General features: G+C 42.0%; 1 protein-coding gene and 1 long non-coding RNA gene across 3 annotated transcripts; one reads left to right on the top strand and one right to left on the bottom strand.

The window, feature by feature from the left end:
* Positions 1–7,772: 7,772 nt before the first annotated feature.
* LOC107287639 (short stature homeobox protein) lies at positions 7,773–27,673 on the bottom strand. Of its 2 annotated transcripts, none has more exons than XM_029284178.1 (5): positions 27,364–27,673; positions 23,379–23,587; positions 15,924–15,981; positions 15,755–15,846; positions 7,773–8,069 (listed from the first exon to the last, which is right to left on the bottom strand). In XM_029284178.1, the coding sequence occupies exons 1-5, from the start codon at positions 27,671–27,673 to the stop codon at positions 7,824–7,826; spliced, it is 915 nt and encodes a 304-aa protein (XP_029140011.1). In that variant the 3' UTR covers positions 7,773–7,823. The 2 variants fall into 2 exon arrangements, with proteins under 2 accessions (XP_029140011.1, XP_015671648.1); XM_015816162.1 differs by having other exon boundaries at positions 15,758–15,846.
* Positions 27,674–28,316: 643 nt separating this feature from the next.
* Positions 28,317–34,748, top strand: LOC107287640. Its single transcript, XR_001548877.1, has 3 exons — positions 28,317–28,450; positions 30,887–31,030; positions 34,447–34,748. It is a non-coding gene; the product is annotated as an uncharacterized LOC107287640 (long non-coding RNA).
* Positions 34,749–60,293: the final 25,545 nt, after the last annotated feature.

The raw sequence follows: 60,293 nt of genomic DNA, 5'->3' as shown, positions 1-60,293 counted from the left end.
AAGAGTCGTGATCCCACAAGCCCTACGGAAAAAGGTGATTAATACCTTACACGTGGGGCACCCGGGGATCGTGCGTATGAAAGCGCTGGCTCGGAGCTATTTGTGGTGGCCACAGCTGGACAAGGACATACAGGAGTGGGTAGCCACCTGTGAGCCTTGCCAGGAATCCCGCTCAGCCCCACCGAAAGCAACCCCATTGAAGTGGGAGATCCCACGAGCACCGTGGTCCCATCTCCACGTTGACTTTGCCGGCCCCGTGGAGGGCCGATCTTATTTAATAACGGTGGATGCCTACTCGAAGTGATTGGAGGTGATCCCCATGATGTCCACCACAATGAGTGCTACCATCAAGGCCCTGGATGGACTGTTTGCGACCCACGGATTACCAGACGTCCTGGTGTCCGATAACGGGCCGCAACTAACCGCGAAGGACATGGAAGAGTTCCTGGTGAACTTGGGCATCCGTCACACGCTGATCGTGCCCTACAGCCCTCAGAGCAACGGACGGGCGGAACGGATGGTGAGGCTCACCAAGGAAGTGCTCACCAGAATGGGGGCCAGCGCACGGTGAGAAACGCTCGAACAGTTCCTCCTGGTGCAGCACAACACACCCTGCGCTGCCACTGGCTGGAGCCCAGCAGAGATGTTGATGGGTCGCCGACTGAGGTCACCCCTGGATCGCCTCCATCCCAGCTACCAAACGGACACGCCACCGGAATCCAGAAAGGTAACTCGGGGTTTTACGGAGGGGGATTTAGTGTATGCCCTTAATCATGCGGGGGAGCTGAAGTGGGTGAAAGCGACCATCATCTCTATCGCCGGGCCCCGATCCTACAAAGTTCGCGTGGAGGACAACCGGGTTTGGCGGCGCCACCTTGATCAACTGAGGGGCCGAATCGGGGTCGCTGGGTTACGTCAAGAAAGCGTGGCCGACAACACGGGCGGGGCCAGAGACAACGGTGGGGACGAGTATTGGCCATTGGTTCCACCCGTCAGTCAACCGCCTCGAGAAGCGAGACCCATTGCAGCGGCCCAAGGACAACCACGCAGAGGGAAGAGTACCGAGGCAAGAGCTGAACCGAGTCACCCAGTTCCCCGCCGATCGACGCGAGGGCATCGGCCTCCCACATATCTGAAGGACTATGTAACCACTATTCATCAAGGACGATAGCAAGAACTTTGAGGGGAGGGGTGTTGTGTTCTTTTGTATTCCCCCCCTTAATCCCCTATGCGCATCCTGATCACCCATTAAGGGTGATTGCCCTTCTCCATCTGCATACAGTTTCATGCTCGTTGCTGGTTGGCTAACTCGCAACGGTGTCTTACCAGCCAATGGAATTGTGTGATTACGAGCCAGGGGAATCCCATAAAAGAGGGCTCCCCTGGCCCAGAAGTCAGTCCGGATTTACTGTATGCCTTGCCAATAAACCGAGAGCTGACTGTCACTCGACTCGTATCTTACTGCTTGCGCGATTTAACAATGCATAAGCATGATTACCAAGAAATCAGTTTAATTGAACCTTCATGTGTGGACCTGAACTTTCTCATCTGACAACCATAGCTATTAGGGTGACTTTGGATAAACAACAGTTGATATGTAATACAGATCTTGAACCTCCCTACCAACATGTTCCCACATTTATTTCAGAGGAATAACCCACAGTCAAATTGAAAAGAGATAGAATATATAACCAATTAGAACTTCTCATTTTGTAGGATTTTTTAAAAAGGTCACTATTACAAAGAAAAATATATTACATACCATTGGATATATTTGAGGTATAAGTTCACAAGAAAAGTCTAACATAGCACAGTACTGCAGGCAGAATAGTTTTAAAAAGGAGGAAAACAGTGAGACCACAATCTAACCACAATTAAATGCAGCTTAATTGATTTCAATCTGTACTTATATCAGGGACAGATAAAAGCAGGCCTTCATCACCACATCTGGCCCCAAACCTCTATATTGCCTTTGAGTTCTCTTCAGCCACAACTGTCCAATATAAGCTGCACATCTTCCCCCCATTTTGCATCAGAAATGCACAAAACTTGTAATGTACCTTCTAAAATACATGCAATGTCTTTAAAAAAGAAATCTCTTCCCCACAAGATAAAGGGGAATCAGAAAATCCAGGCTCCAACCACATGCGTGACACAGCCTTCTCACTTTGCATCACCACATCACTTACTGCAACTCTTTTTTCCTCACCACCAGCACCCAAATATTAAATATAACTTTTCTTCAAATGAGTATTCCACAGTCAGTCTCTCAGAGATTATAACTGTACCACATGGGGTAAACACAGTGTTATCACCAGTTCTTATATCATTCTAATGCAAGATAAACATAGGACCTGCATCACCCTCCAGATATGGTTAAACTGCAACTTTCATCCATCCATCTTCCCTTGGCCATGTCTGCTTGGGCTGCTAGAAGCCAATTCTATTAAGAAAAAGTATATAGATGGTGGATTGTCCATCCCTACTACATGGACAACAGTAATCAGAAATTGACTATATGACTTGCTCTTATCCTGTCACTACTTCATTTGGATAGAACCAGCCAGTTCACAAAGCAAATTGAAGTCTGAACAGCCTATACAGATAATGTGTATTTGTATGTTCCTCAAAACTGAAAGTTCTAAAGGAAGGGGAATAGTCCTCAAAACATGCATCTTACAGCAGAAGATCCAGACATAAACTAATTCAGCCCTAACCTTCTACCTTTGATGCAGCTCTTACCTCATAGGACACGACCTGCTGCAAAATGGAACTGGTGAAACCATCATAGCAAGAAATTCCAGAACCTTTTTGATGTATTCCTAATTAACTCAAGCTTGAGAGATGGTAATAGTTATCTAAGTTACTGAACCATTTTAAACAGAAAGAGGAACATGTAGCATAGTCGTCTTATATGCAGAAATCATCTCTCAATGTGTTTGACAGATCACTTGCTTGAAAGTTTTTTACTAATTGAAAAATGTGGCTGCATTGAAAAGCGATTGGGGTGTGGCAGGATTCAATTAACTCCTCCATTTATACCAGAATTCTTGTTCTAATTGGAACAATGATTTCAGCTCATTTCCTTGGCTAGTAATATGAATATTTAACTTTCTTGCACCTTTTGTTCCTCTATTTTCCTTATCTGACACAAACAAAACAACAAAGGACAAAAACAAAAAAAATATTATTCCTAAAGCAAAAAGTAGTTGTTAAGCCTCCATTTTCGGAAGGACATCTCCCAGTCACAATTTTTCCTATATTCTTACAAACCACTTGCATTTTAGAAGCTGACCACCAAGAAAGGAAACTGTAATTTCCAGCACAACATTCTGTCTTGTGTCTTTCTTCATACCAAGACAAAATAAGTTGTACTAGAAAAACAGTTTTTTAAAAAACTGAAAGTGAACCTAAAGCAGTTTATGCATTGAATTTCAAATCAGGAATATTTAGAATAGGTCTCTAAAACTAGAATTAAAGGGTATCTATTTTAATAAGTATACATTAAGTAAATCTAGCTGCAATCCACCATTTACTGAATGGGGCCATTCCCTTACTGTAATCAAATAAGTTCATAAAGCATTAAATGAGTTTTTAAAACATTGCAAGAATGGGGAAATTTTGGGGGGGAGATTTGCTGACATTTTCTAACCCCTTAAAGGTCTCCCTCAAGAACTTATGAGAGATAAGAATAGACCTGTGTCCATAACTGTACATCAAACTGCCATTTCTCAGAGGTTCCATACTGTATTTTAAAAAAAGAATTAACAAGTATGGCACGCCAACTGTTCCTTTTTTGGGATTTGATGAAAGCCCACTTGAGATAGCCACATGTTCTGAGGGCTTCCTTGATGTTTTAGTTCTTTTTCTTTCCCATCTTTGCTAGTAGGCAGACCTTCAGCTCAGTGGTGTAGGGTTCTGATAACTCCCATTTAGTGCTACAGTGGATGGTGAGAATCAAAATGTAAATATTGATCTCTGTGTGTGGGTTTTTTGTAAACTTCATATCCATATATTGCAGGAATATCAGAAAAGCTCAGGAGGACGTTTAGCCAATGCAACATATGTACATACTCCAAACCCACAAATACACTAAGGCAGAAGCTTGTCCACCCCAAGGATAAAACACCCAGACACAAACTGAGCAATGTGGTATATGCAGTACAGTGCAGTGAGTCATGTGCAGATCTGTACATTGGGGAAACAAAACAACCACTTCATAAACACATGGCACAACATAGGAGAACAAACCCATCAGGACAAGATTCGGAAGTCCATCTACATTTAAAAGACAAAGGCCACTCTTTTGAAGACAGAAAAGTCCACATTTTGGACAGAGAGGACCACTGGTTTGAAAGAGGAGTCAAAGAGACCATCTATGTCAAAATTGAACAGCCCTCTCTCAACACAGGGGGAGGGATATGACATCATCTATCTCCAGTCTACAAAACAGTCCTTTCAGCAGTACCAAGAAGGCTCCACACCCATTTGAACTACTCAGTTGACCCTGACACAGATAAACCTCCAGGTGGCCTCAATGATTCTCTAAAAGAATGCAAATGACCAGCTGCAAGGAGTATTAATCCTTCCATTCCCTACCATCCAGTCAGAGCTGACGAAGCTTCTTGGATGAGAAGTGAAACATCTTCAAAGAAAAACAAGAAAGTCCAGTTGCTTCATGAAAAAACTCCTTTGGGATCAATCAAATGTAGTAAATATTTCAAAATCTAATAGGTCGAACAAAACGTAAGTGTGTTATAAGACTAGTTATGCTACAAAGAAGTTACAGTGTCCAAGAATTTGCCTATTAAGAAAACATATGTATACAAAGAGATTTTGAAGACACAAAAGAGCAAGTAAGCACAAGTCCATTTCACTTGTGCTAAGCACACGTTTTATACTTTGGCAAATATTCCCAAAATATCTGATCTGAAGCTATATAGAAGCCATAGAAGTCCATTACATAATCTGAAAATCCCATAAATTTACCAATGGTTCTTGAATTGATTTAGAGGAGATTCAGTTCTAAAACCAGAATCAAATTATGAGAGATAATTATTATTGAAAACAGGTTCATAACAAGATAGTATTAATCAAACTTTCCATAAATATAATTTCCATTATTCCTATCCTAGGGTGAATTCGGTTCCACTTTAAGTGAATTGAGCATGAACTAGAGCAAATCAATATAATAGGCAGAGATGGTGAATCTCCCATGAAACTATGCACTGAAGTAGATTAGTTCTTTATGATAAAGGGGAATGATTGATTGCACTGAAATTAATTAATTCCATCTGTATTCAGAATGGAGAAATATCTGCCATCTTGCTGTTGTTCTACAATTACATACCATAAACACTTCTCTAGTTTACATTGGCATTGCATGCAGAAAACATTTGCTGATAGTTTCCATAGCTCTCTAGAAGTCTTCCTCAACCTGGTGCTCTACAGGTTAGTTGGATTTCAACTCCCACGAGTTTAACTTTGCTTTATACAAGGCATCCAAAGAATTATAATTTTGAAAGGGTTTTCATCATGCTACATGAAAAGTTCCATTAAAGCCTTACATTATAATTCACAGAGAAAAAATGTCATGACTTCTGACTTCTCTATTACCAGCTTTAAAATTGCAATTAACCATACATACAGTATTTCTATATGACATATGGGCATACCATATCTAGGCTGCAAATCCAGGTTACTAGATGACAACAAAGTTTTCTGTGCCTCTTTACTGTCATCTAACGGCATCCAGATTTTTACAGCTCAAATGTGGCAGTCCTATGTATACCTGTGTGCAAGACTGTAGATATATTTAATGTTATGCTTTTATTATAGTCTTGGCACAAAGAGGTACTGGGGCTTTTGCAAAGACATAGGAAAGTCAGGTAAACACCAAATAAATGAATGGTGAAAGGCAATATGCCAACAGTTAAGAGTGAGTGTTCAATAGAAAATATCAACATTAGGAGCAAAGTTTGAAAATATGAACTCACAAATTAAATATATCTTATAAATTGATTAAAAAATAACAAAATATTCAATTACTAATTGCTTTAAAAAACAAATACATTTGAGGGCAAAAGATTGGATGACTGTATGCTGTTGAGAAGCAAAGATTCCATCAGTGAAATGTTGGTATCAAATGCAAACAGTTATAGAAGTAGATGAATATTTCTCCCCAGATCATGCACCAAATTAATGAGTTGGTTAAAGAAATTTACATGCGAGTGAGAAACATAGGCATAATAATCCCAGCCAGTTTGGTAATACAATTTCAGTTGATTTCCCTTTTTCTCTATGACGGATATTACAGATTTTACTCATTTGAAAACTCCAATGAAGTTGCATTTAATGTGCCTAAAACTGGATTTATTTCTATGCATTTATACAATTCACACGCTGAATTTATCCACCTATATATGACATTTTCTTGATTGTTGCTCCTTATTTTAAAACAATTTGCCAGATAATAACATTAATTAAAATTATAATAATTAAAACAGGCAGTTGAGCTTAGTTCCCAGAAATATGGGACATAAACCAGATCAAAATAATGGCAATTCCCTTTATATAAGCAATTCATATTTCTTCACCATACCATAGAAAAACCAGACTATCTAATTTTGGCAATAAATGATCATTCTTAAGTCTGAGCACCAAGGACCAGGTAACAGTTTCTATAGAGTAGGTTACCAACAGAATAAGAATGTGTTGCTATTTTTCACTTTTAATCTAAAATATTTACAGTATTGCACTTTACTGCACTCAATTGCATTTCACTAAATATAACACTGCATCAGTATTATGCTTTTAAAACTGCATGTCCATCTTTGATAGCTGAATCAATCTCTCAAGAGCAAGCCAAGGAGATTTTTTTTCTGAGAAATCCAAACATCTGGAAAGCAAAGCAAGGAAGTCAACCTGTCCTTGTCTTACAAGCATATCTGCTTGTTCAGATGGTTAATTATTATTCTGTTCATTATCATTGTTTCCATTGCTTAGATCACCTCTGATTTTTGTGTAATTTTGTCTTTCAAACTTTTGTGTTGTTGCAGCTCCTTGTAAAATATACAGCTATGTCCAGATTAAACTACCTTATCTGTGATTTGAAATTCCATGTTTTAAATTTAAGCCACTTTTGCAAAAGCAGCTCCTTAGTTCATGAGCAATTTATGAAATAGCTAGAGTATACTTGGCAACTAAGGAGAAATGTCATGGTAATGGAGACCAGCCCCTGGAATTGTTTCAAGCTTGGGTTTTGTTTCAGTAGAGTCTGTGATTTCCAAATGGTGTTAAATGTTAGGTACATGCACAACTTTCAAAACTGATAGCAGTGAACAGTTTTAGGCTGACACAATGATCACTTTGGCCATGGTCAAGCACCAGTTGTTCCAGCATTCAAAGATGCCACATAATTTGGAGAATTATCCCTCCAAAGTATTCTTGTTTATTTTTCTTCTGTAAAGTTGTTATTTTTACCTAAAATTCAGACCCAGTGTGCATCTGGTGGGAGTGAAAAAGTTTGACTGCAATTAGCAGCACTAAGCACTTGGCCAAAATCAAAAAGGTAGACAGGTGGGTCCTTCAGTCCTCAGATCAACTGAATCACTTCTTACATCTTGGAACAAAATAGGAAGATGAAGAAGAAGAGAAAGAAGAAAGGAAGAAAAAGCAGGCCAGTGCTGATTGTGCATCTATAAGGACTCCCAAGCTTTTCAAAATCTAGCACTTGTCCTTGTCTCAGCCAAGCATGGATGACAGCTGGAGAAAATGAAATTATTGTCCATCCTAGCAATGAAACTGCTTCCAGAAAGGAAATGTCAAAGCCCCAGGGCCTCAGCATGTTTCCGGGCCTTGAGCCTCAAGTCAGCGATACTGGAATTCTTGCTGTTGCTCTTGGCGGCAGCAGCCACAACTGCAGCTGCAGAGGCAGAATCAGCCAAGGAGGCGATTGGGAGTCCAAAGGGAGGGGGAGGAAACATCAAATAAGGGGCATGAGCAGCTAGGTGAGGATGGAGGTGAGGGTGAGCATGGGTGACCCCCTCCAACTGCAACTGAGCTTGGACCTGGAGGGGAAATAAAAGAACCATAAAGAAAATAGATTAACAGGAGATACTCCAACAGATATTCCAGTAGGACAAATGGGCGTGTCAGCCCTACCAGACCAAGAAAACAATTCCACAAGGAGACTATACTTTATTGAGATGGGCATGATAATAGAATATTGCAAGTTTGTTTATGTCATCCCCCTCTTTTTCATGCCCCAGTGAATCAGAGTGGCATATGCTTGGTCTTGCTTCTCAGGGCTTCCACCCTCTTTCAGCTCTCTTTGTCTAGGTAATGGTTCTTGCACATTTTTGTCAAGGTCATCTCCCTTACTCTTTACCAGGCATTACTCTGTGGCTTTGTAAATGACTACTTATTTAAGTAATTGTAATTCTTTGAAGGTTGAGTATTTACCATTTACCTGTCTGGGGCACACAAGTATGAAATAAATAGTTGAGAAAAAAAATCTATGGCTGAGTAAGAACACTACAACATTTTAATTAACTTCATGTGATACTTAGTATCATCTAAGTAATTCCTATTGATCCATTCTTGCACTTTGGAAATAGTTAACTCTTCAGCTTGAAGTGCTTGAAGGAGAAAGGAAGACAGAGATGGGATTGGGTAGCACAAAAAGATGCAGAGGGAAGTAATGATGCAAGATTCACTCACACTAAAAAATGGGTTCATCCTCTCCTTCATCTAGATCCGTCTTCTATTAAAATCTGGCTCCACCCATCATAAACTCAGGTCATCTTCCAATATTTCAAGAGCCCTTTATTGAAAAAAGTTTTCCATTTCTGCTTTAAAAATCAAGAGTTGCTAGGTATGGTTTTGACAAAATAAGTGTTTCTTCCTGTCAAATTGTGGTAATTTACAGGTAGGTAGACTATCCTATAACTCTTAATTGGATGTGAGACAGCCCCAAGATCATACTAATTTTGATGGTGTTTATAGTGATTTTCCATAAAATAAAGAGCAAAACGGGTATGTTAAATCTTGTCCCTTAAACCACTCCTACAAAACAGGCTGAAAGGTTTAACTCCACCCTCCCCCAGGTATCACAGCTGCAATCCAGGTCTTTTAAAAATGGAGCATGGTCTACAGACAAAAAAAATGCCACATTTTTTGCCAGGATGCCAGGATATTCGTAAACCAACACCCTACCACAGTAACGCTATTAGTCTTTTTGGTTTCCCTTTTGTTTTTAACACTAATATTCAAAAATAGATAAGCAGGTACTCACAGATTAAAAATAAAAAACTCATAATCAAGATGCATTTATGTTTTCTTATAACCCAGAATTTAATCTACCATTACGTAAGGCCACTGTGTGAATATACCACTCAAACTGACAGCATTCTCTTTCTTGCTGCATTAACCTATTTATATTAGTTACTAAGAGAGTGCTTTTCTGGAACTATTGCGAACTAGCTTTTCCAGATAGAACCTCTCGTCCCTCCTATTCCCTCCCCCATGCCACACTCCTGCCCAGGGTCTGGCCTTTGTTGTGGTTGGACAGATTCTTAAGGATTTACCAGTCAAAAGATAGTGTGCATCTTATGATAAAACTAGGTTTACTTCAGCAGAAATAATATAATGATGAATTTGACCTCAATTCAAAATCTCTCCTTGCCTCACTTAATGGAAGCATGATGCCTCAGGTATAGCATGTTGGGTTTTTTAAACAATAAAAACTTTAATAATAATTTCATAAAGACAGCCAGGATGAGATATAGAATATTTAGAAGTGGGGTATTTATGGGTTGTTTATCACAAGAGCGCTTTCTTTTTCTGTTTCTTTTAATATATTGATTGTGTCCCTTTCCTTTCTGTGTTTTCATTCTCTAATCTGTTCTACATTCTCCCCAGATTCTTAGCCTCTTCTTAGCCTCTGCCTCTTTTTCCTATAAAGAAGCATCTTTACATTGAAGTAAAAGCAAGCATCGATCATTTCAAGACATCTTTCCTTCTCTTCCAGCTTAACATTGTTATCATTCTGGGACACAGGATTTAAACATAAGAACTTACTTCACTTTAAATATATAAAACAATTCTTTTTTCCCCTTACTGTCTTTATAAAATATCTACAATCTCATTTTTTTTCTTTTCAATTATGTATTTTCTGTTATTAAAACCATGAGCCATGGTGGTGTAGTGGTTAGAATGTAGTACTGCAGGCTACTTCTGCTGATTACTGGCTGCCAGCAGTTCTGCAGTTCAATTCTCACTGACTCAAGGTTGACTCAGCCTTCCATCCTTCCAAGGTCGAAAAAATGAGGACCCAGATTGTTGGGGACAATATGCTGACTCTGTAAACTGCTTAGAGAGTGAAGCGGTATATACGTCTAAGTGCTAAGTGCTATTCCTAACAGTATTTCTTTTTTACTTTATCATCTTTGCGACCTTACTTCCACAAATGATATCCAGTTCTGGTTTAGACTGGTTTACTGATTTTTGGTATGTGTTAAATTTCTTCCTTTGATTTCCTCTTTTCCTAATAAGATGGGAAATGTCTGCAACTCCAGCAACTCTTTGCTCAATAGGAATAGTTGAAATTATATCACTTTCCGTCCACTGTGAACAGCTAAAACATCCAGCACCAGACTTGCTTTCAGATTCATTTGAATCCTCCTTCAATTGTTGAGTTCCACTGATTTCTCTACCTTTTCACCATTAATTTCTTCCTCTTTTTATATGTTACTAGCAACCTCAACGCTGTTTTTCAGTTTCTATTTCAGGTGACCGCTCAGTATCATTGGAGTAAGAATTTATTTTGTTGTTTTTCTTGCATAGCATTAGCACTTAGACTTATATACTGCTCCATAGTGCTTTATAGCACTCTCTGAGTGGTTTACAAATGTCAGCATGTTGCCCCCAACAATCTGGGTCCTCATTTTACTGACCTCAGAAGGATGGAGTGCTGAGTCAATCTTGAGCTGGTCAGGATCGAACTGCTGGCAATGAACAATGTCAGCTTGCAATACTGCATTCTAACCACAGTGCTACCTTGAGTCCAAGGATTTATGCAATATTTTTGCAAATCCATTACTTTTATAATATTTTTCCTTTTTCTGAGAAAAAGTTGCTGTAGCTGTTTTTCCTGCTTTGCCTGTCATTACACCTCTTAACAGCTGTCTCCAGTGACCTTTTTTCTAGTACTACATCTGAAGCTTTTACAAATGTCTCTCCTTAATTTTCTGCTATTGCATCTTCATGCTTTTCAACAGCCAAAAGTGCAGCTCTTCTGCATTCTCTTCTATCTTCTCCAAACTTCTTCACTCTTCTATTACTTCTTTTACAGAGACTTGTGTTTATACAGTGTTGTCCCCAATGCTTCCTGCTGCCTCTTCTGCTATTATGCGTTTCCCCTTCCACACTCTTTACAGCCCTTTCTTCTGAGTGATGGCAAGGGATACTTCTAGTACAAACATGAACCTGAATATCAGGACCATATTAACCCTTTCTCTAATAAAGGACATGAATTAATGTTCCATTGCACCTATTTCAAATCATAATACATCTACTTTATTAACACTCTGGTCACTGGTAATTAATAAGGATCTTTGCTTCCAAGCCCACATATTGGTGAGGAATAATATTTATTCCATCCATTAGTTCTAATTTTATAACAGCCAAGGAAGCATCATGGTCTACCATTGTCAAAAAAAGATTTTCTTACCATAACTCAAACTCACAGGCTCTCTTAATTTATAATCAAGCTCATCAGACCAAAACAGGTTTCTTTCTTGTATACAGTTTTTTCAGAGTGGACTAAAAATAACTCTGCCAAATTTGAATAGAAACTCCTCTTTATTTAGTACTTCCAATTACTGACTTTGGCCTCCTTTCTTTTATTTTTAATCTTTAACTCATGGGAAGTAAAATTAGTCCACATGTATTAATTCCATCCTTTTCTCTGGATTGTTAATCTCAGGCCATCTACATTCCTTTAGAAATGTACCAACTCTACTGTTCTCCTGAAAAATATTTATATCCTATTTCACAGGCAATTTAACTCATACTATTCCTAAGTTTCTTGCAGTCCAAAATAAGTTTATTGTTTTCATACCAAGGACAGGCTAAAGAGATAGTAGACTCACAGTACAACAGATATTCCTGCAGTTGAAAACAAATGCTGTAACAGAGAATGATGAACATATCAAAATGGAATGGTTCAGAACAGCAAGATACATAGAATTGTGATTTTCAGCTGCTCTAACAAGGCTATGGATGGCTGGTGACCACATCTAATGGAGGATTTCTCAGGTGGATGATCCCTATAGGTAATATTGGATCTCTTGGGATATAGTAGGGCAATCAACACCAAGCACTGGAGGATAGAATATAAAGAGTTGAGTGATATACAGTATACAAGGCACTAGGGGCAAAACTCCACAAGAGTTCTCTGGCTTTTGGTATAAAAGTCTAAACATATTCCTGAAAAAAAATCAGGTCCTTTAACTAACATCTTTATACAGTTTGTTTAAAAGCTGTATATGGAACAACTTGTTCTTCAGGAAAATTATTGTGGAACTCATTGGACCTTCTTTAGTGAAACTGGAAATGAATTTCACAAAGTCTTCTGCTCTCAAATTCTACCCTTCAGCAACTGACACAAAAATGGGGAGATCTTCTCCTGGAAAATCACAGTCACAGTCCTTAGGAGTAAAAATGTATTTCAGCTTTAACCTGCAACATTTCCTTTTCATGCTGACTGCAAGACTTTTTCATCTCAATTCTATTACCCTATTTTGCCCCCTAAAATCTAAAATACAAGATACTATGCTGAGTTGGAGTTTCATTTTATTTTTTAATCAGTAACAGTCTCCTTTTTCCACAGTCTCCCTCCTGCTGAATATTCCAATCCCTGCATTCCTTTGGTTTGCTCCAAAGGTCCAGTATCTGGCAGTCATTTCTGCTTACATCATTTATTTTTCTTTCTTTTTTCCTGTGTAGTTATCTACTATATATTTCTTCTCCTCTCCTCCCCCTGCTTTTTCCCCTCATTCCCTTTTAATTTTGATTCTGGTCTTATTTTCCTTCAGGCAAATTCTTCTTTCTGGAATTTGTATTGCACTGCTTAGCTATCACATGTGCCAAAACCAGGTTTATTTACCTAGGAGTTTATTTGGGGAATAAAAATGTAGAGGATAAGGAATATGACCTTGATAAAAGTACGGTATAGGTAGTTCTTGATTTATAAACATCACTGAATCTAGAACTACAGTCGTAGGTCATGCTGGTTAAGCAGTCATCAAGTGACCAAACCAATTTTAGAACATTTTTTTTGTGTCAGTCCTTAAGCAAATCAACAGGATTGTTAAGCAAACCCATTGTCCACAATGGAATTTTTTATGAAAACCAGTAGATGCCAGTCATAAATTGCAGTGACATGACTATGGGATCCTGCAAAAAGCCGTAAATGGAGGTCAGTTGCCAAGCACCCAAAATGTGATCAGGGAAAATGAAGGACTAATTACATGCTGCTTTAGAGTCATTTGGCCTCTCTATGCCTCCTATGCAACCTTCTGCTCTAATTTTCCGTGATCAATGTGGCTCTTCTTTACAATGTTGACTCCAAATTCTCTTAGCTTTCTACCATTATATATAAAAACGTATCGATCACATGCATTCCACTAAAGCACATTCCTTCATTCTCCCTTTAATAGGTTTTCTCTCAAAAGAGAAATGATATAGGATCTGATATGAAAATATAAAAATTATAAATACCATGCAAGGAAGTCTAGAGACAGTCCTAAAATTCCACAAAAAAATTCACAAGTAAAGCTGGACAATGGTTCCATAACAGCTTATTCAGACTGCCACTTTTCCCTGCAAGACTTTTACAAAATAGCTAATAAAAAATGTTTCTTGGAAAAAAGAGGAAGACTAAAATTTTTTACCACAACTCCTCTGATGAATTAAAATAGGAAAAACACAGATAGGCTTATTTCATTCACCCACTAAATTCCTTACTCCAAAAAGCCAAAAATGATGGTACTTTTTTAATTTTAAAAAAGAAGTTAAATAATAGCTTCAAAAGAAGCTTAGCAGAACTGATGTTATTACTTAGGCTTTTTAACATACAACAAAATCTTATGCAAAAAATAAACTCAATAGCAATGTTACACATAAGCTTTTTTTTAATGTTATGAATATACTTGATTTTAGATAGTGATCTAACCTAGAAAATATTGACATTAAGAAGAAAAATAGTAGAAGGGGATGGGAAGGAAAAACGTTAGCACTCAAAAATACAGGATCCATGTTCAAATGCTAATATAGCTGCCTCTGTCCCCATTAGTTTTATTTTCCCTTGTCATGAGCAAAACTGCCTTCTTTGTGCTATTTGAATTCAAGTTGTTCCATGTTCAACCTTAACAGAGGCTACATCTGTAATAATTGTGAAAGTATTAAAGATATAGATAACATCCTGTGATAGGGTAGTACAACACTATGTTAAAGTCCTTTCCTCTCAGTTATTATTGACACAAAAATCCTCCATTGCTTCCCCTGTGTTATGCTGCCCTTATCTTGTTCTACATTTTAAATGGCTTTATAGCACCTTTGAATTCTGGGAAGTAACCAGAAATTCCTGATTAATCTATCAACTTTGTTCTATTTCCCGCACAGAGATATGTATGTGTACAATGTAGCCTTCAGTCATTGACAGATTTCACAGAAGGGGGGGGGCTGCCTAAATTTTCAGACTAGGAGCACAAAACACAGGCTGCTAACTACTGATTAGCCAATCAGCAACTCACAGTGTGCTTCCTTTCCAACCAGCAGAATATAACAGGCTATTCCACTAAGCTTTGATGCTACAAGAATTTAGCTCTGCTAAAGATCCATTGTACATCATGTAAAAAAGTTTCCTTTGAGTTGAATTTGACTGAGCTTGATTTCACCAGTACATCCTACCCCTGTAGTTTGCCATTTCCTTTTTCTGGATTTTGTTTTTCAATTTCAACTTCCTAATCCTTGTATTTCCTGGAGTTCTCCAATTTAAGTACTAACCAGACTCAAAGCTGCTTATTCTTCATATCTAGAGAAAACCAGCCCTACTGAAGAAATATAGTGTGTGGATTTGGAAGGAAAGAAAATAACCAAATCCTATTTTCTACTCGCTCAGACTACATGCTAAGGATGTATCCCACACAGCTGGAAAGATTTCTCACTTTGCATTCATTGCAATAACTTGTTTTGGATGTGTGCCTTTTCAAAGTGCTCAAAAAGCTGAAATTCAACCAATGCACTTCAGCAACATCTTCTTTTGGCTGGAGTTTTACCTATTAGCAAGTATTTTGGAATCAAACTGAGATGCTGGTCACAATCAATAGGTATATAGTTTTATTTTATTTTATTCTTATTTATTTATATGTCAAATTTAGAGACCGCCCATCTCATTCACAGAGCGACTATGTTACAAGAGTATGGCAAAGATTTAAGCCCACTTATTAGAATTCTACAGAATATTGAGGGGACGACTTTTAAATAAACCTACTCTGCTAAAAACCTTTTGGAAATCTATTTTCAAGGCCAGAGAGCCAAGGCACCAGGAACTATTGGTAATAAAAACCCTTCTGTGTACAAATGTACAGAATATGTCCTTCTATTGCACATTTCTTCCCTCCCTCTGTCCATATGCTAACCTAACAGCTATCCTAGATAGGTCAGCCTGGAGATGAAAATTCAGATAAACTACCTGCTGGAAAGGCATCCTTAGGGCTCCCATGTTCACATAGGGGGCCACTCGGCAGGCATCTAAATGGCTGGCTGTCCCCAAGATCACACCTGCAAGCAAAGGTATAGGGTCAGGAAAGAGTCTTCAGAAAGGTCAGATCCTGTCCCCACGTCCTTCCAAGACCTACCTTTATGCATCTGGTTCTCCTGTTTTCGGCATTTGGCTCTTCTGTTCTGGAACCAAACCTGCCAAGAGGAGAAGAGATGCTGGCAGTAATAAAAGCAATCAGCAGCAGCCTTGAGCTAAGGGACATTAGCCTATGACTCCCCAAACTTTCTTAAAAGCTAGAAAGCTGGAAAAAAAATGTGGTTACAGAAATGCTGTTATGAGAAGGAAGATCTGAAATTGTTGTTGGTTGTGATGAGCAGGTGAGGACAAATGTCTCAGGTAACTTTAGTTCAGTTCTAATACTCAGAATAAGTTCCTGAGCAGAGAATCTTTTCATTTCAGTTTGTTTGCTTGATATTAAGAGATGATTTTTAGAAAAGCCATACACAATAAAGCTCACAGGATAAAAACCTATTCTTCATGGCTAAATTAAGCCAAGAAAAAAATCGGTAATAGAATAGTGGTATAATACAATCCCTTGAGGTTCTACTCATAATTAAATCCCACTGAGTTCAAGCAACATTTCAGCAGATTATAATTTTAAAATTTAATGGGATCTTGACTCCCCTCCATTTTTCCCACCTTACTCAGTTGTGGATCTGCCTTTCCCAATCTTCTGTTTTCCATATGTGTTAAAATGCTTCACCCTTCAGCTGCAAATGACAATAGCCAGGGCTGGGTCACTGGGAATGTTGGAAGTTATAGTCCAACATATCAGAATGGCATCTGAGTGGGAAAAGCTGCCGGCATAATGCAAATTAAGGGGATGTGCTTCAAATCATCCAGATGTGATTTTTTTTTTGTAAGAGTTGGAAGGATGCAGGACATTCACTGCATAAAGTTATTTGCATCCACACACCTACTTAACTGTCCCAGTTCTATGCTAAAAAGGGCTGCGTATGCCTTCCCCACTCCCTTAACTAGCATTCTGAGTCTTAATAACCCTATGATTACTAAAGTAATTGGATCAAAATGATACAAGGCCTGAGACAGTTTTCCATGAAAGGGCTACAGGTGCAAATAGTTTTAGCTCCTTCGGAAAGGGAAATCCAAATAATAGCCTACAAGTGGGGGAAAGTGGGATTGGACTCACTGCTGCTGATATGAATAGATCACCAGTATCCTCTTCTGCAAAAAGAGTAGGTTACACCTCCATCCTGTGCCTGGATCACTGCAAAGAGGTCTTCCTCAATGTGCCTAAGAGCCATAAGAAGTTTCCTTACAAGGAGGTAAAATCCAATTCAAAATCACTTTGCAGCCTCTCTTGAGCTTACCTACACAAACCTGCTTGGAGACCAGATCCATTCCCACTGAGGTTGCTGCCTCTGAAGGGCCTAAGAAGAAAAGCAAGCTGCCTTTCCAACCCAATGGCTGGATTCTCCAAATCAAACCACCACTTTCAATAGTGTGACAATCCTAGCTGCCTTTGCACATGCTGGGAGCCCACGTTTACAAGCTTAAAGCATCATGGAAATTGAAAAGGAAAGTTCATTATATAGCAAAAATTATGCTCAAGTATTTTTAACTTGCTAATCTGGAGCCCAACATTCCTTTCTGGGGTGGTGCATGCTGGGATTTGTAGTTCAACATTCTATGGAAATTTCCAAGCTGGGAAAACACCCTGAAATGTCTCAGTCTGGATTTCAAGAATACAGTGCAAACCATTATTCTTGTAGTTCCAAATTTTAGAACTTATTCATTTTCCTGGAGTAGCATGGGACTGCCTAAGAATCCCGGTTTTCCTATCATTTCAGTATCCCAAAATAATAATGTTAACCATATGGATGGTACACACACATCTTTGTCAATTTGCTGCTTTCTTTTTTAAGACAAAGCAAATTGTGTCTTTGGCCTCAGGGTTGAGCATCTTATATAGGAACTGTTATTTTATTCATCTAGTGAATTCTGGAAAGAATAGCATGACACAATTCCTCCTACTGAGAAAACTGAATTATGCCTTCAAGTATTGTCATTGCTAAACACACTCTTCTAATAGGACTTCTACCATTCTGTATGATTTGGGGTATTTAACTTATCTAATCACTGATTTACATTCCAGTTTGACCACAATTAAATTATGCTAGGTCTATAAAACTCTGGGTGAAGTGAACCTAACTGCAGAATAAATAGCATTCCAATAGACCTGTGCTCAAGTTCAAAACAATTCCTAGAAAGTCCTTCTAGAAAAGTAACTTTTATAATCATCTATTACATGAAAAAAATGGGAATAATAGTGCTACCATAAAGCATTCTCTTTCAGTCTAGAACTTCAAGATGTGCTGGATCGGCTTTGCGCTCCAAACATTCCTAACCAAAATAGCCATGTTGTTTGAGGATTGATTAAGGAAGATGAGATCCTACATATCTTAATGGGCACCAGGTTAGGAAAGGTTTCTATAAAGGCCAGGGTACTTTTTGAGATGTGAATCTTCTTCCTAAATACATGGAGGGACTTGTCTGGCAATTTGAAGGGCTTATTTTTTGAGAGGCAGTTTGGTGTAGTGGTTAAAACACCTGGCTAGAAAGTGAGAGACCATGAATCCTAAACCCACTTTAGGTGTAAAAGTAGCTGGGTCACCTTGGGCCAGCCATTCTGTCCCTGGAAGAAGGCAAATGCAAACCACTCCGGAAAATTTTGCTAAGAAAACTGCAGGGATTTGTCCAGACAGTTGCCAGGAGTCAACACTGACTTAGAGACAAAAAAATCTGAAGAAATTTGAGATTGCAAGTCTTCCAGTTATGAAGTGTGAATTCAGTTCTAAGTGTCACATCCACCTTCCTGAAAACTAATTCAAATTGCAACACTTTAGTTATCTTCTTTGAACATGCTTAGCTAGGATTCAATGGAATCATGTTTTTCTCAACTAAGTTTTTGGGATTCCCACACATATACTTACAGCTAGGTGGCAGCATCTAGATAACCTTGGCTGATCAGGAAAAAGCTAAACCAAGTTATACTTAGTTAGCTACTGTATTTAGAAGGGAGAGCATTGGAAATCTGAGTGCAGTAGGAAGTTACAATCTCAGAAGAAGGCAAAGATGAAGCATGTCCATACCATTACAGAACATAAACACATCCAAGTAGTCAGTGTGATGCATCCGCCTGAGGGCCGGCAGTTTGACACCCCTGGCCTTTGCACCATCCATGAATGTTGTAGTTAGGGAAGATGCAATTCTGGTTGTGATTAAAACACAAGTCACTACAAGGCACTAGGGAAAGTACCAAGTTTGGCTGATTTTCAGTTGTGCTTTTAAACTTCTGTTTTAATTAGGTTGAGGATATGAGGCTAAATCCATAATCAGTCTATGTAAATATGTCTTTTTGACATTATTTCTGGCTGTTGAAACAGGCATTTCTTCCAGCAGGCAATCAAAACATTTACAGATCTGGGTTTAACAGATTAATATAAATCCTGCCCTCCCAGCTGATTTATTGTATTTTACTTTAAAATTGCTGCAATCCAGAAAATCTGCCCTTCCTACTTCTGGAAATGCCTTCTTGTGAAGCTGGATTGACACTGCATCTCACTGGCCTACTAGTAGTAGCCAAGGAGTTTATCCCCCCCCTGCTTGAAATGTTTCAAACCTTGTTTGAAAAGATACAGCCTTCCTGCAAAGCCCACCCTTTGCTTCCCTAGCCAGCCAGCCTACCAGCCACTGCTTGTGATGGAGACAGATCAAATCTAAGAGTTGATTCCGTGGCCCTTTGCCCCGCCCCCTGCCGAGGTTTTCGGCTTGCCAAGTTGATCATACGCTTAATTAATACTAACTGCACTTCCTACATCACATTTCGCCTCCAAGCTTTCTTCAATAGCCTTAATGATGGCCATTTACAACGGAGTAATTAGTGCAAAGAAAGGCTTCCAAGGACATTAATTATCCAGAGCTACTGGAATGGTTTTTTGAAACAGGAATCGGCCGCCTTTACACTGCAGCACGTAGGATATTCTCCCTCTCCCCACGCCACCCTCAGTCACCAATATGCGACCGAGTAGCCAAATTAAAATTAATAAAAAAGCGTTTTTGAGGGATTCTGAAACTTTTTAAACAGGAGCTTTTCTTTTTCTCTCCGTGGTTCTCCACTACTCTTTCTGCCTAAAAATCAGCAGCAGCACCCCTTGTTTTCCTTAAGAGGTTCTCGAAATGTTCTTCCCAGCATAAAAACAAACAAAATAAAATTCCCAGTCGACTCTAAACTATCTTCCTCCCTCTCCATTGGGAAACAATGGCCTTGATTTCAAGGCAACTGGGTTTCTCGTAGGCGTGTCTTCAGACTAACAGCTTTAATCAATTTCAGGCGGAGAGTTTCGGATTTAACTGGATTTTGTTTTGACCCAGAGCAAAACGAATCTCCCTTGAAATGAAAACTCCAACCATAACCGCCATCAACCACAGCTTTGACATAAAAATAAGTGATAATATCCACCAAGATAAATTCTTGATCTTATAAAGCCAGGTCAATTAATCGGCAATTAATGAAAAAGTCTCTCTAATTTGTTTACGGATATGCATTTAAGACGTTGGGGAAAAGGAGCTTTTAGCTTCCTAGGACGAGGAGAAAAAGTAGCTAAATTCTAGAGGTTTGACGTGAAATGACGCGGGTCCTTCCTTTTTCTGCACCCAAGAGCAACCTAATTTTCTCTGCTTCGGGTAAGAAGCCTGACACCGTTCACAAAGGTGGATCCTCTGCTAAGTGCGGATCTATAGACAGACAGGTCTTCTTACCGAAACCTTCTTGATACCTTACTAAACCTCTCTGACTCTCTGGCCGTGAGCCCCGCTCTTGCCCTCGGTCCCGTCTACTTAAGCCCAATGGCTCTGCCAGCTCAACATGGCAGAACGCCCCTTCCCTTTTCAGCTCCGGAAGAGGCGAAGGGGAAAGTGAGGAGGAGACGTGGAAGTGATGAATTAGCCCAAGCGCAGAGTCTTCATAAATCAGCCCGGGCGTGATTCCCGATCAATTCCAACTAGTCATGAATATGCTAAGTAAAGCGCAGGACAGTGTTTTGGACAGTTATTTCTTCATTAAGGATCACTCAGTGATTTCTTTCACAAATGCCTTAATCTGATTTCCTTTTGATTTCCATTAGAGACAGTGAATAATGACATTTAATTTAGCCTTGCGCCATAAAACCCAAAGATATTTGCTCGTAATTGAATTACTGCCTACCCTTCACTACGGTCTCATAACTTTCAATTATAACACTGACAGCTGGGCGATATGAGTTGCTGGTACAACACTAAAAATAAAAGGTTAATAAGGAGTAGCTACCGTAGGAGCTCCAATTTATTTGCAGAAGATTTCCACACTAAATTGAAACTAGATCCTTTAACAACAAGGGACAGGCGCTATTGACTGGGATTAGAAGAGAATTCTGGAAGTACTAAAATATCTGTTTTGGAATGGAAGAGGGGGTGGGGGTCTGCCTAGTCTCTTCCGTTCCTTCCTTTTACCAAACAAGAATAAGATCTTGATCTACTCCTATCAGGCACATCAAACCTTGTTCGTGCTTTAATTAAGGGCTGTCGGTTTTCTCGGCGGCCCGTTCTTTTTTAAATATTTCTTTCTTTTCTATCAGGCTGATCTCTTTCGGGGTATATGCCCTTTATGGGTTTCGTGTGAAAGAGTGGTCAGTTTTGCCTGGAGGAGGGGAACGGTTAAGGGGAGCGGAGAACTATTTCAAAAACCTGCAAACACCTGGAACGCCAATTTTCCTGTAACTATGAATATCCTGTTAGGGTGCTGGACTAACCCCAGTAATAAACTGTTTTAAAGGAGTGCAGAATTCAATTACAAGTAATTTATTTTTAGAGAAATGCTACAAGTAATTTATTTTAATGGAAACTTTATATCAAAGCCCTCTACAGGAACCTTTCTCTTGTAAGGAACTGGAAAACATGACGTAAAAGTTATGTCGCCTTCAGCCAAAATTTAATCTCTTAATTCATTTATTGTAGCCGATTATATGGGGGGGGGGGAAGCGAGAGAACTGAAATCACTGCAACCTTCTTGGTCATTTTCCCTGTTTCTTTTCCAAAATCGGCAAATGTATATGAAATATTCCCATTACTTGTCATAAAAAAGAAAAAGAACAAGTATCAATTATTTGGAGGGGGGAAATTACAACGAAACGGTTATTTATTACAATCTAAACAACAATCTTGTTTCCCCAGGAGTACATGCTGGTCTCTAGAGATCTAACTCTGGCTATTAGTTTAGAACATACTCAATAATATGAAATCCAGGAGGAAGTCGATCTGATGGAAACTAAGTCTGAGTCTGAAATCAAAGCATCCCGTTGAGATTCTCCTAAGGGTGTCTTTCTCCCTCATCTCATAAAATAAGCAAGGAAAATCGGTTTTGTGAAAGAACGGTAAACTCCCTGGCGTAAATTTTCTTCACCTGTTTTTGACTTTAAAACCTTGTGCTATAATCCCACAAGATGATTTTATCAAAATCCCTTTCCTTACTTAATATCTGACCGATATTAAGTATCATTGTTAATGCAACACTGTTAGAAATACTGACATTACTTTAGCTTTGGAGTCCATTTGTTCATCGAAGGTGGCCAGTAGCTTTTACATAAAACCCTAGGCTTAACAGTTTGAAGAACTGAAGTTCAGATAGCTAGTAGGTCTAATTACTAGTAAGTGATTACAAGTTGGGCTGTTGGTTTGATCTCCGAGCTTGGCGATTTGGCTGCAAACGTTTCATCTCCATTGGGGGGGGGCGCCTTCAGTGCGCTTTGAGTTGTGCTCTGACAGAGGAAACATTTGCAGCCAAATCGCCAAGCTCGGAGAGCAAACCAACAGCCCAACTACCAACCCAAACTACTAACATTCAAACACACTCAACCAGTGATTACAAGTATTTGTATCTTTTTGCCGCCCTAATATGGCAACCCCAGAGATGGATGGATGGGTGGAAAGAGATAGGGAGAAGATGATAGGAGATATAGAGATGCACACAGGTCACAGGTGCCTTGGCGAATTATCAGTACATAATTCAAACCTATTCTTAAGGATTTAGAGACGTTATATTTTAAGGGGCATCAGGGAGAGAAGAGCAGATGGGGCCCTATGAATTCATGCTCTTGTTATGCAAGTCAAACAGAGGCACATCCCTCCCCCCGCTCTGGATTATCTACTCCCAAAGCACCCAGCTTTTTCCATAGCCGTTGTCCCCGCCTCACCACAGAGAGCAACAAAAACAAAAGAAAAAAGCGAAAGGTTCTTCGCTCCTGGCTGGATCTATTAAATCAAGCAGCTGATTGGTTGGAAGTGGGATCAAGAGAGGCCGAGCGTTCGGTGGAAACGAAAGGCTGCGAGGGGGCAAGCAACCGACCACAGTAGTCCAGGCTACAATCCTCTCCCCAGCTTCCAGGACGCGTTTACCTGATATTGTTCGATAAGGAAACCAGTCTCTGAACTAAATGTCCAGAACAGAGGACGGACGATCTCTCTTCCTCCTTACCTGCACCCTAGCTTCAGACAGCCCAAGCCTTTGGCTCAGCTCCTCCCTCATGAAGGCATCCGGATAGTGCGTCTCGTCGAATAGCCTCTCCAGCTCGTTCAGCTGTTCCAGGGTGAAATTCGTTCTGCTTCTCCGCTGTTTCAATTTAGTTTGACCGTCCTCGTCCTCGGATTTCACCTCCTCCCTCTTGTCTTTGCATTCATAGATCCCTAGGGTGGGGAGACGAAGAGAAGGAGAAAGGAAAAATATCAGAGCTGGATATCGGAAGCCTCTTCCAAAGGGGGAGAAATTTTCCTAACTAATCGAACAGGCTATTGACCCCGCGAGCCCAGTATAAGAAAAGACGAGAGAGTAACTCAGATAGGGTTCGGTCAATATTTGTTAAGGAGTGTAAGGGATGATTTAAGCAAACTTCTTCTCTCGCAAAGATACTTCCAGGGTCTCGTGGGATTTCTTTCCTTTGATAGGAGACCTAATGGTGGTCTGCAGACAGATTCCCTGGGCAACAGGGATGCCTTAACCTTGCCATCTGCCTGTTTTAAAAGTCGCTACTTTTTCCAATTCTTTCTTGTGGGCAATTCAAAAGACTGAATCAACTCCACCAGTCGAAGTGTTATAATGTTAGCTCTGGTATTCGATGTAGAATTAACTCAAATCTCGATAATCAGAACACAGTCACTTCATGATACTGTAAACACTTCATGATACTGTAAACACTTCATGATACTGTAAACAATTCAGGGAACTGGTAACAAGAAATCAATTTAAGCCCCATCCTTTATTATAAGAGGTGCATTTTCTCCATACATACATGAGATTGTTGCCTATTAACTTTATAGACAGGTCCATGTAATAGTATTCTTAGCAAACATGTGGAAGTGGTCTGCAGAAAGTTTTCAACTTTCTCGTTTAGTCTACAGACAGAGATGGTGTCTTATCCAAGTACTAAGTGTTCTTAGGCTTGGTTTTGTGTTAAGACCGGTCCAGTTCTGCTAGATAAGAGAAATGGGCTAGCAGAGGCTCAGCAAAAGCTTAGGGATGGACAGACCTTCGGATCAGAGTTAAAAGCTGTTCCATACCGTCAGCTTAAGCGAGACTTGGGAGGGGGGATGTTAAAAGAACATAAAATGAAGGGCGGACCACGTCTTCATTCACGAAGAGGTGGTGGGAAATGTCCTTAACTTGCTCTTATATGCTTGAAACCTGGAAGGCGGGGGGGGGGGGAGAGAGAGATTCGTTTAAATATTTGAGAAATGTTTACAGATTCCAAGGATTTCACTCTACTTGTGTCCCCTCTCCAGAGCTATTGGCTATGAGAAAGAATCCTCGCTAGACATCAAAGGGCTTGCTACCATGAGTACCATGGTACCACCAGCACACGCATAGCCCACCCGACCTCAAGGAGCTTGTGGAGGACCACTAACCGTAGGAGGAACAGAGAAGGGCACAGGAGAATTTTAGCCCGATCGGGGAGGAGAGAGGAGAGAGTCCTTTTTTCCAAATTCGGGAAGAAAGAAAAATGTGTGGGCATAAAGTGGCAAGCTAGAAAGAAAAGTAATCACCCAAGGCTCTGTTGTTGGCAAGAGGGCACCCTGTAAGGCCCGGCCAAGGAGGAATGGGGCAGGTTCGGGACAGGAGTATGAAAGGTGGCTGGTGGAATGGAGCCCTCTGCCCTGGTTCTGTCTTGGAGAAAGCAGCGGTCTCCGAAGGCATAAGGAGAGGGACTTCCAGAGGGGCTGCTCTGGAAAGCTCAGGATTAGGTTCTCAGGTTCAAAAATCACCATTTTTAGAAAAGGAGCATGATTGAGCCCTGTTGGCTCCCTTTTCTAGCAAAAGTTTTCTCTTGGCACATGCAGCAAAAGAAGCTCCCGAATTTCTCTTTTAGCTGGCACAAAAGATGTGTTCCTTAAAGATGGATTTTCATAATTGCACCCTTAAAAAATGGCTGCAATGGAAACCGGCTGCTCATTTCCTTTAACTTCCGCCCCCCTACTCAATGAAATCAGTTCACTATACTGTAAAGTTAAAATTCGGAGATTATTCATTTTAGGAGACACACTGAAAAGTCATTTCGAAGAGGATTTAACTGTTGCAGCCCAAGAAAATTGTAGCGGAGATTTTTTAGAGCTTTAGCCTACGTGAATTCCCAGTCCAAGTCTCCCAAGGAGCATAAAAGCGGCGGCGGCGGGGGGGGGGGGGGAGAGCCCATAGTATCGAATTAGAGAGTGTAGTTAGATATTTTTTTACACCACCAGATCAAAGCTATAGAAATCTAAGCAACTATGGTCCCGAATACTCGGTTCTTTTTAAACCCGTCAAGTCCCCATTTTCCACACATCTGCCCTTCCTTACAAGCACATTTTGGGTGTTTTATCCACGATGTTTATTATGCCGCTGGATAGGGGAGATTTGGATATTGTGGATAAACAGCACGTTTGGTAAACATTAGAAAATCATTTTTCTATATAAAGATTAGCTAGCTAGCTAGCTAGCTAGCTAGCTAGCTAGCTAGCTAGCTAGATAGATAGATAGATAGATAGATAGATAGATAGATAGATAGATAGATAGATAGATAGATAGATAGATAGATAGATAGATAGATAGATAGATAGATAGATAGATAGATAGATAGATAGATAGATAGATAGACTATACAGACTATATGGATTCATGCATTTTGGGGGGTTATGCACACATGCATGTTGTAAAACTATTTAATCTTTACAGTGTTTTCTAAATAATACGGGTGCTTTGGGTTTATTAGCGCCTCAGTATCCTGGATAATCGTTATAACTTTATATTCAGTCATTCTTGAACTGATAAACAGATAGCTAGAGATCGATCGATCTTAAAATCATTACAGTAACCTCTGGGAATATAAACTATCACTTCATCCTAAAGCCAATCTTTTTTAGATCACAACAGATCTAATAAATAAAAAGCATAGGGCAAGTCCAGCTGATACTGCATGAGACTTTAGTGAAAGGGTCTTTCTGACAATGATTGAACATCTGCATATCTGAACCCATTTAGAACAGAGGAACCCCCTAAAATACAGTTAGTTGGATTAACGAATTACAGTTTTTAAAGGAGTGATCCTTTCCTTCCCTGCTCAGCTAAAACAGTCACCACCGAAACTGCCAGGAGCCAGCGGTGCTTCCGTTTTGAACCTAAGAGATACTTGGATTTAATTCTATCGGGTTTGCCTAGGAGCAGAGGTGGCATGAAACTCCGTCTAAGTGGCCAAAGAAATGCTTGCTTAACTTCCTATATTGGTTTTTTTTCCCCCCTTTTCTCTGGACCGTATTTATAGTGTCCTATACTGTAGCCCTAACTGAAAAAAGGGGATCCTTATTCAGTTCGACAGACCCTTAAAGGCCAGAACCAAAAGCAGTACAGTATTCAGGTGAAAGGCTTGGACACCATCCCCATCCATCCCCACCCCCCAACAAAAAAGGTTTGCAGAATATCCTAAGCGAGGGGATTCTTATTCCCTTTGCCTGACAAGCCTCCGGCCAATTCATCTTGAGCTTATTAGCTCTTCCCCACCCCAAAGGTCCACACACACACACACACACACACACACACACCCAAAGCTTCCCACATTTCCTAACTAAAATAATTCTAGCTATTCCGCCGAGATTAGCCCCAGAACCAATTCTGCCTAATGCTCCGACTTTAAGTTGGCCGCAAAGGAAAATGGGCCGCGTGGTAGCCGACGAAGAAAGCTCTTTCCTTCTATTGTTTAAATTCACCTAAAGAAAGGAAAGAGGACCCGGGACTGCTGAAGTTTGAGATTCATTTTCCTATCTGAATGCTCTTCGCTGCTGCTGTTTCAGCTGCTATTATCACCACCACCATCACCTCTACTCTTGTTATTACCACCCCCCTCATCCCCATCTATATCCGACAGTTTCGTCAAAGCGGAACCCGGAGGAAGCAGGGGACGGCCCAAGACGGCAGGGGGTGACAGATTCCTCTTTACCTTCCGAGGTCCTGTTGGCGTGGTTGAAGTCCTTGAGCTTGTCCTTGTCGCTCTCCCCAGGCTCTTTGAAAAGGTGGACCGGGCAGTGGGGGCCGCCCTCGGCCAGCTCCTGCAGGCCAGTGGCATCGGAGCCGCCCAGCTCCCGAGTCCGCGCCAGCCCGCTCTCCAAAACTTCCCGGTACGTAATGGACTCCTTCTTGTGGCCGCCACCGCCTCCACCGCCTCCACCGCCTCCACCGCCTCCACCACCGCTGCTCTCTTTGCTTTTCTGGTCAAAAGATTTGGACACAAACGCCGTAAGTTCTTCCATTGCGACCCGGCCGGGAAGGGGGAGAAGCCGGGCCCTGAAAAAACCCGCCGCCTCCAAACCGCCAGGCCAGTTTGTTCCACCGCCAGGGATCCTGCTCTTGGGCTTTGCGCTACTTGTCGGATGCGGCTCCGCTCGGGAGTCCTGGTCGTGGGGTCCCTCTTGTCCAGGCTGGGGAGGGGGGGTGTAGAAGCGCGCACGCGCTCCCGCCTATGTGTGAATGTGTGGGTGAGCGGGCACGCGCTCAGATACCCCTTGCCCAGGAGCTCTACAAACAGAAGAGGCTGAATCGGGGTTAGATCACTCCCGCTGTTATTTATGCCTTTCAATTTGAGATCCCACTATTTATACTGGGCTACTTCAGCCCACCCCCACCCCCCCCAGCTCTCGCTGTCTCCAGCAATTACTGCCTCTTTCCCAGACGCAGGCAGACGCCGAAGAGTGTTTCCCCCCTCCTCGGGCCAGCAATTTGCTTGTTTTACGTTTCATCACGCGTTGGCGTCCGCTGCACCTTGATTTCGGGAACCAAAGAGCAGAAAGAGGCGGAGGGAGAAAGCCAACGAGCCCCTCCCTCCCAGCCCCCCCCCCAAACAGATACCTCGTGGCCGGTGTGCTTTGCCAAGGTTTGCAGGAACTCAACCGATGAGGGGAGTGTGTGTGGGACAAAAGTCGAAGAAGACTTTACTGCCAGCTCGCGAGTGCGTGTGGACTTATAGGAGGCGGACAAGCGGGCCGGGGAGGAGAAGCCAGAGAGAAATAAGCCGATGGTTCAATCCAAAGGTAAATCCGGTCCAGCTGGAGAGCTCAGTATTTTTTTTTGTAAGTGTTGGATTTTTCTTGATTTTTGTCGCCCTTGTCTTCTCCCCCTTCCCTTCCCTAAATTCTCAATTTGGGGCAGTTTCGCTGAGGGCCCCCGCAGACTTTCGGTGGCGAGACCATTCAGTGCAAGGAGGATGAGCGAGGAGTCGAGAGACTGCACAGCGTTTGCTTCTCTTTCCGCTCTGTTACAAGTTAGGCCAGGACACACACACACACACACACAGAGAGAGAGAGAGAGAGAGAGAGAGAGAGAGAGAGAGAGAGAGAGAGAGAGAGAGAGAGAGAGAGAGAGAGAGAGAGAGAGAGAGAGAGAGAGAGAGAGAGAGAGAGAGAGAGAGAGAGAGAGACAGAGACAGAGAGCCCTCAAGTATCAAAAGGGAGGGGGCGGGATCCAAGAGAAAAAGAGCCCACCAGCTTGCCTTCTCACCTGATACGGAACGCAGGCAATGCAACCCTGCGTTCCGTAACCGCCTGAAGATGGGCGAGTTGCTGGAGGAAAAAATGCTTCCGGGGGCTGCGGGTTTCACCAAGCGAAGGCCTGCTCCAGAAAACCTAACGGCCCCTTGCGGGTCTTGCATCGCAACCCCGTGCCCCAAAGCCAATACCGCTGAGATCCGGGAAACTTTTAGGGAAAAGCGGATCTCAGAAGGCAACCTGCATTTTCGGGGCCCCGCAAGGCTTTCCCTTGAGCTTTCTTATTGCGGCCCCTCAATCTGCCAGAGCAACACCCGAGGCGATTAAATCGATCCCCCCTTTGTAGATCGAAGCGGTGTCTACAGATCGCCCCAGGGAAGGAGGGAGATTCGTCTAAGCGGGGGTGAGAGGTTTGCCCAGACCGAAGGCAGCAAAGCTTCGCGCTGGCTGGCGGTTCTCCTTGCCTGACTGCCCCCCTTTCCCTCCGGTTAAGGCTGAGTTCACACCAGCGCTTGTGCTTAAAAGTGAACTCCCTTCCAATCAAGGGGTGGCCGTAGGGTTCAGGGGCTGGCAGAACGTTCCTACAGACTCCCCCAGTCTCACTCTGAGACCGCATCAGAGCAGACCCGGTGTCAGCGGAGTTTGAAAGACAATGCTCCGATTTTGCGTTCCGCTGTCCCCCTTCAAGGGTTACTCCAGCCCCTGGGGAAAAGCGCCTCTTCGGGGTTTTTGTCTGGAAGGTCGCGTTCTCGCTTCCCTCTTGTTTCTCTCTGTGCATGCGCTCTCGAAGTGCCCCGACTTAAATCCACACACACAAACACACACAATTTTGCTCCCGAGTTCAGTGAATCTTTTGAGTGCTGTAAATCACTCTGCAAAACTAAGTATACCCATTCTGTGCACTTTTGGAAGTGACTGTCCTTTAGTGTAGAGGGCTAAGGAAGAGCACCTTCCCCTCCCTTTTCTTTCCTGTTCTCCCCCTTTTCTCTGAAGGCCTTTTTTTAATTAATCCGCTGATACCCACAACAGCAGCAGTCTTGGCATTTCCACCAAGGGAGAAGAGAGGAGAGAGAAAAAGAAGAGGAAACAATAAAAGCGCTTTTTAAAAGTAGATCCATTCCGGCGTGAATTTTAAAAAATTATCTGGAGGAACTAGGGTTGGCCGTTTGATCTCGGTACAGCCGGCGGATCTCCGGACGTTTCCGAGGGGGCCTCGCCTTCTTCAGGAGTACAAGGAGGGTTCAGTCAGTGAAGACCGCCAATCTAGGACAGCGCCAATCGAGCGCCAATAAACCAAGCGGCTTGGAAAGCCTAAAGGCAGCACCGGATGAGAGAGCGCTTCTAAAGCAGACATTTCGGAGAAGTCACCGGGCCTATGTGAGGCCTGTTGTCTGATCAGATCTGGCTTTTTTCCTCACCACCTCACTTTACCACCACCACCCTTCTCAATAGTCTAGTGACTTCCTTTGTATCTCTTGGAGGAAACTCGGGGCAGATTGTGATTATCTCACTTTAGGCCGCGCAACAACTCTGTCGGATTGGTCAGAAACAGAGAGATCGACCCGCAGGGTTTGCTTGGATACAAGAGGAAGGAATTAATCGCATCTCAGGTTTCACACAGTTCCAGCACCTGAGACAGGGAAGTTCAAATTTAGGCAGAATAAAAGCAACCCCGCCAGTGAATTAAGACCTCTAGGCAAGTATTCTTAAGTAAACCACCTGAGCAGCCACTAAAAAAGCCAGAGGTGATCAGAAATGTAGATTGCCCTTGGACCTGGCCCGTGGTTCTTTGGGGATAGCAGTGATTTCAGAAAGCGAGCATCAAACAGAGAAGCCATTTTCTGGCCCCAAATGTTATGCAGTCAATCTTGGCTTGTTTTCTGGGTACTTGTTTGAGGAACAATTCCTAGGATATTTTTTCTGTTTTCTTTCTTGCACGGCTGCTTCTCATCTTTGCTATATATTTTTGTTTTGTCTCTACAGACACCACCAGAAGGAATCTGAAATCCTCAATCCGGCGATGGGTTAGACCACAACTTCCATCATCCCTATCCCGCTATTTGGCTCCGAGTGACCGTCCAACCCAGCTGAACAGCACCAAATTGGGATATGCTGGACCTCAATGAGGTATTAGCCTTCTCACCAATAGGGGGGAGAGTTTCTTCCTCCTACCTTTCCGCACACCCTCCTAAATCATCTTTCCCGCCACTCGCATTCTTGCAAGTGCAGTTGCGATCTCTTCCCGACCCTATCAAATACTAAAACCCTGCACCCAAGGAACAAAGTCAAGTGCTTATTCGCTTCCAACCTTGGGTCTTGGCAAGGTATGCAGATGTGATCTCCTGTCGCCTGGATTTCTTTCCCTCTGTACTCCAGGCGTGTTTGAAAAGTTTAAACAGCCTTGGCAATCTTCTGTCGAAGTCTATTTCAAACGAATCGGGGGGACAATTTCCCGACTAAATTCCAAATTAATGAATTCTCCATGTTAAACCGAATCAATTACATGAAAAGGACAAACCCCATGCTAACATTAGTACAGAGTGTATATTTTATATTTCTTGCTAAAACTCTGCTACGATGTTTAATCGTTTTCCTAACCATCCAGATAGATCCTATTTGTTTACTTGTTTAACCATTTACTTAGGGTCATCAGAAAAGGGGGAAGGGCTAGCGTCAAAGAAATGTGCTCCAAGATGTACCTGAAAATGTCCCTTCATTCCTTCTCAGCAATAATGTCTGTGTCCCCACCAATTGCCCTGCCCGCCCACCCGATTGGACAAGACGCTTTAACCTCGGATTCCGTGCAGACGTGGATGCTTAGAAAAAGACCACACACTGTATGCTTGACAGGGGCCATTTCTTCTTGGTAGATGGGAGTTGTTTAAACTCTTTTTTGAGAGAGAAAGAGAAAGGGAGGGGGAGGGAGTGTGTGTGTGTGTGTGTGTGAGAGAGAGAGAGAGAGAGAGAGAGAGAGAGGGAGGGAGGGAGGGAGGGAGGGAGGGAGGGAGAGGGAGAGAGAGAGAGAGAGAGAGAGAGAGAGAGAGAGAGAGAGAGAGAGAGAGAGAGAGAGAGAGAGAGAGAGAGCAGATTGTGTTTTGGACATTTGGACATTTTCGGATCCTGGGGAGCAGAGGGATTCTGCCATTCCCAATTATGCAGCAATCTCAAAGCGGGGCTGCAACCATGAAGCCAAACCACTGTCATATTTTTGCTCCTGACGTTTTTACGATATCCCATGTCAAAGACAGGTTCGCCTATATTCAACACAAATGCGAATTCGTTCGGAGCAGTTGACGAATTAAGCTAAGGTAGAGCGAGAAAGAAGGGGGCACAAAAGAAAAGTTTTTTTAAAATGCCCAAACTTTTGCTTTTCAAGAGGACCGGTTTGGAAACTGTGATCTTAATCGCCAAGTAGGAGGAGCGGACTTTCTCCGCGTCTCCTATTTCGCGTGGTCCAGACTGGATGAAATCCCTGAATCCACCTTTGGGGTCCCTTTGCTTTGCCTAGGCTATATCCCTGGGAGTGGGGACGGGAGCTTTTCCTACTCAAGAAGGAAAAGGAATAGCTGTTCGGCAGGCGCTCTTTTCCCGCGATCCGTCCTTGGAGAACCATTACCTCTTATGGGGGCGTCCCGGTAGACTCAGATCTGGAAACAGGTCAACTTAACGAGTTTGCTAACCAGTCGGTGCGGGGGGGAGGTTGGAGGGGCGTAGGTTAAATCCTGATTTTGTCTATTTCCCTCTGAAATCGAATCAACCGGTTCTCGGAGAAACGCGATCCTCCACCTGCCTTGTTCCGCTACGACGGTTTGAAACAATCTCTGCTTGCCTTCCTGATGGATTTAAAGATGGATTCTCCCTCCCACTATTATTCTTAATCTCTATTTTTGAAAAAGCATCAACGGGGCGATAACAAAATATGAATTCCTAACATTTTAACGAATCCCTGATGCTTTGTGAAGAAGAATGGGGCCCTCAATAGGCAGGCACACACTGAGGCATCTGCACAGAAGCTGCTCCTTGCTGCAGCTGTCCTGCTTTCCTGGTGGCTTCTCTGCCCCTAGATGGCGACCTCTTCCTTTGTAGGGTTTCTCGGGTGAGGAAGGACTTGACCTTGGCTCGGCACCTCGGATCTCTGGCCTGTTTCCCCTCGCCTCCAAAAGGCCCTAGTCCTTAGCCCAAAAAAAGCCGGTTCAATCCGCACCTCGGCGTCCCTGAGTCTTTACGAGAAGTTCTGCAGTTTGGGAGACGCGGGGGAGGGATGCCCAAATGTGCATCACCCGGCCGAATGGCCAGATCTCAGGGAGCTCTCAGGGATTTGCCTGGAATTTTTTCCCAGAGAGCGCTGCTATTCCCGCAAGTCCATTCGCCTTCCCTATAGGCTCTTTCCCGGACGTTGCTCGGGCGATGTTCTCCTTGATTAGGCTTCCGAAAGGATTGCCACGCAACGGCCGGACCGGACTGGTAGGCCAATTCTGCCCTAGCCCAATCCCGGGCTAATACAGGGAAGCGGTGGTGAGTGGGTGGAGCGCTGAGAGATGGTGTTTTTACATTCTTCCCGAGGCTTCCGCCGCCTGGCTGGGCAATTCAAAAAGTGAGAGCACTTTCCCTGAATGGGTTACTCGGCCCGCTGTGGATCCCGCCTGACTCTTTTTGGCTTACACACACTAACACACCCGGGTCTTGGTCTTTCTCAAAAAATCATCTTCAACTCTCCCAAAGCCAGCTTGTCTCTCCAGTGACACACACACACACACACACACCATTTCCAAAACACATCAGTCTCGGGACAATATGTTTTATAATCTGAACGCTGGGTGTGTTAACTACGATAGCCTTCCGTTTCCTCCGCTAAGTTCTCATTGCTCCCCCCTTTCCCCCCTTTTTTTTCTAGGCCGGTTAAATATTTATAAGGATCGAATCGATCAAGAGGAGTTTTTTTTTCTTAGCACATTTTATACGAGAGGGTTTTTTAAAAAAATAGAAAGTGAGACTCTATTGTGCGTTTTATTGATTTGGGCTTGGGCCACGTCTCTCGTGAAGGAGCTAATAGATTTTAATTCAAATAGGTGTCCTCAATCCTGATTATGAATGGATTGGATTGATCCACCCGGCCACATTGCCCATCCATAAAATGTAATAAAAAGGTGTGATTACAGGGAGCGAAATGTGTCTTCCTCGTCCTGTGGTTCCTCTCCTCTCAATCTCCCCACAACCCAAATTAAACCATTTCTCTGGTCGGGTGGTCACCACAGGAGGGAAATGCAGTGGGAGGAACCAAGGCGAAGGGGGGGGGGCTCTGGAGCCGGCAGAGAAGGCCTGGAACTCAGTCTCCCCCTGAAAGGGAGCTAATTTGCCCTTGCGCATTTTTCTACCCTCAGAATCACACTTGATTCTGGTTGACTTGTCGTTTTTCTCTTTCTTTTTGGAACATTCTCCTCTTATCTTCTTTCTTTTAGGAGATAACCAGATGTCCCCGCGTTGCTTTTAAGACAGTTGAGGCCTTGTGAGATATCTACTGCGACTTTTTTTCTTTTTTGTAGGGAGAACCTAAGTACACGAGAAGGATTTATCCGGAAGCTTCGAGGATCACACGGACCTGAGTGCAACATGTCCTGTTGGCAAATATTAGCCTGCACGGTGCGATCCAAGCAAAGTGAATGGTTTGGATTTATTTTGAAGTGTCTTCGGTGCTTGCCTCTGAAATTCTACACTTTTCTTCCACGAAAATGTAGGAGCATAGGAGGAAACCGGGACGGGAATCATTTCACTCAGGACTACCAGAGTTAGTTTTGGCTGGCACCGAAAACACTGATCATCATAAACAATCAATTCATGTATTTTTCCAAGGTAGTTTGTTTGTTTGTTTGGCATATGGCGAAAATTTTAACAAAACATATCACAATTACATTCCCAATGATCAAATATGAAACTATTTACTCTATTTATAAATTCAAAGGTACACTATTTATATAGCCAATTCATGATGGAGTTGCATACAGAAAGTCTCCAGGGTTCCTCTGGTATGTGCTGAGAGGTTTGCACTGTCTGTTTTGGAGCACCACTGCTGCAGTCCAAAGAGGAGAGTTTTTCCCATTTATGAATTAGCACACCTGCCGTGTTGAGTCCTAATCCTATTGAGGATTGAAATTAGATTGCCAGTCTAGTTTTAGCAGCTAAATTGATTCTTTTGTTTTGGCTGTAAAGTGGGGGATGATGTGTCACTCTGAAGAATGCAATAGAGGAGCAATAGAGGACCATTCTTGTGCCCAGACTTGAAGCAGATTGAAGTTGTTATCCTTAAGTTTCTAGCTGTCCTAATAGATGGATGTCTGGAGCGAAGCCCGTTGTTCATAGCATCAGTGGTATGATGCCCGTTGTTCATAGCATCAGGTGAATGTTACTAATTATTTTCTTATACTCTCACAGTAAAGCATTTTTCCTTCATAGACATGGTGAAGGAATATGGCTCAAAACTGGTAATCAGAAAGTGGAGATAGTCCTTATTGTGCCGCATGGTATGATTCAGCTGTGTGTTGATTGCTGATGTCTGGTGGGCTTCTCGTGATGAGAGCCTAGAGCATGTCTGGGATGAGTCGCCCAGAGCTGACTCCAAAACCCCCTTTTATTGTGTTTGGGATAAAATGGGTGGTTACAGAAGGTAAGAAGGGGGCAGGTACATATTAACATATAGGTACGTGACAGTAAGCACACTTTACAAGCCTTGTAAATGGGAGGAGTGGGGGGAGTTTGCAAGAGGGGGTGATTGCTCTTTGTTCCTTCTTCCATCCTTCTTCCATCCTTCTTCCATCCACGTGGTACAGCTGCATGGCAGCCTACACATGGACTGCAAGGGCATTATTCCCACAGTTGATCAGTCTGGTATGGCTACTATTTATCCAGACTGAGGAACAGTATTCTGCTGTAGAAAAGATGTGGCCAAGAGTTGAAGATCACTAGGTGGAAGCTGAGGAACTCCAGGCAGAACCACACAGTGTTTTCAAGATGTTATTCCCTGGTCACAGTCTGTTTAAGATAGTAGTTAATGTAGCTGATTATTTGAGGAGCCTTGTATGGAACCTCCTTCATTTGCAATGGCACCTCATTTTAATTAGATTGTGAAAATCTAATTTAATTTAGAAGGCAGTCAATTCAAAGTTCTGCTGGGGACCTCTATCAGTTTGTGAGTATCCACATGCCCATTTTGTAATTATATGACAGTACACCCACAAAGTAGCTTAATTTTATTCCTTTGCTTTCTTATGAGCAGAACCACTCTGTGCTCAGTTCCATAGCATGAACTGGGTCCAGCCCTGAGAACCTCACAACAACAAAGAAGATTACTTAAAGTAACTGCAGTAGCCTTTCTTTGGCCATAAAATTACCTCTTCACATACATTTATGAGAGGAGGAGTTTTCCCATGTAGAAAGCATGTGGACATCCTTGTAATTGTAACCCATACCCCTCTCTCAGTTTAGAATGTGTAGCAAACCTGAAAGGCCACATTATGCCTATCATTATCAAACCAAGAAGTTTTCCCCTGGAACCGAAAGTTTTAGTGTTCTTGATACCAAAAAGCTGAAACCAGATATTCCAGCTGATCTTGACAAATTTGGTTGGTCAGAGTTACCTATACTCTCCCTAGGAGAAAGGTACTCTCTTGGCAGGATAGTCATTTTTTGTCTGGAAGATCTGATCTCCCAGCAGCTTTGGGGAAGTGGATTCTCTTTTCCAGATATTTAAGTCAAAGTAAAATGGGTGACTTTCTCTATCCCCACTAAAATAGAAATCTGCCATGGGCCATGGGGGTGGGGGAGAACCTGCACTGCCTTGTGTCATTTTCTATATGTGTGGATGGCAGAAAGGAAAATTCATCAATGGGAGAAGGAAAAAATATTGCTTGTCTTTTCATAGATTTCCAATGTTCAGAGGAATTTTCTGCAGGGAGAGAAAGAAAGGAACAAGAAAGAAAGAAAGATCTTACAACCAGCCTCCATAAAGTATTTCACCACTGAGGATGCCATTACAAGTAACTGTTATTTCCTCACTATTTTCAGAAAAGGTTACAAAGGTGATTCCTAGAAATATTGTACACTGGAAATCTCTCTGGGATTGCACACCATTTGATAATCACTTCCATACATTAATACTTTATTTACTTCATTTTGCATGCCTTCACATGCACTTACATTTGAAATCAAACTCTTTATTATTAAGTCCACCTTACTCTCTCCTTCACGGCTGTAGAATTGATGCTATAAAAGTTGATCTGTATTTGTTTTTTATACCACTAAGGGTACACAAACAAGCATGACACATTTTTAGAAAGGATGGACAGATTATGTCACTGCAACTGGGAAGAGATGGTGCTAATCTGAACTGTTTCTGAAGAGGCCATTAGAGTTACCAGGGAATAACTTCCTTTTGCTCCTTGCTCACCCACTTTCTCATTTGTCCAATACAGCTGGGAAGCATAAGAACTGATAAGTAATCAACTACTTGTTTGTAGGACCATTAACATGATATCATGCTACATTATAGGACTGAAATCATTATGTGGTGGAGGGCAGTGATGGTAGAGATATCTTTTCATTCCTCACTTTAGTAGTGGAGGTGGAGATTTTAGCACCCATAATCAATGCATGCAATTTTTATACAAATTATGTAAGGTTTGTTTAGTTAATAGCAGTATGAATCTCAGATGTCAGGGTTCACCAGAAAATCAAAAACCCAAACCAGTCACATTTATGTTGTGTGGATGTGGAGACAAAAATCATGGCTATGCTGCCCTCTCAGAAAGTTTTATACAGCAGTCAGTCTAATGAATTTAGTAGCGCTTACTCTCAGGCAAGTGTGTCAATCTTGAAAGGAGAAGATCCTGATGGACCAAGCTTAGAGTTTAGAAGCTAAGCAGGCTTAGACCTAATTAGTCCTTGGATGGGAGATCATTAGGAAACCCCAGACTGTGAGTTAATCTGAGAGCTCCCAAAACTTCCTGAAAGAACTCGAGGAAAAACCGCTTAATTACTGTTGGCAAGAAAACTGCGCAAAAATACCTGCGCAGGAGTCCAGCTCTTCGGTAGTTAATCTTTTGGGTTTAAGCATTTACAGTATAGAATTTAGCCAAAGGCTGACTCAAGACGTCCCTAAAAACTAATGCTTTGGGTTTTATTGAGGCATTTAGGATCGCCGCTAAGCGCTGATCGTCCCACACGATCAGTGGACGCGCTCGTTCTCCTTCCCTGCTCAGCCCGCCGGCACCACCTGCTTCTCCCGGAGTTCACTTTTGAGTTTGCTCCAACTTAACTGGTCTCATCTCTCGCCCGCGATGGGGGGAAAGGCTACCCGGCGGCGACGTCCCAGCCGCGATAGCCCGGGTGCTCATCCGCCCAGCCTTCGGTAAGGAGCCTACTCTTGAACGCCAGCCCCTGGCCTCGCTACTTCTCTTGGGGTAGGGGCTCAGCGGGAAGAAGTCCGGCGCCTGGCACGGCAGGTCTACCTCGGCCCCGGAGGACCGGCAGCGGCCGGGGAAGGGAAGAAGGCGGGGCCGGGCGAGAAGGCAGAGGGGCTCGGTCCATCTGCTTTCGATCTCCCTCGGCTGGCGCAGTCAATGCCGGTGGCAGCGGGAGAGCTCGCTTGGCCTCCGGCCGATCTAATTGAGACGCCGGGATCCAGCTGCAGCCACTGGCCGGCCGGAGCTCGGGCGCCGCTCCTTTCCTCCCCCTCTTTGGGGGCTTCTGGCTTCAGGCGAAGCTCAGGGCGAAAAGAAACAGACGGCCGCTTGGCTCAGTTCACGCGTCCGTCGCCCCCTGCAGCCTCCTTTGCCCGGCCGGGGGAGACGCTCTTCTAGCGAGGAGGCTCGGGTGAGTTTGCTAAAGCGGGGAGGCTGGCTGGCTCCTTCTCCCCTAGGCGCTGGCGCGGTTCTCGGGTTCTCCGGCCGCTTTCTGCGGTTGAGCGAAGGAGAGAAGCAGGTCCTGCCGAAAATGATCTCGCGTTGCGCTCGGCCCCAGATTCAGACGCCAGCCTCTGAGCACTTCGGGATGTCTTGCTCTAGCCATCAAGGAAATCTCCGTCTCCTAGAACACAACGCCCACTGAAATATTTAATAAAAGTGATTAAGTGATTTTGCCAGGACTATTCAGACCTGGCTTTCGAGGTTTCTTGGAAACCAAAGTAAAAAAGATATCCCAGACAGCAAATCTTTTAAGCCTTACTTGAGCTCTCTTAACTCAACTCTTCTGCCACAGGCAAATTGACATACTATCATTATTAGTATTAGAATTTATTTCATGCTAAAGCCGTGATTATTACTTCCACTTCGCACCTTTCTTCTAAAGAGCCAAAGACATTGCACATTCTCCGTCTCCTTCCTCCGATAATTTTTCTGATGCCCAGTCAAGTGGGATAACTAGGAGCTGGGTTTCCTTCAGCCAGTAAACCACAAACCAGCAGCACTTTAGCTTAATATGTGCTAATCAGAAAACTTGATGAAGCAAACCATTTTTCATTTAACTGTGGGTAAGCCCCAAGGTATCCAAGGCAGCAATTGTCTAGAGCCACTTCATAATCAATTAATTGCTCTTATGTTTTGCTCTCTCCCCCAAGATTTCAGAACAGGGATTTTCTGTTTTTTTATATAACCCTTAGAACAACATAAGGAAAAGACTTAGCGAGAAATAATTGGTCTCAAATCGGCAAATAGGTTCTCTGGCTGACAGGGAATTCCAATCCTTATCACCAGTTCTAATGCCTTATAACATTCTAACTGCAGATGGGTGACCTCTTGCCTTGCAGATGTTTTGGACTATAACTCTCTAGTCCCTTTCCATTGGTTAATTGGGATTCAAAAATTCTGAAGAGTGCTCATTTGTCTGCCACTTGCTTTAATCACACTGACATGACAAACATTTATGTGGCAAACCTGTAGATTCCCTATATCATTCATAACTACAACTTCCAGAAGACTGTATTAGCCATGATGACCAGAGTGGCTAGTTCTGAAACATACAGAGGAGTGCATCCTATAAATAGACTTTCAGTTCACAGAAATGGCAATGTTAAAATCTTTAAGATGCTTTAAAATTCTGATTACACACAGCCATTGTATTCCACCCAGTTTCCTGCTCACCTGATGAATCCTCATTAAGAGTTTCCCCTATTCTCCTTCCAATGGCAGGAAGAACAGATTAATTAACAGAGATTGAAAGGCAGCCTTTTCTTGATTGAGCCTAACCTCAAAGAACAAAAATGAAGACATGATGTATTATTGCTCTTAATAGTGGAGGGATGGTGGGAATATTCATTGATTTCTGTATTAAAAAGATTTGTCAGTGACAGTCAATCCTGTTTCCAAAAGTGGTTGGAAAGGAAATGAATGCAACAGCTCCTCTGTCCAACTATCCTTTTGAGCATGAATGCTCCATTTACAGTAACATCGCTCTTTGACCCAAGCTTTGGAGTTTTAATATTGGGGCAATAGGTTTCCTTATGTTTCTCAATACAAATTTGATGGGTGAGAAGTTATGAAAAAAATCTGCTAGAAACTGATTGCTATGTGTATCTGAAGGGTAACAGTACAGCTTCATGCACCACATTCCTCTTTGCAAGAGGCAAAGCCACCACAATGGACATGACACATAGTCTTTATCATCATCCACATCACCTTCCTTCCTTCCCTTTGTGCAATTCCTCCAGGAAATACATTTGTAGACTGGGCAGAGGTCAATGTTCATATGCAGAATAATTCATAACAATCTCTGGAGTAGAAAGTTTTAATTAACTGAAGAGAAAGGACAATCCACATTCCTGTCCAGCACCAGCTCCAGTTCCCTTTCTCATGAGACAGATGGCCAGGTTTTAAGGTCCAGTCCTGCACTTTGTCTCTTTATTCTAGAAGCAGCTGGATTGGTGGTTGCTTCTCCCAGAGACATTGATTGGCTTAGGCAAGACTTTGTGGAATGTAACACTGCTAGAGAGTTTTGGTTAACCATGGTATGATAGGCCTCAAAAGTAATGGTTTTGGTCAACAGCCAAATCAAGTTTAAGTAAACCAGTTTGGTGGTTACCATACATTCTTCACTTCTTGTTGTCATTAAGAATCTGTTAAGGATACTTCTGAATTAAATTTCAAAATGACACAGAACTCTTTTTTGTCTCTTCCTGAATGATAACCAGGGACCTGGTTCACACAGCCTCTATAGTTTGCTTCATTAAGGTTTGAGTAACTCTTAATTGAATTAACATCCACCCCTAGCCTACAAATTATTGTGTACATGTCACAACTGTTGGGTTCCTACTGCAGCATACTGAAATCAAACCAGATAAACAATTTGACAATTTAGCTAGTTTAAGAAAATGGGTTTATTAGGTTGGTTGGCTACATAGAAATCAATGTAATCACCTTCTAATAGGGCTCTATCCACCTGACTACACATGAATATGAGATGGGCTCAGCCAAAAAATGCTTTCAACTCCAGGACATTCTCAGAGCTCCCTTTGGACCCCTGGAGGTAGTGCTTGGATATCAGAAGAGAAGGACTTTCCAAATGGGGAACTGGGTGAGATTTTTCAGAACTTCAGCTGCATCTGAACAGACCTTTGCTAAGATAAATATCTTGAATCGTAAAAATAGGACATCATTTATCAATTAATAACCCCTACACAGACAGACATCTTCACGCACAATCACTTCACTTTGTGGAACTGCTGCAGAGGAGGGGAAAGGTGGACATTTTCTTCCCTGCTTTTCTGGATAAAGTTAAAAATCATGACCAGAATAGGCTGCTGGATAAAGATCGTCCCAGGAGTTAAATCCCGATTCATTTTTGTTCAATTCTCTTCACATTCTTTTTTTCTTTTTAGATAAGTTCCACGTGGAACTTATGCCACATATAAGTTTCCGTTCTTTCCAGTGCAGCATCCACCAGAAAAGAGAAGAAATTTACTCTGGGGGCAACTTCGATTTTTAAAGAAACTTAATGTACCTTAAACTTTAGGGTTCTTCTCTTCAAGAAACTGCTTGAGTTCCCACCCCCATATACACAATACCTAGGCAGTAAACAATTTGCTGCCTCGCCAGTTTGACCTCCCCCCTCCTCCCAAATAGCTATATTTCACATTGGTGAATGGTTATCTTCACCAATCAACATCACCGAAAGAGGTGTGGGTATTGAATGGTCTTGTTAGTTTGTGTATTTAAAGCAAGCTGTCTTGAAATTAGTTCGTTCGAATCAGTAAGGGGTTTCTGCCTCGGAACTGAGTTCAACCAGGAGAGATCAGCCCTTTTCACTTGGGGCGAGGGATGAGAAAGTCAGCTGAACGCAGTCTTGATACCGGAAGTCTGCCCAGCCTTGTTAGAATCGGGAATGGCGCTCAGAATTCTATTCGATGTTTTGTATGTTCTTTTCTGCCCTTTAACCCAAGGGTTTCTGTTGCTCTGCCAGACGAAGAGATGGTGCTGTTAAAGAGTACAGAGCGAGGCTTTTCATTGTTGAAATTAGGGCAAGCGAATGAGAACCCGAAGAGTCCTCTCTGGCTGACAAGAATGAAGAAATATAAAACTCAGCCGTGAAAAGGGAGCTCAGGGAAATCTCTTAAGATCCTGATCCTAAATTTATTTTATTGGGAGCAAGGGGTCCCATTCGTTTTGGGGGATCCTGACTTCCCCTGGAATTGTATTTTTAGAACCTAGGAGATGGGCCAAGCGGTTTTGAAGTTCGGTATAGCATCTATTCAGAGGAGAGAACCACTAAGAATGGGATCTTTCTCCTTGTCTTTGGGGTTGGGGAAGATTTAAAGAAATTAATTCTGATCTGAATAGGAATAGGTTCCGCTGAGCACACTGGGACTTCTTTCCAAGTCAATCTGCAAAAGATTATGGGAGTACTGTAAGCTTTACTGAACGTTGCTTCTGGGTAATTTTGGTCATGAAACTTGGAATGCTTTTGTGCGATGGTGAAGGAAATGAGAGAAGCAGCAAGCGGCATTCAATGTTCATAAAGTGAGGCAAAGGAGCACTTCTCATGTACTGAGTTGTTCAGGATCTCATTGCCCTGGACATTAGTTCATAGGGTGGATTTTTAAACTCTCAGATTAATGCATAGACAGCCGCTACTCTAATTTTTAGCCACTATGATAAAACTGTCTAAAAATACTACAATAAAGGGATTGGAATTAAGCAATGTGGATTCCTCTACTTTGACCAAACCTTCTGCCACCTGAAGTCAGCTGATCTTGGAGTTCAGAAAAGAAGACCCATCACTATAGGACACAAAATATTTCCAAAGGGCTTCTTAATGCCAAAAGTGAAATAGGACATGTTTAGCATATTCTAGAGGGGCGGGGGGGGGCGGGCTTCTGCTTTGTCGATTTCCTGGGAGTGTTGACTAGGAAGAGTTTGCAAATTGGATTTCTTTTCTTTAAGTCAGAATTCAATTTGGACAGGATAAATAAATCAGCATATTTGAGGAAATAATGCCACTGCATGTTTAAAAATTTCTTAAATTTAAATTTAAACTTAATGTTCATTTTCTTTTTCAGAAAAGAAACTGACAATTCTAGGTTCAAAATTTACTGGTCCCAGTTCTTTTTAGCCTCCAACGCATAGGGACAACCACCCAGATCAATTTCAAATAAGTCTCATTAAAAGCAATGGACCTCTTAGTTACATCATAACTTTGCCCTGTTGATTCCAATGGATGTATGCCCTATTGCATCCCATCGAATTAATTAAATACCCCTTCCATGTCTATAAATAAGGAACATTGCTCGGGGTTATTATATTCTTGTAGGTAGAAATAGCCTCTCTGTATGTCTTGAGACATTTTTAACAATTATTAGTTTTAGAAACTGTTTATGCTGACCCAGGATGCTATACTAGGCTGTTATATTTCATACAAAAATACGAACGACCAGTAGGAATTGTGATCATGAACAAGTAATTGTTTGCGAGTAGACATGGCTTCTAAGATTAGATCTGCAATGCCAGAAAAACAATTCTGAAACACCTTTGAGGTATTGAAGGAAAAAAAATGCTTCCTTATCTACTTCATATCCATAATATCTTATTCTTCATTTACACTTCACTGAAATATGTTCCCTATTTAAGAATTGTAATAGTCCTTTTTTTCTTTTTGTAACTGCAATCAAGCCTACAGAGTTGTTGGTACAGCATTCAGCTCTGCCTGGAGTATCTCCCGTCTACGATAGCAAGGACGCCGTAGCGTTGGGACCCGACCAGCAAAAGCGCGCTTCAGTCCTGATTCAAACGTGTAGCTTTATCGCGCTCCGCCTAGCGAGCTCCACTCGGGGCACTCCAAGCCGCCGCCAGGCGTTCATGGAGGCAATGGGGTCAATCTGCCACCGCCGCGAGACGCTCCCGGGGAAAAACAGGGCGAGTTTTCCCTCTGAATTCCTTTGCCAGCGAATGAACGGAGAAAGCTCGCCGGCTCTTCCAAAGCAGCCGAAGGACACCCCAGCCCCCCAAAGCAGGCTTTTTGATATAGTTGGAGGGCAGTCAAGTGGAAGTTGTCCCCAGCCAAGCTTTCTCTCGGGGTCTTGCTCGTTTCAAAATCCCCCGAAATGCCTCAGTTTCTGGTAGAAACTTCATCTCCTCGCCTTTTCCAAAGGCCCTGCTGACCTGTTCTTTCCGGGTCTTGGCGGCGGAGACTTTTACCCCGCTTTCCTGGAATGGTGCAAAGTCGAATCCAGGAGGATGAAAGTGGGGGAGTCCCACTAATTCCTTAGTCGGGGGTGTGAAAGGCGGCTAACAGCCGGACAGGTGAGAAGAGGTGGCGGGGGCTGCCTGCTCTATTATTTCTTCACGATTAAATTAAAGCACTAGTTACAGTTGCCAGTTCCAAATTTTCCATCCTTGTCGAATGAGTTGGTGAGAGTGCCAGTTTATTTATTTATTTGCAAGGTTTATAGATACTGTGGAAAACTCCCCAAATCCATAAGTTGGGATTAAAAACAGCACTCTAATAAGCAATGGTGAATGGCTGCCTCCTGTGGCTTTGCTGCTGGTCACTTTTGGGATTTCACCAGCCAGTTGGGAAAAGTGGAGGGACACTGCAGGATGAATGGGGTAGGGAGGAAGAGTTTTCTCAGGAGTTTTCTAGGCTGGTTCGCTTAAGGCTCCTCACACACCCTGTTTGGACACCTCCCAATTTAAAACAAAGTGACACAAGTGTGGGCACTAAAGCAGAAATAGCCTTGGTGAGGAGGGAGACAAACTGTCCTGATTGTACAAACAGCAAGGTCCTATACAGTAGATGAACTTAAACTGGCCCGACTGTATGTTTCTTTCAAGTGATTGAAACTGACAAGTACAGAGAAACTGGTAAAAAAGCTGCAAAAATCCAGTTGTTTCTCCCCCATGTAATCTATGGCAGGAAGGGCATGCTCCAGGTCATATCGGCCAAGGAATGATGGTTGGTGGGCCCAGAATATGTGCCTTTTCTGTCATAGCACCCACCCTATGGAACATTTCTGATCAGATGGCCCCAATTCTTCTGATTTTTTCAAAATAACCAGATCCTGGGCCCTGAGTGTTGTGAAAGGTCCCATCTCCTGACTCTGCTAGTGACTGTTGATTGTGACAATTACACAATATATTTTTTAACATTTATTTTAATATTGTTTGCTGCCCAGAGTCATTGGTGGAGCTGGGCTGCCATACTGAATGAATGAATGAATGAATGAATATCTTTTTTTATTATAGGTCTCTTCCTATCTCCCTTCAAGTACTGTATATGGAGGAGGTAGCTGGTAGGAAAAACAGCACTAATGGAGAGAGAAACTTCTGCAACAGGAAAGGCCATCATGGAGATTGTATAGTGACCAAAAGAAGAGAAATTACTCATACCTCCCAAAGACTCTTGTCTTTTTCTTTATTAATGTTGAACTTGCATGCCCATGAACTATGTATCTATACATAGACCCTGTCCCAGTAGCTGTTTACTATTGCACCAAGCCCAATCTACGAAACTAAATTCTCGCTCTGCTTTCCAATATGCCTGTTTTCTTTCTACACTTTCTGAGATACAGCAATAGTTGTAGGCTCTGCTTTTTCATCACAAATAGTGCATTCATCTGGAGAACTATAATTGTGGACACATCCCTACTGAAATTCTCTGCTTGTAGTTCAAAGTAGAACTGTAATGTCATGATAATCCAAATGTTTTCCCTTGACCACACAAACAGCTTTCATCTACTCTCAGATCCTGATTTAAACCATTTTATGATGTACCTCAGGTAAATAAACAATTGATATACCATGCTTCCCCAAAAGTAAGACCTACCCTGAAAATAAGCCCTAGCTTGATTTTTGGGGTGGGCCTAATGTAAGCCCTACCCCAAAAATAAGCCCTAGTTTTGGGTCGAGGCACACACCTAAAAATCAAGCTAGGGTGGGAGTGGGGAGTGGAGCTGCCCCACCCATCCCGCACCCACTTACCTTGCAACCAGGCCTTTCCTCACTGGCCCACTTCGTCTGCAGCATCCCCAGGCCTGCATTTTGCAGACAGAGGTCTTTCTGGAAGGCCACTGCAGCTGATAACCAAGCTATGGATTGAATCCATAGCTTGGTTATCGGCTGCAGTGGCCTTCCAGAAAGATCTCTGACTGCGAAATGCAGGCCAAGCTCCATTCTCAGCTGCAGAATGAAGCTGCTCCTTCAGTCCCAGAAGTGGGTCAGCTGGGCGGGGCTATCAGTGCTGGAGTTAAGTGGAAAAGACACACACACACACACACACACATACACACACAAAAATAATACCTGGTACCTCTTATGGAAGGGGGAAAAAATACCAGGTCCTATTTTCAGGAAAACACGGTAGTTTCTCCCCTGCTTCTGGTAAGTACAGATAATCCTTGACTTACAACCACTTGTTTAGTGACCATTTGAAGTTACAACAGCACTGAAAAGAGTGCCTTATGATCATTTTTCACACTTAATGACTGTTGCAGATACTTGGCAACTGGCTTCTATTTATGACAGTTGCACTGTCCCAGGATCATGTGATCACCATTTGTAACCTTTCCAGCCAGCTTCCAACAAGCAGTCAATGGGGAAAGCCAGTGCTACTACAGTGATTCAAACTGTAGATCACATCATGACTAGCTGTAAGATGAGGGCATATACAGTTCAGTATCTGATTTCTTTAATATAAATGATGCTGCACTTTAATGGTTAGATGGTCTAGACCAGTGGCCCCCAACCTTTTAGTCACCATGGACCGGTTTTTCCATGGACCAGAGGAGGCGTAGTTTTGCATGCTGCCTGCATCCTATGGATGTGGCTTTATTTGTTTGCATGGTCCGGTGGCCCAGTGCCAATCCACGGACCAGGGGTTGGGGACCCCTTCTCTAGACATTGGTATTTAAACATAGATCTTTTTAACATTCATATTTTATTGTGTTTTACTAATCTAGGTGAAATGTTAATATATATTGCTAGTCCATGTATGATATGCCATACGCTAAATAAATACCTGTAGTGACTTGCTTAATAACTGTGGCAAAAAAGTCATAAAATGAGGCACAACTCACTTAACAACTGCCTTGCTTTAGCAACAAATTTTGCCCTCTGTTGTTGTAAGTCAAGGACTATCTGTAGTTGTGAAACTCAGAAAACTCAATTTTATGTCAAAATTATGCTCATACTACTATTAACAATGTCAGTAATCATGCGAAGAATAAATATTAAACTTTGTCTTGTGCATGCTGTTGCCAAAACATTGGAGAGACACATCGACTTTACTGAGATTTTGGTGATGATGTTCAGTTGTTTATTTGCTTCCAACTCTAGGTGACCTGATCAACATCACATCACCAGAATTGTCTGCCAATAACTGTTTATGGGAGTGCTTGAAAATTCCTGTTTTGTGTCATCAGATAGCATTTAGCTATCTTCTCTCCTCTAGGCCTGTTTTTGAAATCTTTGATTTTTTCCCCCAAGCATCAAACTCTTCTTTCCTTGGCATAAGCTGTCCCAAATATTTAAACTTTAGCTATGTTGTTAGTGTGTCTGGTTTTTCTTATGTACTGAACAATTTGTTCTTTTCCGGTCTCAAGAATTTTCATTTCCTCCAGCACCACAATCCAAATACATCAATTTGACTTCATTCAGCCTTTCTGATAATCCAGCTTTACTTTTATAGATATATTCTAAATCTAGCATGTGTGTTATTTTTCTTTAATGAAATGTGAATTATAAATATATAATCTATAGGACAGTGATGGCGAACCTTTTAGAGACTGAGTGCCCAAACTGCAACCCAAAACCCACTTATGCATCGTCGGGTGCCAGGTGGGTGTGGCCCATTGGCTGGGTGTGGCCCATTGGCTAGGCATGGCTGCGGTGGTAACAGCAGACTGGGTGGGACTAAAAAGTTCAATCAAACAATTCCAACTTTGCAAGATTTTTTTCCCCACGAGAAGTTGTAATTGACTGATTGAACCTTTTTTTTTTTTGCACACGGTGGCAGAGGCCTAAAGCGAAAAGGTTTTATAAAACCCAGCTGAAGGCCTAGGACTGGGGCGACGGCGCGCATGCCCACAGAGAGGGCTTTGAGTGCCGCCTCTGGCACCCGTGCCATAGGTTCGCCACCACTGCTATAGGAGTTTAGGAATTAAAAACAAAATCTGTTAGAAATAAACCTTATTCAAACTGGATTTCTTATATCTTAGGTGTTGGGGCTTAAAAAAAACTATATAGCAGTTAGTGAACAGGATATGAAATATAATAAATATCAATTTCGTATTATAACTTTGCTATCATTGTGGCAGCTACCCACAGAGACTAAGTCAAAAGGTTCTGGACAAATGATCAGAGAATTGTTATGGTCAATAAAATCATTTTCTAAGCCATTCCAGCAGCTCACAAAAGCTGAGAAGCTGAATGTGAACAAGAAAGAAAGTTAAATTATATTGTCTGGAATAGTCAAAATGATGGCTGTGATCTCAATCAAAAACCCATCCACTTTTAATGTCACATCACATCACAAGGTTGTGACCCCCTTCTTTAGACACTAGAGATTTATGCTATATTTTGCAATAATGTGCAATTATTTGTAAATCTAAAGGCTGGAGTACAACAACCATACATGCAGATTAATCTCTATTGCATACACACAAACTCAATAAATACAAAACCAAAGTCAAAAAGTCCAAGACAGTACCTCCTACTCATCTTTATACAGTTGATGTATTTTTTTGGCTGTAATTCTTCACACCAACAGATTTCCTCATAGTTGAAAGCTCTTTATTATTATTGGTTCATCACCGTCAGCCAGATGTCTTTCTATTGAGACCTTCCCAAGAACCTGGTATAGTTGATTTTTGATTATGTTAAAGATATTGCTGATGTAGGCACTTTTGAGTAAATGTCCCTTTTGCAATTGACTGATGGTGATTTTGTCAGTGCCAATGGAGTTCAAGTGGTGTTCCAGTTATCTTCAGATTGTGCCCAAAGCATCTATAACCATTAGTTCCCCTTTTCTTTTCTTTTCTTTTCTTTTCTTTTCTTTTCTTTTCTTTTCTTTAGTTACAATTGTTCTGATTCTATTTGCATGTCTTTGTATTTTGTTCTCTTCAGTTCTTTCTCTTCTATTCTGGTACTGCTATATCCATCATCATCATCATCATCATCATCATCATCATCATCATTGTTATCATCATCATCATCATCATCATCATCATCATCATCATCATCATATTATTATTATTATTATTATTATTATTATTATTATTATTATTGTTACTGTTACTGTTACTATTACTGTTATTATCTTAAATTTCATTTTCATCATCTGGAACTGGTAAAAACTTAACATTTCAAATCCTAATCAAGAACCTGAGAGCTATTAAGGTAGCATCTGAATATATAGGCAGTTTTGAGTAAGGTGATTTTTTTGCAAAGTCAGGATATTCAGGTCTGATAAATTCAAAATTTTCCATGTATCTAGGCAGCCCTCTGGGTATTGCTCCAAGGGCTCCTATTGCAATTGGTACAATCATTGCTTTCTTCCTTCATAGTCGCTCAACTTCAATTTGCAAATTACAATATTTTGTTATTTTTTCCTAGCTGTTTCTCTTCAATTTGTGCATCACCTAGTATTGCAATATCAATGAACCAGACTTTTTTCTTTTCCACAGTAGTGATGTCAGGCGTGTTGTGGGCTAGATGTCTGTCTGTTTGGATCCAAAACTCCCACAGGATCTTGACTTGCTCATTTTCAAGAACTTTGTCAATATGGTGTTCCCAGTAATTCTTTCTGCATTCGAACCCAAACTTCTGGGAAAGCTTCCAATGTATAATTTTGGCAAATTGATCATGACATTGTAGATAATCAGTCTGTGAGATTTTGTTGCAGCCACTGATAAAGTGATCCACTGTTTACTCTTTCTCATTGCATAAGCGACATTTGCTGTTGTTGCTGAGATGTTGAATTTTTACTTTCATGGAATTGGTCTGCAAGGCTTGTTCTTGGGCAGCCAAAACGAAGCCTTCACTTTCTTTCTTCACCACTCCTGATCTCAACCAGCTCCATGTTAGCTTTGTATACACCTTTCCTTCAGTGTCCTTCAGGTATTGACTGAACATAGGCTTCTTTTTCCAGTTAAAATTGTCTCTTTTCAATATTCTGCGTTCAAGCTTGTTTTCAAGAGGTTTCCCTTGTTCACCTCCTTCAGGAGAGGCTCTTTTGCTTTCTTCATGTAGCCATTTAAGCAGTGTTTTTCCTCTTCCACAGTTTGTTTCACCTGTAAGAGACCTCTGCCACCCTGAGATCTTGGCAAGTACAATAGATCAACATCACTGTTTGGGTGCAGAGCATTTCTTGTCTTTTGATCCAAGTTATAAAGTTCTAGTTGAGTCCAATCAATTATTTCAGCTGAGTATCATATTAGAGGCACTGCCCAGGTATTAATGGCCTTTATGATATTTCCTCCACTCAACTTTGATCTCAAGATTTTCAAGACTTGCTTTATGTATTTTGTTGAAGTAGCTTCCTTGACTTGGTTGTGCAACAGGTCAGAGGCTTCCAAAACTCCTAAATACTTGTACCCCTCTTCTGGTGTTACTACTTTTATCAGCTCTTCATTATCAAGTTTGAATCTATCATCTTCAACAATTTTTCCTGCCTTAACAGCAATTGTTGCACATTTGTTAATGCCAAATTGTATTTCAATGTCTCTGCTAATGTCCTCAGTGCTTTTCAGCTTTTGTTTTTCCAAACAGTTTTAAATCATACATATAAAGCAAATGGGAAATTTTCAGCCAATTTTTAGCCAATTCAATTTGTTTTGTTCAAAATGCTTGTTAGGGGCACCAATGAAAATACAAATAACAGAAGTGACAACTGATGGAATCAGAGACCAGTCATTGCAGGGTGCAAAGATGTCTGACTGCCTTCGCAATGTCTATTGCTTTTATACAGTTTTTCCAAGCAGCAAAAGATAAAATAGCAACAGCATTTTTATTGGTGGATTCTCCTCGCCAATCCTTAAGAATATACCAGCCAGGAGCACCAGCCAGGGGCAGTGTTCTGCAACATCCTGGTGATGTGAACTAGGTGAGATCATGTAGGTGAGATCTTTAGGTATTTGAATCACGGAAGTGTGCTGCATACGACCTCTACATGACCTCTATCTCTACATCTCACTCTTTTTTGTTTTGTTAACCAAGGCATCGTCGTAAGAGGGGTTAGTGAACGGGTCATAATCAGGAGAGGAACATCCTTGCAGTTGTTTATATAGGGCATAAAGCTGACCCTGAGGCAATGTGGGAGGGGGTTTGGGATGAAAAGCTGTGATACATAAGTTGCAAAAGGAAGGAAGAAACTGAACAAAGCAGCACCCACTAATCAAAATAGCACAAATAATGACTAAATAACGTAGGACAATTCCCAATAATCCTGTGGGTAACCAAGCCCAAAGGCTTTCCCACCAAGATCCTAAAATATCAATTTTCAAATCAGAGGCCAAATTGTGTAAAATATTGAGCTGGTGCTGGATGGTTCGTGACCTATCTGAAATATTGAAACAACACATTCCTTCAAAATTTTCACAACCCAAATGCTGGCGCAGAAGCAAATAATCAATAGCAGTGCGATTTTGTAAAATAGCCTTTCTCAAATCTTGCAGCTCATGGTTGATTGCTGAGATAGCTGAAGAAGTAGCATTAATTGTTTTTGCTAAATTACACGCAACAGCGTTAATGTTAAGGTGAGCATGAGCAGCAAGTGCTGGCACACCCACTATAGACACAGCCAGCGCTACATATTCTGCTTTATTAAGTAAGGCTGTCTCAGAGTCACAAGTGTTATCTAGTGTGACCCCACGCTGAGAACGGTTCGAGTGAAATTGTTGTTTGGAAAGCAAAACAGGAATCAGCCGGCTGAGGCAACACTGTGTTTCACTAATATTAGCAGGAATATAATTAAAAGTTTCTTGACCACATGTAAAAAACCATCCTTGCGGTAGCCAAACATGGGCAAAATTAAAGGAAGTCACTTCAAAAGCTGTGCAGTTTAAAACAGGTGAGCTAATACGATGACAGTGAGGTTTTTTGCTTGAAGATGTACAATTAACTATTTTTGCACATGTTATATTTACAGGGATTGCTACCACCGGGGTGTACAAAGAAATTACATCAGGGGGTGGATAATAGGCAGTGAACCCCCAATTAGATATAGTCCCATAGTTAAAGCTCTCATTTAATAAAAATCCGCTCAAGCCAGTGAAGTTTTGAATTACTGCAGAAGGGGTACAAACAGGGACTAAACATATAGAAAGCAAATTTTCCATGTCATACGCTTCATGTAAGCAAAAGACATCACTTTGTGTGATGTCAGCCAGCTGCACCCATAGATTTTGCTTCATTCATTGCTCGAGCGATTGTTTGGGTGGGATGACAGCTGCTGTTGCCAAAGGGCAGCTGTTAACAATCAAACATAAACAAATGATGGCTAAGGAATTTGCCGTTAAAACCGCAAAAATGGCAGCGCACAAGTTCTCGGGGGTTTGCTCTACTTGCTGCTGCTGCAGCACTGCCTGCGCTTTGGCAGTCAAGTTCTTCACATCTCCCCACATCACTGACTGACTGGCATGACAGGATCGGATTGGTCACTGTGCCATCTGTAGAGTCACCCTTGCCATTTCTGGGACCGGATCCAGGGACTGGTGCCATGATATCCTTGGCTGGATGGACGCAATGTGTTGGAATCCACAAAGGTCATGTAGGAGCAAGCACAGCAGCATAGCTTCATCCCCAAGTGATCAGAGGGACCGGTCCCAACCATGCTTTGTCTGGTAAAGCCCGATAATATACCAGAGGGGGAGGCAAGCTTGTTTTCTGTTGAAAGTGTCTTTGATAAGCAGTCAAATTTTGAATGGAAACATTCAATTGGTTTAATATAAATAATACTTTTTTAACCTGTTGCATTACCCACAACAAATTGGGTACCCGAGAGCCCTCCTTTTTTATTTGTTTGTGGAGGCAGTCCTTAAAGGACTGATTAGCATGTTTCACAATGGCTTGACCCATGGAATTATAGGGGAGACCATGAGTAAGAACAATATTCCAGGTTGTACAAAATTGCAAAAAGGCCACTGACGAATAGGCTGGCTCGTTATCAGTTTTTAAAGAAGAGGGCTTACCCAAGGCTGTAATGGCTGAAAAAAGATGAGAAATAACATGTTTAGCTGTTTCCCCTCATTGAGGCATGGCCCAAAGTGCTCCTGAATAGGTATCAATAGATAAATGAATATATTTCCAGGGAGCCAAAGAGGGAACATGGGTAACATCCATTTGCCATAGTTGATTAGAGGTGAAACCACGGGAAATAATTCCTGTGTCCCCCGAAGGAGATGCCCCAGAACATTGGGGACAGGATGAAACAATCTGCTTGGCTTGGTCGAGTGGAATATGGCAAGCTTGTGCCAGCCCCCTAGCGTTTTGATGGAAAAAAGAGTGACTAAAAAAGGATCTGAAAATAAAGTGGGTAAAACATGAACAGCAGCATCAGCATGACTACTGCCTTCAGAAAGAGGGCCAGGAAGGGATGAGTGACTGCGTATATGAGAAACAAAGTATAAATGCTTCCGATCTTGTAGCAGCTGCTGCAAAGTTAAAAACAAAGCCATGAGATTGTGGTCAATCCTGGGCGTGATATAAGCACCTGGAAGATTAAAAATAACTTGACACACATAATGAGAGTCAGAGATTAAATTAAAAGGCTGTTGAGAAAAGGTGTGGAAAGCTAAAATAGCAGCAGATAATTCTGAGTGTTGTGGTGAGGATTGCACTGCAGTGTAGGACACTTTCCAGGTATCATCATGAGGATCCTTGTAAGCAATTGCTCCTCTCGTTCGCCCTCCATCGGAAAAAACAGTAGGAGCTTGCGGCAATGGAGAAGGAGAAAGCAGTGGGCAGACAGGAAAGGAAGAAGTCATTAAACAAGCAAGCCAAGGATCTTTAGGCAAATGATATGAAATACAGCCTATATAGTCAGTTAACGAGCACTGAAGAGATAAGTTATTCTGAAAATAAAATTGAAAATCAGATTTTGGGATAGGAAAAACAATATTCATTAAATCGGTCCAATTTCTACGGCAAGCTCGAGTGCGTCCTAAGATTATTTCAGCAACAGCCTGGATAAATGGCAAAATATTTTGGGATGGGGTATGAGGTAAATAAAGCCATTCAATACAATATACTTTTTGCGCTTCTAATACAGCTAATACTCCTTTAGGTAGCTTACTAGTAGGGAATATCAGAAGAGTTAACTGACAATCTTTATGTGGAATACGGTCCACAAACTGAGTACTCAAGATGCCATTTGCTCAACTATGGCAAGTGCTGCAGGTGGAACTATTATGTGATCTCCAGGTTGTTTTCCTTTGGTCAATAAGTCAAATAATAGACTAAGTAAATTTGTAGGCAAAGAAAAATATGGGCGAACCTAATTGAGGGTGCCCAACAATTGTTGCAAATTGACCAACGAAATAACTTTGGGTAAGCTCAAGCGAGGAAAAGCTGGAGCAGAATAAGATTCCAACATTTTATGCCCTAAATAAAGATAGGGAGAATGCAGCTGTATTTTTTTCCGGGGCAACCTGCAATCCATAGATACCTAAATCATTTTGTATTTCGGAAAGCCAATTAGGTTGTATCTTTGGGGCTCCAATTAAAATATCATCCATATAATGATATACCAAAGCCAATGGATGACATTTGCGAAAAGGGGCTAATGCTGCAGTGACATAAAGCTGACATAATGTGGGACTGTTCAGCATTCCCTGTGGCAAAACTGTCCAGTGATAATGTTTATTAGGTTCTGAATGGTTCACTGCAGGCACAGTAAATGCAAACTTTTCCTGATCAGGGGAGCATAGAGGAATAGAGAAAAAACAATCCTTTAAGTCAATTACCATTACTTCATGATCTTGAGGAATCAAATTAGGGTTAGGCATTATATACTGCAAAGGGCCCATAGGTTGAATACAGGCATTAATGGCCCTAAGGTCGTGTAAGAAGCACCACCTGCCACTTTTCTTTTTTACTACAAAAACAGGGGTATTCCATTGACTAGTGAAAGCAGCAAGCAGCTGATCGTTAACCAGCTGGTGGAGAGCCATCAATTTTTCATGTGACATGGGCCATTGATAAATCCACACCGGCTCTTTAACCAGCCAAGTCAACGGGAGGGCAGTAGTCTCAGTCTTCCAAAGTGAGGGTGGCACCCAATTTACTGAGTAGGTCACGTCCCCAAAGGCTGACATGAATATCTAATATAAAGGGGCGGACCTGAATGACCAAATCTGAATTAACCAATGGGCTGAAAGAAATTGCGCACTTTGACGTGCACTTTGACAACCCCCCACACCCCACACACTTGGACAGGGCTCGGTTGGCCAGGTGGCAGGCCACTGCTTGGCAGAGATCACTGAAACATCCGCTCCAGTGTCCAAAATTCCCTCAAATGGCTTACCCTGCAGCACAATGATCTGACGGGGCCGTTGAAATGTGATCAGGATAGTTTCAGTTTCAGTTTCAGTTTATTGTATTTATATCCCGCCCTTCTCNATTAAAATCCAATTTAAAATATCCCTAGGCCAGTCCTGCCAGCTGAAACAGCCATGTCTTGAGGGCGCGGCGGAAGGAGGGGAGATCCGGAATCACCCGGATCTCTGGGGGCAGCTCGTTCCAGAGGGTGGGAGCTCCAACAGAGAAGGCTCTCCCCCTGGGGGTCGCCAACCGGCACTGTCTGGTTGACGGCACCCTGTGATGGCAGCTATAATGGAAGTGGCTGGGTTAGTAGAACTGAAGCCTCCTTCCCCTCTCTCCTTTAGCTCTCCCCCTGCCAGGACAAAATAAGGCAAATGCAAGAGCTGAGCAGGGCTAGTGTAAATGGGCAAAATTTGAGGCAAGTTGGTCCACAATTGAACATAAATAATTCCGGTATAGTCCGAATCTATCACCCCGGGGATAACAAAAATATCTTTTTTACCCATGCTTGACCACGGAAGGACAAGCCCTACATAATTTTGTGGTAGGGGGCCTGATAATTGGGATGGAACTACTTGAACCTCCCCAGGAAATTTAAAATTCACTTCCTCCTGCAGTATCAAATCAATACCGGCACTACCTCTTGTAGCTGCAGGAGTATTTTCTATTGCTGGTCTGTTGTCTCTGTTTGGACTGGGGCCAGAGACCGGCCCAGTCGGCCATTTCCTGACTGACACTCACTTGCCCAATGATAACCCTTCTGACACTTTGGGCATTTTGTTTTTGGTTTCGATCCCAGACAGAAAGGAGAGCGAGATGCTGCAGACATACCCCCCCCTGGATTTCTACATTCCCTTTTAAAATGACCGGGTTTGCCACAGTTGTAACACTTTCCTTGAGGCTTGCTGCCTTGTGATAAAGCAGCTGCCAATAAATTGGTTTGGTAAGAGGCTGTTCCTATATCTTGACATGCTCTAATCATATCTGCCAAATCAGGATTTTTCCCCAGACTGATAATTGCCCTTCGACATTCAGAAGTGGCGTTGTCCTTTGCCAGCCTTATCAACAATTCCTGCTGAGCTTCAGGATTGTCTATCTGCTGCCGTAAGACATCCTCTAGTCTATTAATAAAATCAGGATACGGCTCAGTAGCCTTCTGCCTGATATTACAGAAGGCTTGATGAGGCTTGCTAGAAACAGGCACTTTTCCAAAGGCTCGATAAGCGCATTCAGAAGAAACCTGTAAAGTGGCAAATGGTAGAACAATCTGGGCATCAACTGGGGCAAAGGGGCCAGAACCGTACAATTGATCAGGAATAAAGACACACACCCCCAAGTGAAGAGCACGCACAGCATACTGGTGTTTAAATTTGCTGTCCCAAATTACATATTGCACTGGAGTAAGCAACATGCGAAAGGTAGTTTTCCAATCTTCAGGTACTAAGATATGATTTCTCATAGTGGCTTCCAGTATTCCCTGCACATAGGTACTTCCCAACCCCATATCTCTAATTCCTTTTCTAAGTTCTGTTAAAATTGCATATGACAAAGGGCTATATTCCACTATTTGAGCTCCATTCTGATCTACTTGTCCCGTGGCGTGTACTGGACAAACAGAAAGCATATCGGCAATTTCTTCTATATTCCCCCCCCTTTTCTAATTGTTCCTCTAATATTTGCCTTATGGGGGTGTACAATCGCCATAAAGAAGCAAAAGAATTAGCCTCTTCAGAAGGAGCTGAAGATCCAATTGGAGATGCTTTCAGGGTGACAAGTTTTACCTGGTCGTAATCAGGCGGGGGGCTTGTAGTCAATTGTTGTCCTGCCGAAGCATTGGAGCCAAATTTTTCCATTGCTTAACAGCATTGATACCATCTACGTAATATCTGTACTGGAGCACGGGGTTCAAGATGTAAAGTATGCCCTATCTTTATCCAATCCCATAAATGGAGCGTCCCATGCTCCGGATACCAGGGGCAGTGTTTCCCTACCTCCTCAACCAGCTTCCTTATGTCTGCCTCAGGCGCCGTCACGCCTGACTTGTGTAACAGAAATTGGAGTTCCTGTACATGTTTATGCTGGTGTTGAGATAGATTGCAACCCATACTTACCACTGAGGGGTCCTGGAGGATGAAGGTGCACCTAGGGGTCTGTACCAGACGCTGGTAAGCATGTTGGCTGTTGCTACCCACGGGGGAGAGTCCCTGTTTGGGCGCCAGATGATGGAATCAGAGACCAGTCATTGCAGGGTGCAAAGATGTCTGACTGCCTTTGCAGTGTTTATTGCTTTTATACAGTTTTTCCAAGCAGCAAAAGATAAAATAGCAACAACATTTTTATTGGTGGATTCTCCTCACCAATCCTTAAGAATATACCAGCCAGGGGCACCAGCCAGGGGCAGTGTTCTGCAACATCCTGGTGGTGTGAACTAGGTGAGATCATGTAGGTGAGATCATGTAGGTATTTGAATCATGGCAATGTGCTGCACACGACCTCTACATGACCTCTATCTCTACAGACAAAGAGTCACTTTGGAAGATTCCTCATTTGATTTCATCTTCACCAAGTTCTTCTCCACAGGCCATCAGCTTAGTTTGCTATAGCTTCATGGAAATCTTTGGGAAATTGTGGATGTTGCTTCTAATTCCAAAAATGTCTAAGCTGTCAACGCTGCAAATACTGTATATTCTTGCTTTGACAATGTGCAGAACTGTCTGGTATTTATATAGTTAAACCAGCAACCAGGAAAGAGGGAGGAGCATAAGGATAGCCCGGGAGAAAGAAACAAGAAGTAAATCACATCTTCCAAGTTGATTGGAAGATGTGAACCATGACCCTACAATAAGGGAGTGGAAATGTTTGGAATGTTATCCGTACAGAAGAGAAGCAGATCTAAGCATTCCTCCATCTTGTGCTGACGTATCTGTAACATTAATAAATGCTTTTAGGAGAAAATATGCCTGAAAGTCCTTTTTAGTGTTTCGTTAATCAGACATATGACATAAGCATTTCTCAATCCAGTTGTGTGGAACAGAATCAAATGCTTTCTTAAAATCAATCCAGGCCATGAACAAATTTGTTCATCTTTTTTTTGAATTTTTCAAAAGTTTATCAATCATCAGTTGGTCTTTGGTTCCTCTTGAATTTTTGCAGCATCCTTTCCAGTGGTGGGATTCAGCCAGTTGGCACCACTTTGGCACCACTTTGGCAGAACCGGTAGCTAATTTTTTATTGCCCAGGCCCAGAATGGACTTCCGGAAGTGGCATCCACATAGAGAACCAGTTGTTCACATATTTGAATCCCACCACTGATCCTTTCTGTTCTACAGGCACCAAATCCTTATATTTTAGATACCCATACATTTGGTTTGCAATAATACCTGCAGGTAATTTGCATGTTGTTGTCAGGCAAGTGATTGGCCTGTAATTTTCAGGTTTATTTCCCTTTTCTGCATCCTTATGAATCAAAAAAGTTCTTTCAGTTGTTAGCCATTTTTCACTTTCTGATGTTTTTAGAACCTGATTCATCTGGTTTGCTAATCTTGCATGCCAACTTGTTAGTGATTTCAATCAGAATCCATGCAGCTCATCTAAACCAGGGCACTCCAGTTCTTGACCTTCTTTGTTTGTATTTGCATCATTTCTTTTATTATGTGAACATCTTCCATCACTTTATAGTGCTTGATCTACTTTGCATTCCCATTGTGCTATTTGTTGTTTTCCTACAAGCTTTTCCAAAATTTCAAGGTATTTTCTTTGTTACGTTTTCCACTTGTGGTAGCACCATGTCCACTTTCACGGGTCTTATAGAAATGATTCTGGTTTGTTCAAAGTTGTGAATTTTGCTGAAACTGCATTATTTTATTATCATATCGCTTTATTTTCTCTGCAATAGCTACAACTCTTTGTTTCAGCTCATCATCATCATCCATCTGATGGTTCAAAGTTATACACCTAATTTGGTGATAAACATGTTGTTACAGTGCCACTAGGTTAAAAAGAATTGTCCAGACATGAGCTAAAGGCTTAAGGTAGATTACAATAGGCTCATAATAATGTTGTGAAAGTTACCTGATGGCGAGATGGGCAGCATATAAATGTAATAAGTGAATGAATAATTTTTTGACATGTATCAATTTTGGCATGCTAACAATATCCAGTCTGGATAATCTCTGTAATATGGAACGAACTACCCCCCGAGATCCGGACGATTCCGGATCTCCTTACTTTCCGCCGCGCCCTCAAGACATGGCTTTTTCAGCAAGCGGGCCTGGCCTAGGGAGGATTTTAAATCGGGTTTATCTTAAGAGTAATTTTAAATAGCACAGCTTTAAATATTCGGTTTTAATTGGTTTTACTTGGGTGGGGTTGTAAATGTG

Source organism: Protobothrops mucrosquamatus, unplaced genomic scaffold (assembly GCF_001527695.2).
Source record: "Protobothrops mucrosquamatus isolate PMUCROS unplaced genomic scaffold, P.Mucros_1.0 scaffold407, whole genome shotgun sequence".
Taxonomy (NCBI): domain Eukaryota; kingdom Metazoa; phylum Chordata; class Lepidosauria; order Squamata; family Viperidae; genus Protobothrops; species Protobothrops mucrosquamatus.
Note: the sequence above shows the minus strand (reverse complement) of the source record. Positions and strands in the feature narration are given on the sequence as shown.

What these genes read in the sequence shown, in the direction of transcription:
- LOC107287639 (XM_029284178.1), bottom strand. Translation starts at nt 27,673, where the DNA reads ATGGAAGAACTTACGGCGTTTGTGTCCAAATCTTTTGACCAGAAAAGC. An exon ending in TGTCTGAAGCTAGGGTGCAG is followed by an intron (nt 15,982 to 23,378) that starts GTAAGGAGGAAG and finishes TCCTCTTGGCAG; the next exon opens with GTTTGGTTCCAGAACAGAAG. An exon ending in GGATGCCTTTCCAGCAGGTA is followed by an intron (nt 8,070 to 15,754) that starts GTTTATCTGAAT and finishes TTTCCCCTCCAG; the next exon opens with GTCCAAGCTCAGTTGCAGTT.